This window comes from Humulus lupulus, chromosome 4 (genome assembly GCF_963169125.1).
Source record: "Humulus lupulus chromosome 4, drHumLupu1.1, whole genome shotgun sequence".
NCBI lineage: Eukaryota > Viridiplantae > Streptophyta > Magnoliopsida > Rosales > Cannabaceae > Humulus > Humulus lupulus.
Window position 1 is genome coordinate 226,148,189 of NC_084796.1, and position 72,089 is coordinate 226,220,277.

The 72,089-nt window shown below is 39.6% G+C and overlaps 2 protein-coding genes across 2 annotated transcripts; one reads left to right on the top strand and one right to left on the bottom strand.

Moving 5' to 3' along the window:
* Positions 1-46,270: 46,270 nt before the first annotated feature.
* LOC133832945 (secreted RxLR effector protein 161-like) lies at positions 46,271-47,459 on the bottom strand. Its single transcript, XM_062263218.1, has 2 exons — positions 46,785-47,459; positions 46,271-46,372 (listed from the first exon to the last, which is right to left on the bottom strand). The coding sequence occupies exons 1-2, from the start codon at positions 47,457-47,459 to the stop codon at positions 46,271-46,273; spliced, it is 777 nt and encodes a 258-aa protein (XP_062119202.1).
* Positions 47,460-51,564: 4,105 nt separating this feature from the next.
* Positions 51,565-55,429, top strand: LOC133829429 (iridoid oxidase). The gene is made up of 2 exons (XM_062259170.1): positions 51,565-52,709; positions 54,680-55,429. The coding sequence occupies exons 1-2, from the start codon at positions 51,738-51,740 to the stop codon at positions 55,313-55,315; spliced, it is 1,608 nt and encodes a 535-aa protein (XP_062115154.1). The 5' UTR covers positions 51,565-51,737; the 3' UTR covers positions 55,316-55,429.
* The last annotated feature ends 16,660 nt before the right edge of the window (positions 55,430-72,089 follow it).

The following is a 72,089-nucleotide window of genomic DNA, read 5'->3' on the forward strand; positions in this document are numbered from 1 at the left end:
TCCCAAGAAGTTTAAAAAACCCACAAAGTCGCTGAACTTTGAAGGCACCATCGAAAGTGCTAGAGGGCGCGTACAGCTTGGGGCTCACGGAGCTGGGGGTTTCGAGGGCCATTGAACACGCCTGGACGATGCGTGTAGGCGGGCGTTTGTGGTTGGCAGAGAGCTTGCGGGAGAGAGAAGAGAAGGAGACAAGAGAGATGGGTTGTACGAGAGAAAGAGAAACTAACCTTCTTTATAAAAAATTCTCTCTTTTTTTAAATATAAAATAAAATAAATTTCTTTTCTTTTTAAATTTAGTTATTAAAATAAAGCTTTAATTAATTAATTTATTTATTATTTTTTAGGTCCCACATTGAGTGCCCTTAATACTTTTTTATGACACTTGAATTATATCCTTAAAAGTCTCCACTGACTCAAATTTCCTCAGACTTTTAGGACTCACATATGTAATTAGGGTTTGCACTGCGTGTCCTAAAATGTATTTTTTAAGGACTCTCATTGAGTGACCTAAAAAGTCTAGGAGATATTTTTAGGGCTCACATCTAGGTGAGTGCCCTAAAAAAGTGTAGTAGTGCATCCACATGCAATTAAGGCCTTATGGGCCTTATTGATGGCTGAGGATCTGAATATTATGTGTCTGATGGAAACTAAAGTTAATGGTAACCATATGAATATAATTTAGAGAAGGATGGGCTTCTTTTGATGTTATTGTTGTGGAGTCAGTGGGCTCTTGAGGTGACCTTTGTCTGTGTTGGAAAACATGTATTGATTTAAATTTCAAGTCCTCTTCACTGAATTCGATAGTGGTTGAACTTTCTGGGGTGCTCCAAGGTCAAAATTGGGTGGCCTATTTTGTGTATGGACCTCCCATTAGGAGAGACAGAGCTAGTTTTTTGGGAAAATTTATCTATGGAAGTTGGGGAGTGTCAAATGTCGTGGGTGCTTCTTGGGGACCTCAATTTGATTCTCAATCAAGGAGAGAAGTTCAAAGGTATCATGGTATCCCCGAGGGATGGAACAATACTAAATGACATTTTGCTTATCATTTAGGTAGTGTTGGTACCTATTTTACCTAGTCAAATGGTAGATCCTTCCATGATCTTGTTAGGGAACGTCTGTATGGAGTCCTCGGCTCTACGGAGTGGTTATTGGCTTATCGCAAGGTTGTGGCAAAATCTTTTTTGATTAAGGACTTCGATCACTCTCCTCTCATTTTGGATCTAATCCTTGATAAAGATTGCTTCGTTGCCCCGTTTCGATTCTTTGATGCCTGGACTAGGGATCCCTGTTGTCGTCAAGTTGTGAAGGAAGCTATGAGTCTTATTGTTAGTGGAGTCAAAAGCTATAAACTTGTCTCTCGGATAGCTCACACAGGTATGCTCCTACACAAATGGAACAGAGAATCCTTTGGCTTTTGCAAAGATAAGCTTAATAATCTCAAGAAGTTCTTTATTGAGGTCCAAAATAAACCCCCTTCTCCTTCAAATCTTCCATTGGAGGCTAACATTATTTTGGAGATTGACAAAGTGAATGCTAGGCAATTTGAGATTTGGAGGCAAAAATATAGATACTTGTGGCTTAAGCAAGGGGATAGGAATACTATGTTTTTTTCATGCTTCTACCATCATTCGAAGACATGGGAATTTGATTAGTTCGGTTTCAGATGATGGAGAGAATTGGATTAATGGGAGAAGGGAGATAAGGGATTATTTTCTATATAATTTGAATGTCCTATAACACTCGTCTAATCCCCCCTTGGATGATCACAACAAGGAAAAGGGGCTTTTACTTCGGCTTTTAAGCTTGATTTACTTCGGTTTTCACTAAAATTCGCAACCGCAGTAGTTCGGAGCGAAGTAAAAACTAGTTAAAAACTGAAGTGGAATCCTCACTTTCTACTTCGATTTTTACATAATAACCGAAGTAGAAAGGGAATATGCGCGTCCATCCTGGCCACTTTCTACTTCGGTTTTTACCTAAAAACCGAAGTAGAAAGTGCCCTCCCTTTTTATTTAATATATATTTCTGATTATTTTTAAATGGCCGATTTCTATTTATATATATATATATATTTTAGCCTAATTTTATTTAAATGGTCTAATTAATATATATATATATATATTTTGGCATAATTCTTTTTCAACGGTTTAATTATGTGAATTTACAGTTATATATATTTTTACAATTGAAATTGGTTAAGAATTTTTTTTGAATGAAAATATGATAACTTTCATTAATTAAAAATGTCATACATAAGCATATAAAACACAAGTACTTAAGTAAGATAACTAACCTTAACATTAATACATTTACAAAAAACTAAACTTACAACTAAACGAACTTATAAACAAAATAGGCTTACTGATAAATGTATGTCATCAATTGACCTAACCATTCGTGTTGGATTGGCAAGAGGTCTGCAATCTCACAATATTGCGTCTTCCCATCAAACTGTAAAATTAATAAATATAAATTAATTTTATAGATTATCGATACCAAAATAAGTTATAAAAAATGAACTTACTTTTTCTTTTAAGGTTTCTATTGAATTTGATGCCCGAACAAGATCTCTAATGTACTTCAACACATAAAAACCACATTCATGACTTTGTGGTTGTCTTGGATATGAAACATTGAATATCTTTGTAGGATTGCCGAGTAATTCATTGGAAGAAGCCTTATAATATGCACTATTTAAAAAGAAAATTAACAAACTTATTAAAATGTAGTAACGTGTAATAATTGTTGCATATTAAGAAATATTTTCAAAAATTTAAAACTTACCTCATTATATTGAATCAATTTCTTTAGGACGTTTGTGTGATTTCATTGGATCCAAGAACACGATTTTTCCTTTTGGCATATCAATCACCAACATCCAATGTTCCCTAAAATAAGAAGCGTGTTAAGTAAAATAATTAAAATTTTAATATATGAATAATCAAATAAGAAAAGTTTACACTATTTCTTACCGTATGTTCCAAGGTATAAAGTATAGTTGACCAACTCTATCCATGGTCATCAACCAATTTTCTAAGTCAATGGTTGATCGTTCTATATCGTTAACATTATTAATGCTAAGATGTTCAATGTCAAAAAACTTGTAAAAGACACGCTGATTTGGAAATAGGGACTCCTAAATGCATCTGCAAAATTTTCTTAAGTGTTAAATATTTTTGAAAAATTTCGGCAGAGTTTCCCCTATAGATAGGACTACCCAAACCTGTAAACATTCAATTTACTATGAAAATTTGTAACAAATCACAGAGCAGTACTCATAATTGATTCTAAATTCATATCATTCCAAAGAATTAGTTGAAGGGATACCTTAATCCGAATATCATTGCTGAGCCTCCATTCATATGCAAAGTAGCAACTTGTTCCACATCCTCTGAAGTTATAAAGATTGACTCGCGATTCATGAATGATGGGTCCACTGGAATTGAGACGACTGTGTTCATTCCCTAAACTCTGCAAAATTCTCTCACCATAAACTGAAGGCTAACATGGATGCGGTTAATGATGTGAACGGCAAATGGTTGGCCTCCGGTCATAGTGTTTTCTGGATTGACGTGAGACCCAGCTAATGACAGATGTGGGCTAGTCAAAGAATTATGGTTCGTCTTATCCTTGGATGGACTTTTTGACATAGGAGGTTTCTTTTTTAGAGGACCCTACGCAACATCAAGTAAAAATAATATTAAAATAATGGACCAACAAATATTTTAATAGGTAACAAATTAAAGAATTCGTTTATACCTGATCATTCATAACTAATTCTTTTGGCCAAGGAATGAATACGTCATAAGTATCTCAAACATAGCGTATCTCCCCAACAGAACATGGGATTTCAGCATCCTCTTGTAACATTTTGGTGACTCGCACCCTCGTGTATTCGTCTGTCTGTTGAACACCATGAATAATCATTGGACCCACCCCATCAATGATAACACCCTTTGCCACCACATTATGAATATTATCTGAACAAAGTAACACATCCTGCATGTACGGTGTGTCATCCTGCATGTACGGTGTGTGATATTCTTCGTCGTTCTGCTCGTCATTGTTGTCGTGTTCATCCATATCATCTATCCCACCTGCTTGTTTAGGTTTTTCCTCCTCTAAAGCTTTAAGTTCTGCTCTGAGCCTCGCAATTTCTACATCTTTCTTACTAACAACATTAGCCATTTCTGTTGCTATTTTTGGTTTTCCTCCAAAGACGGACGAAATCTTCGCAAACGACCTAAAATAATCAACCAAATTTATTTAAAAACTAAAATATTATAGAATGAATTTAAATGCAACAAATAAAAAATAATATCATACCCAAGTGCTCTAGCACGCCCTGGGTGCTCAGGTGTCCCTAAAGTTTGCGTTAATATGTCATTCCGACCCTTTGCAATGATTTCTCCACTACTAACTTTTTCTTTCAGCTCATTCTGTGGAACAAACCAGTGGTCACTTATATTAGTGACTTATAAGAACTTTATCATTCCTACATTACTTTAAAATACTTGCTTGAAACCACTTACAATTCTTGCTTCAATTTGTTTGTCCAAATCTGTGACAAGAACCTTCTTTTTTTCTCGTGCTCTTATCCAAACTTGGTACCGTTCTACATCTGCCACACCTAGTTCAGTTTTCTACAACATACAACAATTAATTAAAGTTGGTGAGTGCAATATTCTTCATAACAAGTTGACAGTTGTAAAATAGGGATGTGAATTACTTACCAAGTCCTCTCTAACCTTGGCAAGCCCTCTACGAGATGTACGATGCCTCGAAGTATATTTGGGAGCTCTTTCACGTTGTGCTTCCCGCAAAGCCTACATAAAATAAGTAACAATAAGTTTTTAAGCAATTATTAGTATTTCAAAACTAATAAATCATATACATAATAGATATACATAATAGTACCATAAACTCAGGAGATAAACAGTGGCTAACAAATGTCCTCCAATCTTCTAGGTCAAGTTCTGGATATTTCTTAGGAAGGATTTGGAGTTCATCTATCAGACCGTCTTTTGCCAAAGGGTAGATGTAGTCACTAGTGATGTTGGTCTTAAAATCTCTCATCATTCTTCCCATACATTTAATTAATTTTGATTTCCAATTTTCTGGAATGCTAAAGGCACCCTGAAATAGAAAGAAAATGATTAACGAAATGCAAAGTAATTCATGAAAATGATCAATATATTAAAGTAATTAAAATATTTTCTTACATATACATCCTCCCATATTCTATTCTTCAATTCTTGTGGGACTTGTCTCCAATCCTTATAATTGAGAGAGACTGTTCTCCTAGTTTTAACTCCAAGGTACGATTGCATCTCACTATATGCTTTCCCTATAGGTTGACATTTATCATTAAACTTAATATTTCTCTTTATTCCCTTAGCTTTTTGATTATTGATATTGTTCTTCTTTGTTGGGCCTCGCCTATTTGGTGTGTTCTCCCCTTCAGAAATTGTCATCTGCACATAAACAAGAATTAACGTTACAATTATGACATAAATAAATACATATTCAACATAAAAATGAATGCATTATTCACTGGATACATTTTCTTTTCCTTTTTCTTTTCTTGGTTGATCCACAATCTACCCATATTCCGTCTCTAATATCATTTCTAATGTATTCCCCATCATCATCATCTTCATTGAAATCATGGATTTGCTCAACTTGCTCATGTATTGGTTGTCCAAAAATAAAATTGTCATGAAACAAATCATCATTTTCTTCGTCATTTTCATCTTCTATAAACTGCCTTTTCGGGGTTCGTAAAACAACTGACCATTTATCATCAGCAGGATCAGTTATGTAAAACACTTGTTTTGCTTGGGTAGCCATGATGAAAGGATCATTCTTGTGACCTTTCTTACTTAAATCAACCAAAGTGAATCCAAGTTCATCAATTCTAACCCCAACATTGTTGTCCACCCAAGAACACTTGAGCAGAGGAATTTGAAATAAGGAATAATCAAGCTCCCATATTTCTTCAACAACCCCATAATATGTCATAGTACCAGCTACTAGATTATTGTCTTTTGCACTAGCGAAATGCATTGCTTCTGCAACAATACTTACTCCACTATTTTGAACGATTCGAGCATCATCTCTTGGCTTTGTGTGAAATCTTTTTCCTCCAACAATGTAAGCATGGTGCTTTATTACATGAACACTTGCTCCAAATGATATGCGTTTTAACTCTGTCGACACTCCATGGTTTTCTTCTCCCAACCTTGCTAGAATAGTATTTTTCAACCATCGACTAAATGTTTTATTATGCTCATCTATAATCCATTTTTGTTTATTTTTAACCTTGTTGGGAATCATTGATTGTAATAACTCCATGTGCTCACTGCAAATACAAAGTACAACATTAAAATTTCAATTATACATAAAAATGAGCATAATGTTTATTAAATTTATAACTTACGTTATATATGGTTGAACCTCAGGATTGTTTTCCAACACAACTAAATGAGCTTGATCTAATTCTACACGAGATATGGTCACTACTGTTCCTTTCCCTCGTAATCCTCTATCAACTCCGTCCGAGTAATTCCATGGTTTGCTAATTCCGATTGTGTCGATTCCAACCATGTACTCTGAACAAAATTCCACAGCTTCTTCAGCTAAATAACACTCAACCATACAAGCTTCAGGGCGATGGTGATTACGTACATATCCTTTCAACACCTTCATATTCCTTTCAAATGGATACATCCATCTCGCCCAAACTGGCCCACACAACTTCGCTTCTCTTACTAAATGGACCATCAAATGTATCATGATGTCAAAAAAAGATGGTGGAAAATATTTTTCAAGCTTGCATAAAGTTTCAACTATTTCATCATGCAATGCATTCAACTTCTTCATTTCCAATTCTTTTCCGCATAGTTGATTAAAGAAGATGCACACACTTGTCACACTATCTCGAACTCTTTTTGGTAAAACTGACCGAATGGAAATTGGAAGTAATTGTTGCATTAATATATGACAATCATGTGATTTCATTCCAATTAACTTCAAATCTTCCATAGACACCAAGTTTCGAACATTCGATGAATAACCATCAGGCATTTTCATCCCTGCCAATGATTGACATACGGCTTGCTTCTCTTCTTTAGACAATGTAAAACAAGTAGGAGGCAAATATGTGTGAGCCCCTTTTTCTTCAGGTGCTAAGCGGTGTCTTATACCCATCTCAACAAGATCTAAACGACTAGACAAACCATCTTTGGTTTTACCTGGGATATCAAGTAATGTACTGATTATACTTTCACATACATTTTTTTCTATGTGCATGACATCCAAGCAATGTCTAATGAGTAAATCTTTCCAGTAAGGAAGTTGAAAGAAAATTGATTTTCTTTGAAAAAATCCATTGACTTTTTTGTTTTTATTCTTCTTCCCATACCTAAAGTCAACTTTTTCTACTTCCCTAAGAATTTTCTCACTTGACAATGGCAAAGGAGCAAGGTCTCATTCCACAGTACCGTCAAATGCTTTTTCTTTATTTCTGTCAGGATGACTTAAATGGAAATATCGTCTGTGAACCATATAACACATTTTGCGTCCATTTGACAAGCGACGGGCCCTTGTGTTGGTGCAACAAATTGGAAAACCTTGGTAACCTTTTGTGCTTAAACATGATAGGTTACCATATGCTGGAAAATCATTAACAGTCCTGTTGACCCACGATTTGGCCAACTGACACAGAGTCAGAATATGCTTGATATGGATGAATGCGTAGAGAAAAATGTAATGACAAAAGTAAATAAGACACAATATTTTATAGTGGTTCGGCCCCAAGATCTGGTAATGACCTACGTCCACTTAAACTGATATTGATCTAAGAATCAAAGGAGTGATCAAAGAACAAGGGTTCAATGAGTTTCACTTACCTCTGGAGAACAATACAATATTGTTAGGAAAATTACTATAGTCTCTAATGATTCAAAAGCCAAAAGTCCCTTCCTTGAGCCATCTTTTGCTATTTGTAGGCTCAAGGGGGATTGCAAAAGATTGTTACAGATATTCTCTCCTGAATAATCGGGTATCCAGGAGATTGTGTGAGATAAATTCAGGATTCACAAAGATCTTCCCATTAATGTTGCCTTGTATGCAGAACTATCGACCAGCCTGGTCGCAGGTAAGACTGGGCCGCTTACTGCTTCTAATGCGTCTTCTGGTCGATAATCTAGCAGAACAATTCCAGGTGTCAACCACGTGTCCAGGAATCACTTGCCACGTCATCAATGCTAATTTTTTGGATAACACTTGCCCCCCAAGTTTATTTGTCACGAGCAGTAAAATAAACTTTTGGACGAACGACTCTTCGGTAACCCCGCCTGACGTGTCAGAACCCTTCGTGTGTTCTTGGAAAAAGTAACCTACCTCTGTCTAATCACGTCCTTTCGGTTCCCCAGAAATGATTTTGACGGCCATCCCGCTTCCCCATACTTTGAAAAAGGGAAACTAATGATTACACTTTTTAATGCCACAGACAAACTTATATAAGATCTTCGAAGTCTTTATTTCCTTTTTACGCACGTCATCTTCTTCACAAGAAAACCTAAAACCCAGAGCTCTTATCGTTCCCGAAGACCGTTCGACTGTACTTTCAGGACCCCGTCCGAGAGTTCCTTGATCTCCGAAGACCCTTTTTTCCACCTCCACGATCACTTTCTTGGTAATTTTTCGAATTCCCATGCTTCAAATTTTTCGTGGTGCATGCTTCTGAATGTGGACTGTTTGATTTTATCTGTTTCTAGTTTGAGACGCTTGTAGACAGAATGTTTTTTAGGCAAAATAGAGTTACGAGTTAGTTTAAAATTCAGGATCATGCTTTTTAGGACGTAAAATTGAAGTAAAAATTTGATCTTTAGGCTAGTTGAAAAATAAGTTTTTCCCGCCCTAAGGGGAGTTGAAAAAGCTTTTTCAGAAAAACTTTTTACTTTCACCCTTTGATCCATTTTTCAAACTGTTCGTGTAGAAAAATTTAGCTTTTTGTTAGAATGTTGTTATATAAAAGCTTAACCTTTATATCCGATCAGTGTTATTCTAAAAAGCTTTTAAAAGTTCTCTATCCTTACCTCCCCATTCTTCTGTATGCAGATTTTAATGCCAGATTTGTGGGGAGGTGAAAGGCCCATTGACGACGACCTTCTCGCCCAGCTGCTCGAGGGAGAAGAACAACCGGCCAACTGCGTCCACGAGATCCCTTTCTCGCGATCCTCTTCTAGACCCCGTCTTTCTCCTCCAATGGCCCGCTCCAAGTCTTCAGGCAAGAAAAGACCTGAGTCTGAAAACAACCCAAATTCTCCTGCCCGGCCTGATTCGCAGGCTAGGGTTCCCTCGACCAGTGGTCGAGAAAATCTTGTTCCTGACCCTAATATCCAAACTAGGGCCCGCCCTCGCCATCAGAATCTACCTGATGTCGAGTGGTATACTTCCCCGGCCAATTCAGTGACCCTTCGGATGGTTGCTAACTGCTTCAGGAAATTCCCTCTCATAGGGGTTTCCATTATACGTCCTGTCGCAGACCAGAGGGCTAACCTCCCCGGAGGTGCAAACAGCGCCTGGTCCCGGTATCACATTGAGGCGGGAGCTTATCTCCCTCTTCATCCCTTTTATGAGGGGGTGGCCAATTATTTCGGTGTCGCCCCCTTCCAAATAACTCCAAACAGATATAGAATGCTGGCCGCACTCTATATCCTGTATAAACTTAAGAAATGGCCAGAGCCTACGCCTCATGAGGTCAACTATCTTTTTGACCTCAAATCCAACCTGCAACAGCACGGAACGGGTTTCTTCCATTTTTGTCACCAGGAGACCAACCGAACATTCCTGAGTGACACTACGCACATCTCGAACGTGGGACAGTACAACAAGGAGTACTTCCTTACACCGAACATAACCAGCAATAACTTGGCCTTCGCTCGAGGAGGTAAGTGCTTGTCTTCAACTGGTCGATACTTTTCATCGAGGTGTTCCCTTTCATTTTTCTCAAACAGTAATCTGTTTTTCAGGCCCATGGTTACATCCGACCCCAACACCAGACATGGTGTTGAGGTCCAATACTTTGGCCAGGATGTCCGACGCAGCAAAAAGCGTCAAGACCCTGGTAACTGAAGAAAACTTGAGGTTGTCTGGCCTCCTGACTCCTCGCCATGAAACTAGAGGGTCTGTGGTGGACGAAGCCACTGTCGAGTGGGTTCCCGAGAAGCAACCTCTTGTGTCTCCTCGGAGGAGGAGGCCAATGGGGGTTACTATTAGGGAGCCCAAGGGCAATCCTTCCGCAGAAAGGCCTTCTGCTCCCCAAGGCAAGGGGAAACAAAAAGGCCAAAGAGCTAGTTATGGACTTGGGAGAGTCTTCGGATGAGAGCGGTAACACTATTTTACTTTTAAATGGTTTGCTAATTCCCTGTCATTTGTTCGACGAGGAAGGCAACTTTACATATACTCCAAAATTAGGGCCAGACTTCTTCATGCCAGATAATGAGTATATGACTAATAGAGTCAATAGTGTAGCGACCAATAGTTGTAACTCGGGTATTCACTTTGTTACCTCTTTTCTATTGTATAATAAATTTTCATTTGCCTCTTGCCTTATCATTTGATTGTGTTTACTTGTATGCAGACATGGCCACTCCCAACATCTTTGACATGTACCAGGCCGAGGAGGAAGAGGAAGTTCCCCAACTCCAGTGAAAGTCATCAAGGAGGCATACTGGCGAGACCAGCCAGGGGCCCACCAAAAAGAGTCGAACCGAAGATCCTCCAAGGGATGCACCTACTGGGCAAACTTCCGCCCATCCTCTGAATTCTACGGAGAAACAGACTCCTTCTGCCACGCCCAAACCTCCGGCTGCACCCACCAGAGAGCAAATTACTCAGGAAGAAGCTCTCGGGGCCAAAATCTTGAGCCGCACTCTGCGATAAGCCAGGGATCGCCTTGAACGTATCGGTAAAAGCGACCGTGTCAAGGATGCAATGGTTGAAGCTGAAAACATGTCGGTCGACCTGATCCTGAATAGGGCCTTGAATGAAATTTCCAGCGTAAGTACTTCTTTGTTTCTCAAGCCTTAGTCTTTTAGTCTTCACGATAGGTTCTAACTCCTTCTTGTTTTATTTACAGGCCTTGCTGTCTGCTATTACTGCTCATACCCGTGCCCAGGCTTCCATCGAGCAGGCTAAGGCAAAGGCCATTGAGAGGCATCAGGTGAAGGCAGTCGTGGAGGTTTCAGCTGCAGAGGCTAGGCACGCCAAAGAGTTGGAGGCAATGGCTCGAGAGAGGGACGCTGCGGTGACTAAGCTGTCAGAGGCTGATGCTGCAAAGGAAGCTGCAATAAAGTCGAGGCAGCAATATCGAGATTCCAGCACCCATCTTCGCGAAATCAAAAGGTTGGAAGAGATGCACAAGTCCAAGGATGAGGCCATTGCCACTCTTGAAGGAAAAGTGAAGCAGCTAGAGCTTGACAACTCCAAAAATCTGGAGAGGTACAAGAGGACGATACTCCGATGTTTCTACAACTTCTAGAAACATAATCAGGGTGCCGACTTCAGCTATCTTTCTGAAGACGTTAGGAATGCCGAGCTGGCGCGTTGTGCTGCCCAACTGGCCGAAGAGGAGGCAAGAGCGAGGATTCCTGCTTCCCCAAGCCTGGCTGGTGCTAAAGAAGAAGTTGTTGTTGAGGATGCTGTCACCCAGAATGCTGCCCAGGACCCTCCGGCCCCAAATGCCTCTTGAACTCTTTCATATTTTTTTTCTTTCCTTTTGGCTACACGACCCACGGGTCGTGATGTAAAGACAATATTTTTGTTTTAAACTTAGCTGCACGGGCAGTAAATCTTTTTTTTCTTTTACTTGAACAATTACATCCAAGCAGTGATGCTTGCGGTGTAAAAGATTGCATGATGCTATAATATTTTCATTTATTATAACACTTGTCCGTATGACCGAACTTAGCATAGTACTTTGGCATGATTTAACAAAATATAAAATTTGAAAAATACTCTAAGTACCCTAGCATGCTTTCACTCATTTTGTTCATGTGTTTACATACCTTGCGGGGATGCTTTGCTATCGATGTGCCTTATATGCCCCCCAAGTGATCGAGGAGCTTTAGGTCCTTGGTCACTTGCCTTGACCATGACCTGTTCGAACATTTCTGTTCGTGTGAAAAGATGATACTTGTAATACAGCAAAACAACACATGTAATGAACAAATACTTGTAAATATAAATTCACAAAGGTTGGCAAGAATGACTGGCTGCGCACAATCCCTTATAATCTCGTATTAAAAATGGACTAAACATGTCTTTACGAGTGATTCTGAAATAGAATCTTACATATACGAGGGATTAGCCACATAGCGCAGCTAACCCTCTTTGCTAAACTTGTAAAAAGAAAAAATGATTACAAGCCAGTCCTTTAGAAAGGGCTGTTTATTGATAATACTTGCGCAGGTGTTCTCCATTCCAATAACGTGGAACGAGATCTCCGTTTAAGCGTGCAAGTTTGTAGGTGCCTGGATGAAGGACTTCTTCAATCTGGTAAGGTCCTTCCCAGTTAGGTCCGAGCACTCCAGCAGTAGGGTCGCGGGTATTTAAGAAAACTCGTCGTAGCACCAAATCTCCGACGTTGAATTTTCTTTCTTTAACTTTGGAGTTAAAGTACCGGGCGACTTTTTGTTGGTATGCAGCAACTCGGAGTTGAGATTTCTCTCGTATCTCATCGATTGAGTCTAGGGACTCCATCATTAGTTGGCTGTTCTGATCCTGGTCGTATGTCAAAAGTCGATGTGAGGGGGGATCTAACTCGACAGGTAACATAGCCTCATATCCATAGGCTAAGGAAAACGGGGTATGTCCTGTCGCTGTTCGGTGGGACGTCCTATACAACCAGAGGACTTCAGGTAGCTGCTCCGGCCATGCCCCTTTAGCTTCCTCAAGCCTTTTCTTCAGGGTGTCTTTAAGAGTTTTATTCACGGCTTCGACCTGCCCATTCGCTTGGGGGTGTGCGACTGAAGAAAAGCTTTTGATGACTCCATGTATTTTGCAGAAATCGGTGATTAAGTCACTGTCAAACTGAGTCCCATTGTCTGAAACTATCTTTCTAGGCAAACCATATCGACAGACGATGTTCTTGATAACAAAGTCGAGAACTTTTTTGGTCGTGATGGTAGCGAGCGGTTCAGCTTCGGCCCATTTGGTGAAGTAATCAACTACCACAACTGCGTATTTTACTCCGCCTTTCCCTGTAGGTAGGGACCCAATCAAGTCTATTCCCCATACTGCAAAAGGCCATGGACTTTGCATTTGTTTCAATTCGTTTGGAGCTGCTCGTGGAATCTTGGAGAACCTTTGACATTTATCGCATCTTCATACAAACTCCATGGAATCCTCGTTCATCGTTGGCCAGAAGTAGCCCTGCCTTAGGATCTTTTTTTCCAAACTCTGCCCCCCAGCGTGATCTCCGCAGAAGCCTTCATGCACCTCTTTCATGAGTTCCTTAGCTTTTTCTAGTGTGACGCACCTGAGTAGTGGCATTGAATATCCTCTTCGGTACATAACGCCATCGACCAGTATGTATCTAGCAGCTCGTATTTGTAGAGTTCTGGCTTTGTTTCTATCTGTTGGCAGAGTACCATCTGTCAGATACTCCAAGTAAGGCGCCATCCACGTATTCTCTACTCGAATCTCCATACTGGACTCAGCTGCTCGTATGCTCGGCTTACTCAGTCTTTCTACTGGCACAATGTTCAAAGTGTCAGCATCTTTCGCGCTTGCGAGTTTGGCTAAGGCGTCTGCGTTTGAATTCTGATCCCGCGGGATTTGCTAGAGGGTGTACCTTGTGAACTGAGCTAGTAGGTCCCTTGTTTTATTTAAGTAGGCCACCATTTTCAAACCTCGCGCTTGATATTCTCCTAGGACCTGATTCACCACCAGCTATGAATCACTGTAGATATCAAGCGTCTTTATACTCATATCAATAGCCATTCTCAATCCAGCGAGGAGTGCTTCATATTCCGCTTCATTATTTGACGCGGTGAAGTTGAACCTGATGGCGCAGTGAAATCGATGCCCTTCCGGCGTTATCAATATCACTCCCGCTCCAGCGTGGGATTCGTTGGATGAACCATCCGTGAATAGCTTCCACGAAGGAGTTTTGTCTTGACGCACGGGCGCTTTAGGCTGTTCGCACTGCTCGCTGTCTGGAAGTTCGGTGAACTCCACAATAAGGTCGGCCAAAACTTGTCCCTTGACTGCTGCTCGCGGTGAATAAGTTATGTCGAACTGTCCTAGTTCGACTGCCCACTTTAATAATCGTCCAGCCGCTTCCGATTTTTGGAGGACTTGCGGAAGGGGTTGGTCAGTTAGAACTGTAATAGGATGGGCTTGAAAGTAGGGGCATACCTTTCTAGAGACAAGGATCAAGCAATATGCTAACCTCTCGATTGGCGGATATCTCAATTCTGCCCCGATCAGTCTCTTGCTGACATAGTAGACTGCTTTTTGTACACCTTCATCCTCTCGCACTAGCACCGCGCTGGCAGCAACTTCAGTAATCGCCAGATAAATAAACAAAGTTTCTCCTTCGATCGGCTTTGATAAGATGGGAGGTTGTGCCATATGAGCCTTCAAGGCTTGGAATGCTTGCTCGCAGTCTTTTGTCCATTTAAACTTCTTGTTTCCTCTAAGTAGATTGAAAAAAGGAACACACTTGTCTGTTGATTTCAAAATGAATCTACTTAGGGCTGCGATCCTCCCGGTTAAACTTTGTACATCTTTGATCCTTTCTGGCGACTTCATGTCAATCAGGGCTTTTATCTTGTCGGGGTTGGCCTCGATTCCTCTTGAATTTACGATAAACCCCAAAAACTTCCTTGATTCGACTCCAAAGGAACACTTGAGGGGATTTAATTTCATCTGGTACTTGTTTAACACATCAAAGGACTCTTGTAAATCCCTCACATGCCCTTCTGCCTTCTTAGACTTTACCAGCATGTCGTCCACATATACCTCCATGTTCACACCAATTTGCTCTTTGAACATGTGGTTGACTAGTCGTTGGTAAGTCGCACCTGCGTTTTTCAGTCCGAAGGGCATTACTTTGTAACAATATAAGCCCGTATCGGTCCGAAAGCTGGTGTGATCCTTGTCAGGGGGATGCATGGTAATCTGGTTGTAGCCTGAATATGCATCCATGAACGAGAGGATCTCGTGTCCTGCAGTTGCATCGACCAGCTGGTCGATCCTTGGGAGTGGGAAGCAGTCTTTTAGGCAGGCTTTATTGAGGTCTGTAAAATCCACGCAGGTTCGCCATTTGCCGTTAGGCTTGGGAACCAGCACTGGATTGGAGACCCACGATGGATAAAATGCCACCCTGATGAACCCATTCTCCTTTAGTCTTTCGACTTCTTCTTTTAAGGCCCTTGACCTATCTTTATCGAGCAGCCTTCTTTTTTGTTGCACAGATGGAAACGCCTTGTCTATATTTAGGACATGGCTGATTACTGCAGGATCTATCCCAGCCATGTCTTTATGGGACCAGGCGAAAACCTCCTGGTTCTTTCGCAAAAATTCCACCAATGCGTTCTTCGTGGTAAGCCCTAAGTTTCTCCCAACCTTTACGACTTTGGTTGGGTATTTTTCGTTGAGTTGGACCTCCTCCAGGTCCTCGACAGGTCCAACATTTTCTTCAAAATCCCCAAAGCGAGGATCTAAATCTCCATCCTCACTTTGGGCAACACCCTATTTGGTGACTTCACCACCGGATAGGGCTTGCATATCAACTGCCATCTACAATCTATCTGGGGTAGTGCTCTTCAGCGTTTCACTTTTCGCCTTTGTGATCGAGGTGTTGTAGCACTCCCTGGCTTCCCTTTGGTTTCCCAAAACGCGTCCTACCCCCGCGTCTGTTGGGAACTTCATGGCTAGGTGCCACATAGAGATGACGGCCCGTAGATCAACCAGTATGGGCCTTCCAATAACGGCGTTGTATGCTGAAGGACAATCGACCACTACAAAAGTGGCGAGTAATGTCCTTGTTGCAGGCGTTGTACCTGTCGTTACTGGGAGTTTGATCAATCCGGTTGGGGCGAGTCCTTCTCCAGAGAAGTCGTATATCGTTTGATTGTAGGGCTCCAAGTCCTTCACGGACAATTTCATGCGTTCCAGTTTTGATTTATACAGGATATTCACTGAACTTCCTATATCGACTAGTACCCTCTTAACCATCATATTGGCCATCTGGATGTCCACGACCAACGGATCGGAATGTGGGAACCTGACGTGTTAGGCGTCGCCATCGGAGAAGGTTATCTCCCCTTCCACTGACCGAGCCTCTTTTGGAGCACGGTCCTCCACAATCATCATCTCGATGTCCTGGTCGTGGCGTAGAGTCCGAGCATATCGTTCTCTGGCCTTTCCGCTATTTCCCGCAAGGTGCAGGCCTCCACATATGGTTAAGAGTGTTCCAGCCACGGGGGCAGGCTGTAATGGTGGCGAGCGTTGGCATGTGGACGCTTGCTCGTTGCCACCCGGAGCTTCTCATTGGGAATTTCCCGAGGCCCGTACGTATCTTCTCAAGTGTCCTTGTCTAATAAGGAACTCGATTTCGTCTTTCAACTGGTTGCATTCATTGGTGTCATGTCCGTAGTCGTTATGATAGCGACAGAACTTGGTAGTGTCTCTCTTCGAAATATCCTTTCGAATGGGGCCAGGTTTTTTGTAAGGCACACTAGAGCTTATGGCCTGATAAACCTCCCCCCGAGACTCAACGAGGGTAGTGTAGTTAGTGAACTGAGGTTCGTAACGATTACCCTTGGCTCGTTTGTTGTCGGAGGTTGAAGGCTCGTTATATGGCCGTTTTCCCCCATTCTTGCCATTGCCGTTGTCGTTCCCGTTGCCTTTGCCGTTGCCATTAGGCTTGGAACCATTGGCGGCTTTGGCGGGTTCGGCAGCCTTCTTACCCTTGTTCGAGGGCTTTCCATCATCAGCAATGGCTTCTTCGAGCTTGATGTAGCGATCAGCTCGGTCTAAAAATTCTTGGGTAGTTCTCACCCCTTCTTTTCGGAGACTTTTCCAGAGGGGAGAACATCGTTTAACCCCCGCGGTAATGGCCATCATCTTGCCTTCGTCTCCCACCATTTTTGCTCCAGCCGCCGCTCACATAAAGCGCTGGACGTAATCCTTTACTGACTCCCCATCCTGCTGGCAAATTTTGACTAGCTGGTTTGCTTCGGTTGGGTGCACACGACCAGCATAGAACTGTCCGTAGAACTCCCTTACGAAAATTTCCCAGGAAACTATGCTTGCGGGAGGGAACTTGAAGAACCACTCCTGCGCAGCTTCAGAAAGTGTTGCAGGGAAGATCCTGCACCGAGCGTCTTCGGACACTTTCTGAATGTCCATTTGAATTTCAAACTTATTGACATGCGAGACTGGGTCTCCATATCCGTCAAAGTTTGGGAGTGTAGGCATTTTAAACTTACTGGGAGTTTCGACATTAGCTATCCTTTGTACGAAAGGAGTGCCTTTCCTCCTATCGTGGTCGATGTAAGAAGTTCTTCCCCCGACCAGTTGTTGCACTGCCTGGTTGAGGGCGTCTATCTGGGCTTGTACAGCGGTAGGAATCGCTGTAGCCTCTGTCGCTGGGGGGACGTTCTCGCCATGCCGCTCACGGAGAACATTGAGTACATCTCTTAGGTCCTCGTCTCTTCTCCGCTGCTCGCTACCCCCGAGCCGGTTGAAGACATTATTTTGTCTGGTCTGCCCCCCAGCATCCCGTCTATTGGGTTGTTCATCTCGAGGTACCTGGCTCCTGCCTTTACCTCTTTCTTCGCCTCTCTCACTGGCATTTCCCTTTCCTGAGTCGGCCTCATTATATCCGTGGCCATCTCTGAACCTCGACTGGCTATGGTGGGATCGACTGTTCCCTCTATTCCCGTCTCTGGCTGAAACGTCCCGAGCGTTAGAGGGTGGCCTGCACTGGTCGTGGTGTCCCCATGCATTATCATGCCGTGGGGAACCCCAGACCGCAGAGCCTAACTCTGAGTCCCTCCTGTTACTAGGAGGGTGCTGACCTCTGTTCGGTGGGTTTGGCCCATCATCCCTACGGCGTCTAGGACTGCGAGGCTGATGCTCGGCCATATTCTGCCTCTGTTGCGGGGGGTTACCCCGAGCAGCTTGGGATGGTGGCTGCGCCTCAGGATCTAGTGGGGCATCGTCACGAGGCATCTAAGGCTGCTCGGGCCTCTGCGGACTTGAAGGCTGGATCGGTGGGCTAGGATTGGGACCCCTCTGAGGTGGCCCATTAGCAGGTTGGTCAGGCTACGAAGCAGGTGCAGCCTCATTTCTAGCCAGTTGCAAGGCTGCCTCGAGGGCCGCCATGGCTTCGCTCTGGCGACGGTCCACCTCCGCCTGCCTTTCGCTTAATTCTGCGCGCTGCCGTTCAATCTCTTGCTGCTGTCGCGCCATAACTTCAGCGGCAGTCTCCTGACTGGCTCTCAGACTAGCCAGCTCATCCTGCAACGCGCCTAGGGTACTTTTCAACGTTGCATCATCCATTTCCTCCTCCTCAAAGTCCAGTTGTGGCTCATCCTCTGCCATGCTTGCAGGAGGAGGAGGAGGAGGCGGGTTCGACGGTGCAGCGGCGGCCGCCTATCCAGTTTTCTTTCCAGCTTTCGCCATTAATTTTCTCAACAACGATAAACCAAGCTCTCAATGAAAGCACCAGAATGTTGACCCACGATTTGGCCAACTGACACGGAGTCTGAATATGCTTGATATGGATGAATGCATAGAGAAAAACGTAATGACAAAAGTAAATAAGACGCAGTATTTTATAGTGGTTCGGCCCCAAGATCTGGTAATGACCTACGTCCACTTAAACTGATATTGATCTAAGAATCAAAGGAGTGATCAAAGAACAAGGGTTCAATGAGTTTCAGTTACCTCTGGAGAACAATAAAATATTGTTAGGAAAATTACTGTAGTCTCTAATGATTCAAAAGCCAAAAGTCCCTTCCTTGAGCCATCTTTTGCTATTATAGGCTCAAGGGGGATTACAAAAGATTGTTACAGATATTCTCTCCTGAATAATCGGGTATCCAGGAGATTGTGTGAGATAAACTCAGGATTCACAAAGATCTGCCCATTAATGTTGCCTTGTATGCGGAACTATCGACCAGCCTAGTCGCAGGTAAGACTGGGCTGCTTACTGCTTCTAATGCGTCTTCTGGTCGATACTCTAGCAGAACGTTTCCAGGTGTCAGCCACGTGTCCAGGAATCACTTGCCACATCATCAATGCTAATTTTTTGGATAACAAGTCCATAACAACACCACTTTCAAATTAAAAACTTCTTTTTTAAAACCATCATATGCCTCAACACCATTTTCATACAACTCTTTGAAATCATCAATTAATGGTGCCAAATAAACATCGATATCATGTCCTGGTTGTTTTGGGCCTAAAATCATTAATGAAAGCATCATAAACTTCCTTTTCATAACCAACCAAGGAGGAAGATTGTACATAACCAGGAAGACAGGCCATGAACTATGCCTACTACTAAGAGATCTATGCAGGTTTACTCCATTAGCAGCTAAACCGAGACGAAGATGTCTTGGTTCATTTTTTGAATTCTGGATTGATATAATCTACCTTCTTCCAGGTCTGTGAATCTGCAGGATGCCGGAGTTTACCATCTTTCACTCGTCCAGTCTCATGCCATATTAAGTTCTTAGAGTGTTCTGCACTTTGATATAATCGCTTCAGCCACGAAATCAAAGGTAAGTACCATAACACTTTCTGAGGAATAAGTTTCCTAATCTCCTTACTTTTGTTAGGTTTGTACCGTGATAAACCACATTCTGGGCAAGCGTCCATGTTTGCATACTCCTTACGATATAAAATACAATCATTCAGACATGCATGAATCTTCTCATACTTCAACCCTATCAAACTTAATGTTTTCTTTACTTCATATGTAGACTCCGGAAAACAATTTTCTAGTGGCAAATCTCCTTGAAATCAGCTAAAAATTGACTGAAACACTTATCACTAACTCCATTTTCTGTTTTTATGTTATAAAATTTAACCATTGTGGGCAATCTTTATTTATTGCAACCACTGAACAATTTTCTGTCTACATCTCTAACCATACTATCAAATTTTTATGGATTATGAAAAAACTCTTCTTGCGCTTCATCAAGCAATTCTATAGGATGATCATCAAAATCATTACTCTCAAAATCATCTACACCTCGCCTACCTAATGGATATGGGTCATCATTTAATAATTCCCCATGCCAATACCATTTACTATAACTCATATCAAATCCCCGAAAAAATACATGATCCTTTATCATGGTAATATTCCCCTTTACTCCATTACCACAATCGATACAAGGACAAAGAATTTTTTGTGGATCACTACAATTCTTTAGGCAAAACTCTAAAAATTTGTTGAATCCATCTTGAAATTGTGATGTTTCTCTCCTCTCAAGCATCCATGATTTATCCATACTAATAACAATAATAAATTCCTAATAAGTTAGAAAAATACTTATATTAGGTTCTAGTCTTATAAATTTTTTAAAAAATTCGATAGAGTATCCTCTGTTTCTATAGTATACTGTAATTTCATAATTACCTATAAAACAAATACAAACAAACACAATAATCAAGTGTAGATGAATCCATCATTATTAGGTTCTAGTCTTATAAATTTTTTTAAAAATTCGGCAGAGTATCCTCTGTTTCTATAGCATGCCATAATTTCATAATTACCTATAAAACCAATTAAAACAAACACAATAATCAAGCATAGATGAATTCATCATTATTAGGTTCTAGTCTTATAAAAATTTTAAAAAATTCGACAGAGCATCCTCTGTTTCTATAGCATACCATAATTTCAAAATTTCCTATAACAACAACACAAACAAACACAATAATCACGCATAAATCAATCCATCCTTATATCACCACATCACGCAAATTTCCCAGAGCCTACTTCACTAATTTTCAAACATAACTTTCACTAAATTTAATATGCATGATTACATTAGCCTTATCTTTATACATAAATCTTGTAGTAATATAAATAAAAAAAATAACTAACCTTCAATATTACTCTTCAATGCACCCGAAATGAACAACAAAGTTCACCACTCAATCAACGACCCTACTAAAACATTACATAATTAGTAAACTACATAATTAATTATCAAACCAGTAATTAAAAAAAATCAAACTAGTTAATGAAACTAATAAACAACACTTTGATCATCTTCAAGCTATTTATTTTTTTTCAAATATTTAAAAAGCAAATTTATCTATTGTCACAATTTCTAAATTTCACTAATATACATATATATATTTATAATAAACCTAATTTTTATCACATTATTTAACCTAACAAAATAAACAAATGATTAGAAAAGTTAACAAAATATTAATTATAAAATTCGGAATAATAAAAAAAAACATAGAAAAATAAAAAAAAGTTATCATCAAAACAATATTTTAGTAATCTATACATGTTTTGAAGCTCAAAATCCCCTTACAATAACAAAACTCCAGTCAAAATCCGGCAGGAAACACCAAGAAACAATGGAGAAAATAGCCTCGACCAAATGCTTTTTTTTCTCTAAGAAACAAAAAAAAAATAGATTTTTGGACTATATTTCGGTTTATAGTGAAGAAATGTAGCAAGAAATAAAGAAAAAACAAAAAAAAAGTTTGGAGAATGAAAATGGGTGTTGGCTCACAGTTGTTAATGGAGGTTTTTGAGGGTTTTTTGCACAGAGGATAGAGAAGGGTTTGAGGGAGATGACCGTTCGGGTTGGGGAAATGGGTTATAAAACCCTTTTACTTCAGTTTTTAGGTAAAAATCGAAGTAGAAAGTGCACTTTCCATTTCGGTTTTTACCTAAAAACCGAAGTCAAAGGGGCTTTGGACATAATGGATGTGCACCTTTAACTTCGGTTTTTAGGTAAAAACCGAAGTGGAAAGTGCACTTTCTACTTCGGTTTTTACCTAAAAACCGAAGTTAAAGGTGCACAAGGGCCGCGTTTGGCTTGGCCATTTTTTTGCATTTTTATTATCTCTAAACATAAGTCACGGGCTTGTGCAACCAAACACGACCCTCTTCACTATGAATTTTTCACTTCGTTTTTTAAAAAAAGCTAAGTAGTATGTAATTTTTTTCAGAGCGCCAATTTCAAAAGCGAAGTAAAAGAGTTTGAAAATGTTTTTACTTCAGTTTTTTTGTATGCTCACTATAAAAACCGAAGTAAAAGTCTATATTTCTAGTAGTGGATGATTTGTTTCAACTGATATCTCCTTCTATTTCCATTGAGATGAACTTAGCGCTGTCAACAATCCCGAATTCCAAAGAAGTTAGAGACGTGGTTGGTCTTTGCCTCCCCTTAAAGCCCCGTGGTCAGATGGTATACCTGGCTAATTTTTCAACGCTCATTGGGATATTGTGTGTGATGACCTTGTCCAAACGGTGCGCAATTTTTTTCCAGTCAGAATTTTTTTTCATGCTTTTAATAGGACCTTCATTGTGCTTGTCCCGAAGAGACCTTCGGCCCACTCTGCGAATGAATTTCGGCCAATAAGTTTATGCAATTTTGCGTATAAAGTTATTTCCAAACTTCTAGCGAACAGGTTGAAGCTGGTTCTATCTCCTCTCATTTTACCGTTTCTGTAACGCCCTGTATAACCAAGACTGTTACATGGAAGATTTGCTAATCAAGTCATTTAAACAAAAATGTGATCCTAAGGTCAACTATCAGGTTAGGGTTAAAAGATTTTGATTGTAAACTATTAATTTTCATTAAAACAGATGTTTGGTACATGGGATACCAAAAATAGGGTTTAAGTGACAATTTACAATCCTCAAAAGTTTAATACAAACAAAGGCCACTTTAATGGAAAAATACAAATTTTAGGCCTCTGTCCCTGTACTTTCCCTCGGCTGTGGTAGTCGAGCAGCTGACTATGTACACTCCGCTCCCAGAGCTCTCCAACTCATGGTTGGTCCAGCTTTCCTTTGCCTTTACCTGCACCACGTAGCACCCGTGAGCCAAGGCCCAACGAGAAAACCATAAACAACAAACACATATACAATAGTAGCATCCAATCAATCTCAGTACAGTCATTTAGAAATTCAACATAATATAAGCATCAAGCTAATAACAATAAACATGTATTTTCAAGAATATATTTTAACCAGTAAAACAAATTCCTAGGGTCAGCGCCCTTAGGCCGAGCCCTCTATTTACTAAGCCAACCTTGGCTCTCTTAGGCCGAGTCCATTGTTTACTTAGCTGACCCCGACTCACAGTGGCGAGCTGCGTCCAATGCGCTAATCGTCAGTCTCAGCCCCCTTAGGTCGTACTTTAACATTTCACATAATAATATAGTTACATAACACATATATCCAGATACAGGGAACCTTAGTCCCAAACACAACCACATGGGTGCAGTTTTCTTACCTTGAATTCTCGAGCAGAGAATTAAGAGCGATCCCGAGCATGATCATCAGTTCTGAGCCTTAGCGATAAACCTAGTCACGGTGTCAATGGGTAATCATTAATTTCTAATCCAAATAAATACTTAGGAGACAATAGCTAGCTTCCGGAACCTGGAATTCTACTAAACTGTGTAGTATAAATCGTCAGGTTCTAATTCTTACCTAAAATACTAGGAATTGTCAAACTGAATTGTCCTCTAAAAACTCAGCCCCCTTCATTTGATCCAAGGGTAAAATGGTCTTTTCCCGATAATACCTCAAGTGTTCCTAATATTTACCAATTAATCCTGTCGTGTTCAGTTAATTACCAAATATTTATTCATTACTCAATAAATCCCAAAATATTCTCTAAATTCCTAAAAATACTCCCAGTCTCCCCCCGAGATGAGTATTTAAACCTTGTTGTGACTATTTCGCTAATCCGCTCACTTGGACCGTCTCGAGCCATATACTTTAAATATATCCACATAATAATGTGGTCTTAACCAAATATCACATAAAGTCACATTTATGCCCTCAACGGGCCAAAATAAGAAATATGCCCCTTATAAGCTATAAAGGGCCAACATGCATATCTAATACTCATAAACATGCATATAATATATTCATGTAATCATATTAATCATGCATGCCACATAGTCATGAATTTAACAAATTAAACACACATATATCCAATTATGCCCTCGCGGCACGCTAATCAAGGCACTAAGCCCTATTAACAATTTTGGGTTGTTACAACTATCCCCTCCTACTGAGAATTTCATCCTCGAAATTTACTAGAATAACTCAGGATACTGATCCCGCATAGCTGACTCAAGCTCCCAGGTCGCTTCCTCGACCTTACTATTCCTCCATAACACTTTGACTAGAGGAATCGTCTTATTCCATAGAACCTTATCCTTCCTGTCTAGGACTTGAACTGGTTGTTCCTCATATGTCAAATTTGTCTCCAAATTCAAATCCTCATACTTCAATACATGAATCGGGTCTGAGACGTACTTCTGAAGCATAGAAATGTGGAATACATCGTGAACCCTGATAACGGATGTGGTAGTGCCAATCTTTAGGCCACTTGCCTGATCCTTTCCAGGATCTCAAAAGGTCCTATGAATCTAGGGCTCAGCTTGCCCTTTTTCCCAAACCTCTTCATCCCATGTTGTGGTGGCACTCGCAGAAACACATGGTCCCCTACCTGGAACTCCACGTCCCTACACTTATTATCAATGTAGCCTTTCTGTCTTCTCTACGAAGCGAGCATTCGAGCCATCTCTAGTCCCAAATACTTCCTCTCACCCATCTTATCCCAATGAATGGGCGATCTACACCTTTTTCCATATAACATCTCGTATGGAGCTACTCCAATCGTTTATTGATAACTATTGTTGTATGAAAACTCAACCAATGGGAGATACTTACTCCAAGACCCCTCAAAGTCCAATACACGCACCCTAAGCATGTCTTCCAATACCTGAATTGTTCTCTCAGACCGTCCATCTGTCTAAGGATGAAAGGATGTATTGAACTTCAACTGAGTCCCCATCGCCTTCTGCAATCGACCCCAAAATTTGGAGGTCAATATAGGATCTCAGTCTGATAATATAGATTTAGGAACCCCATGGAGACGTACAATCTCCCTCACGTACAACTTCGCATACTGATCCACAGTATAGGTCGTCCTCACTAGTAGAAAGTGAGTTGACTTAGTGTATCTGTCTACTATCACCCACACTGAGTCACGTAGCCCCACTGTCCTGGGTAAACCTCCCACAAAATACATAGTAACGTCCTCCCACTTCCATTCAGGAATACCCAAAGGCTGGAGCAACCCCACTAGTCGTTGATGCTCCGCCTTCACCTACTGACAGGTTAAGCACTTGGCCACATACTCCACTACATCCTTCTTCATCTTAGGCTACCAATATAGACTCTGTAAATCCTGATACATCTTTGTGGTGCCCGGATGGAGTGAGTATGGTGTGGTATAGGATTCATCAAGTGTCTCTCATCTAATATACGCATCTGTCGAGACACAAATTCGACCTTTATATTGTAATAAACCAGTCTCTGAAATGGAATAGTCCTTAGCCACTCTAGCTAGGACATTTCCTCTAACCTCTTGCAACTGTATGCAACCATTTGACCTTCTATTATCCTCTCTAGAAGGGTCGACTGTAAGGTAATATTGGTCAACCGGCCCACAACCAGCTCTATCCTCGCTCTTGTCATCTCCTTTGCTAACTCCTTTGATATATGTGCAGAGCTAAATAACTGTCCCAGGCCCCTCCTGCTCAATGCATTTGCCACTACATTGGCTTTTCCTGGGTGGTAAAGGATATCACAATCATAGTCCTTCACCAACTCCAACCAACGTCTCTGCCTCATATTTAAGTTATAATATAATAATGACATGCTCATAATACATTAGCATACAATTAACACAATTATTGCCTCCCGACCCCCTAATCCAAAAACTAAGCCATATTAGGGAATTCGGGATGTTACAATTCACAGCTAAGGAAACCCTTCAAATATTATGTTATAGTTAAATTTCTGAATAATTCATTGTTGTTTGATGTGTTCTTAAACCTTTTAGCTCAAGAATTGAAAGTGGTATTTTGATGAGTTTTAAGACTAGATTTTGTTGGGTTTTGTTGCTATGAAGGTGTTAGAACTATTGTGGTAATTGAATTAAGGTGTTGGGGTGATTTTTGGTTAGTTTGGATTGAAATTAGTTGCTAAAAATGGATGAAATTATGGGTTAGAGGGGCCAAGTCGTGGCTGTGTTCTTGAAGGGTCGCGACTCAGCCTGAACCCAGGGCCTTGGGAGGCCTATGTCTTGGGGGGGGGGGGGGGGGCATTGTGACCCTCAAGGGCAAGTCGCGGCCCGCACCCCTTAACAAAGGGAAGGATGCTTGTTATTAGGAGTGGCACGCTGCGACCCTCAGGGCCAAGTCGCGGCCCGCCTGGGCATTCTTGACCTTGGGAAGCTTTTTAAAATGGAAACCTTTTCCTTAGGGCTCGGGATCGATTCCACTACCCAGTTTAGTGGAACTCGAGGCCCTTGAGGTTAGTACTCGGTCCATAAGTCTTTATTCGCTTGTTATTGATGGAATCCTATTTTATGGTTGTGACTAGGTTAGCGCTAGGGGCTCGAAACCAGGATCGTGCTCAATGGTCGCTCTCATTTACGATATACTCAGACTTGATGTAAGAAAACTGCACCCAATACGTGTTCTATGTGATTAGGGCTTGGCCTGATTGTTATCAACTATCATGACTAGGGCTTGGGCTTCGAGGTCATTTATATTTAAGCTAATGCTTCACATGTTGGTCGATACATGCTTAAGTGTTCCATGATTGTTGTATGAATTCCGTGGTTAGGGCATGAGGCCCCGTTATATAAGTATGATTAGTATCGTGAGAATGGTTATTCGATGGTGTTATGTGATTAACATGCATGTGTGCTTATTTGTTCGGATATTCCTATCCATATCTATTTCTGTATTGAGGTATGTATTCCTAGATCAGGGCTTGACTTATTAGTCAAGGACAGCAATAGCGCGCTGGTCGAAAGGCTTAGGCCCAAACCAGCAACGTATTATTACGTTGGCTAATCCTATGGTCGAAGAAACATTAAAGCACCAGGTACGTTGGACTTGCTCTACGGCTAGTTACTCAGGGCTAAGGGCAAAGGCCCCAAGTGACTCTATGGTCATGCAGCTTGGGCATAGGGCCCCGGGATTAACTCTATGGTCAACTGTTCAGGGCAGTGGCCCAAATTGGTCCAATGACCATTTGTTTGTAACTAAATAATTGTATGTGTAGTTTATTGCTGCTGGACGTTCTAGATAAGTATCTGGAAGTTTATATTATCTATTTATGCACATGTTGGGTTTTCTTGCTGAGCCTTGGCTCACGAGTGCTTTGTGGTGCAGGTAAGGGAAAGGGAAAGCTTGACCATCCATGAGTTAGAGAGCTTTGGTGGTGGTGTGTACATATGCGGCTGCTCGACCACCACGACCGGGGATATCTTAGAGGAACTAGGGTTATAGCCCTGTTTTTGCCGCTTAGGCCAGCTGAATGTAATTTTTTATGAATATTTACCTTTTTAAAAGTTTAGTTGTAATATTTTGGGATCCCATGTCAATATGAAACTTTTTAAATAAAAGTCAACTATTCTTTGACAAAAAATTTTAACCCTAACCCTTGATACTAACCTTAGTTACACATTTTAAACCAAATGACTTGATTAGCAAGTTTGACTATAATGACCCAAAATCACTAATATGGCTTAAGAGCCTTGATTAGTGTGTCGGGAGAACATAATTGGCTTGTGTGAATTTATTAGTTTAATGGATGATTTTATGATCAGCATGTGTGTATGATTATATGTTATATTTGTGGGAACCACATTATTATGTGGGTAAATTTGCAGCATGCGACTTGAGGCGATCCTAGGGAGCTAGTTAGCAGGAAAGTCACAACGGGGCCTAAAATTTGACTTGGGGCAAGTCAAGGGGTATTCTGGGTACTAGATGATTATTTAGGTTATCTGGTCATGGAAATAAATAATTGGAGATATATTTGAGGTTAGGAAGTATAGGCGGGAATGCTGGGAAATTTTACCATTCTGCCCCCGGGGACGTTTCCGGTACCCCGAGCCTCAGGATTTATTTAATTGTTAAAGGATAGATAGATAAAAACTTAGAATATAGTGGAAACATTAGGAACCGACCCTTTCCTTCTCTCTCCTTCTCTCTTCTTCTCTCTCAAGGAAAATCACTTAAAATTAAGGGGATTTGGCTAAAAATTCAGAGGTTTGAGCTTAGGATTTGGAAGATTAACTTAGTGGAAGCTAGGGAATCAAACTATAAACTAAGGTAAGCATTGAATTACATTTTGATCAGTTGACGATGAGGTTTTGGGGCTGAATTCTAAGCGTTCTTAGGTTCTTAATTTCAAGGTTGAATTAAGGAAAAAAGCTTGGGAGTCAGCTCAGAATTTTCTTAGAGAAGTGATTCTGCAGTGAAGGTGAAGCTTGAATTTATGATCTAATGTTTGAATTCTGGTGTTTTCATGGCTGGTTTTTATGTTCTTGAGCTCTTGGGTTTCAGAAATTAAAATGGGATTTTGATGAGTTTCTAAGCTAGGTCTTTGTTGAATTGTGTTTTTGGAATCATGTTAGAAGTTTTTGTGATCAATGGGTTTTGGAATTAGGATGGTTTTGGGTGGTTTTAAGCAAGGTTGGGATGTTAAAAATGGTATAGTTTCTGGGCACGAGGGGCTGGGTCGCGGCTCTGTTCTAGAGTGTCGTGGCCTTGCGTAGCGAAGAAGAGCCAAGGAGGCTCTGCGGTAGGGAAGCGCCGCGGCGCCACAGGGCAGGGCCGCAGTGCGTGTCTGTGATCAGAGAGGCCTAACCTCTGTTTTAGGGGGCAAGCCACGGCGCAGGTTTTTAGGGTCGCGACCCTTAAGGGCATTTTTGGTTGTTTGGAGGTTTTAAGCGCGGGAACCTAACCTAGGGTGCTCGGGATCGATTCCACCACCGTGCATGGTGGAATTCGATGTCCCAGAAGCTAGAACTTTACCTGGAAACCTTTATTCGAATATTAATGGAATCCCTTATCTTGGTTGTGATAAGGTAAAAAGCTAGGGCCCGGGAGACGGATCGTCGTAATCGGAACATTTATAAATTAAAGGTAAGAAAACTACACCCGGTTGTGGATTTATAATGGGACTAAGGGTTCTCTGTTTTGTATGATTTACAAAGGATGGTATTATGCCATGTAAATAGTAGACAAATGGCCTAAGAGTGTCGGAGTTTACATTAGAGCACAGGGCGCGGCTCGGCCACTGGTAGCTGAGGACAGCTTATTACGCACTGAGCTCGGTTTAAGCGGGCCGGAATCAGTGAGCTAACATAGGGTGCGACCTAAGGGTGTCAACCCTATTTATTGTGTAATCTGGTTGTTGTGGTTGATTGTTGAATAGGATATGCTAAATGGCTAAGTTTCAGCTTGTGAATTCATGTGTTATGCCAATGAATTGTATGTTTATTAGGGATTGCTAAATGTTTAAACATGCTTAAAGAGTATATGATTATTATCAGTACTTGTGTTATGATATTATGTTTTCGTGCTGGGCCTTGGCTCACGGGTGCTTCGTGGTGCAGGTAAAGGCAAGGGCAAGCTTGATCAGCCCTGATTTGGAGAGCTCTGGGAGCAGAATGTACATGAACAGCTGCTCATCCGCCACGGTTGAAGGGAGACAGGGACAGGAGAACCATAAACATCTGTTTTGCCTTTAGAATGGCTAGTGGTTGTTTGTGCTTTGGAAATTTTGTAAACTGACTTTTAAACGATGTTCCTATTGGGATCCCATGTGTGTAAAAATGTTTAGTTATATGAAAAGTATCTTTTGAGACCAAAACCTTTTAACCCTAGCGCATTAATGATTTTAGCAAACACATTTTTTTTTAACTAAATGACTTTATTAGCAAGTCATGCACCTTTATAAGTACACAGTGTAGCGGTCTTGGCTATCCAGGGCGTTACACTGACACAATTTAAAGTACACCGTGTAATGATCCTGGATTAGGACGACGTTACAAGCCTCAGCTGCAATCTTCTCCAAGTTGTTCGAGGTCCAAAAGCCAGGCGAGATTCCAGGCACTTGCACCTAAATGGGCGATTTGTCAAAGTTGAAGCCAACGAGGCCAAGGCATGACAACAAGTAAGGCACCATTGACATTCCAAGGTCTTCTCTCGAGGATTCCATTACCATCCTCAATGAAGTTAAAAGAAAACTGAAGAATGTCGTGGCTCAGTTCTTTCCATTTCCATCCCTTAACATTGCCCAAAATAACCTTCAAAGAAGCAGTAATGATGGTTGTGTAAATTCTTGTTTTGGACAAGATTTGTTCTAGTAACGTTTTACCTGGCAGAGCGTCATTATTGTAGTCATGAGGCTCCAATTCAACGATGAGATCATCAAAGTCTATATGCAGCATGTCCTTCAGTTGGGAGATAAGGACCTCCATTGGAATAGGAAGTAGAGGCCATGGTGATATTAGGTAGAGATCAGGGAGAGAGACAAGAAGCAATGGAACAATGATTCTAGGTTTGGATGGAGAAGTGGGGATGAAACGGAACAATGATTCTAGGCTTGGATGGAGAAGTGGGGATACAATGGAACAGTGTTAGAAACTTGGGTGAAAATCAAGAATTGAAGCCAATGGTAATGGATCAAAAGATTCAAGAAAATCAAAATAAAAATATGTGCAGGGAAAAGAGTAAGATTAGAATCTTAGGATGTCTAGGCCGTAAGCCCTTAGCAGAGCAAGCTCCCAGATAGCACTTCTATTATTGTTACTATTCATTATTGTTCCCACCACCACTTGAAAGAAAAATCGCAATAAAACTAGACTTTATTCCATGAAAAGAAGATACCTTTAGTAAACTTTCCAGGCTATTTCAATGGTGAGGAGAAAGAGGCAAGAAAATCACAATAAAATAGTACACCGCTCCTCTGTATGTGTAGGGTTCTTTTCCTTTGGCTCTTCTTAAAAAAATGTCCCAAATATTCTTTGCATTGGGTTGGGCCCCAACGAGTCACACTACAAGAAAAGCACCCTACAGTGATGACCTCTACTGCAACGACACAGAAGTTGTCGCTGAAAGTAGGAAAATTCCATCAAATAATATATATTTTTTAAAATTTATTTAAAATATTGAGCAACAGCAACGACATGTCTTCGTTGTAGTGATCAACGAAGAAATGGCCAATCTCTCCAATTTAATGACGCCCTACAGCGATGACTCATCGATGTAGGGCATTGGGGAGAAAATGAGGGAAAATTGGACTGGCCCTCCAAAATTTCTGGTCTATATTGACAACTTGTCGTATCTATAGACCCCTCCAAAAAATGGAGGGAAAGTTGATCGCCGAAAATTGTCTGTCAGTTTTTGTCATCTATAGTGACGACAAGTCATCGCTATAGTGTCCCAAAATCTGGTCAAAACTTTACTATTACTGTGTATAGCGACAACAAGTTGTCGCTATAGACCCCTCACAGAAAAGGAGGGAAAGTTGACCGCCAAGATTAGCTATCAAATTTCGTTGTTTCGTCGCTATGGAGTCCATGCTTGATAATTGAAATGGTGTGTGTACTGTTTTGTTGTCTATAGTGATGACATGTCGTCGCTATAGGTTCCAATTCCTTTACTGAAATGGTCCATCTTGGTTTAACGATGACACTCTTTACCCCTATAGCGATGATGTGTCGTCGCTATAGAACCCTTTGATATATCCCCCAACTCGAGCCCTTCTTCTCCATTTTCTCAAAGTCTCTAAACTTTCAGAGAAAGTTTCTCCACCTCAGACAGCCGCACGCCGCCGCAAGACGCCTCCCCAGCCCATTTTTTCGCCATTTTTTAGTGAGGTTCATGAATCTATACCATATTCTCTCTATTGTGCCCTTAAAATTGTAGTTTTTTAATATATGTGTTGTATTCGGTATAAATGAGCTTTTGTTTTATATTTCCAGAATCCATTAGAGCCTAAGCTCGAGCTCTTGCCTTGGGATAACTCCCCAACCCGAGCCTTTAGGTATTTTTTTAAAATTTGTATTGCTATTTTTTTGTGTGATTGATTAATGTATTGATAAAATGTTAATTTATGTTTTCAAGTGTTAATTTATTTTTTCATTTTAGATTTGTATGTTTGTTAATTTGATTATATTTGTGTGTTTTTTTTTAAATATTTTGTGATTGATTAATGCTTAAATTATGTTTTTAATTGGGTAATTGGTTATTTTAGATAGTGTTGAATTTTATTTTTCATTTTAGATTTGTATTGTTATTTTAATTATATTTGTGATTTTTAATTTTGTTTTATGTGAATTTAATTTAATCAAATGTTATGTTATTAAAAAAATGTATGATAGGTTAGATATATGTATATAAATGTGAATATATGTGAATGTGTTTACCTGTATATAAATGTGAATATGAATTATATTTTAAAATTGTGTAGTAGGTTAGATTAATGTGATTAAATTTTTATAATATATATATATATATATATGTTCTGGGACTAATTTATATGTTTTTATGTAGATTTTAAATTTTGGGATAAGTTAGATTACAACTGTTATGTTGCCAAAATTTCTGTAGACTTAGAAAAACTAAGTATTACAAGGTAGTTTTAAAACTAGTGTGATTAAAATTTTTAATTAATAAATTTTAAAGAAATTAAAAAAATTATAAAATATAAATTAAAATAATAATTTTACAAGTATAAAACTTTATTAATATTTTTTTATAAAATAAGGAAAAATTAAAATAATATTTTTTAATGTAAATTACTAAATTTATAATTAAATATTTGTTTATTTAATAATTTTTTTAATAAATTCATAAAATTTTATAATATATGTAGATAAAATAGGTAATTAAATTAACTTTACACATAAAATTAAGTTAAAATTAAAGTAATAATTTTAAAATAATAAAACTTTATTGTTATTTTTTTAAATAAAAAAGTGAAAATTATAAAAAGAATTTTATAATTATTAAATAACACAATAATAATTATAATTAAATATTTGTTTAATAATGAAACTTTATAATACATTCATAACTAACAATAATATATATTCATAAAATTTGACAATATGTATTCATAAAATTTAATAATTTATTCATAAGATTCAATAAGATTTCATAATTTACTTAAAAAAATTAGTGCTTTGGTGATCAAAAAATTATTACCAAAGAAAGGTAGTCTTGTATGATTATCGCATTGTGATAATTTATTTTCCACTTGAAGCAGTTATGACGATTGTCAAGAGTTGGATAACCAACAGACGACATAACTCTAATGACTTTTGGAATGGTCTTCAAGCATTTATACAAATGACTAAGAATCATGTGAATGCTTAAGGAGAAAGTCAGGTGCCCATACATTCAGTGTGCCAATATGCAGAGTCAGAAACTGGATGCGGTAGAAGCTCACATACATAAATATGGGTTTTTGCAGCGATACGTGAAGTGGACTTACCACAGTGAAGTTCATATGCCTCCATTAGTGGACGACGGGGCTCCAGTGACTGATGAGATAGTTGCCATCATCAATGATGTTATTAGTGAACAAGACACTAACGAAGAAGACGTAAATGAAGGAATTTCAGATGGTGGTGCTATTAGGAACGAGTTTCCTAATACGTAGCGGAATGGTAGTGGAGTTGGCCTAGTGTACAATAAAAATTTTGTAACATATTTAAACTACCTTTAAATATACAGATCCATTAATATACATACATTAATCATTAGCAAGTTAGGAATATAATTCATATCTCTTGAATCCTATCAAGTGTCCTTGCTATCTTTTCGTAATAAGACGATCTTCCTATCCAAACTGCTCACAGGTACTCACACCAAGATCTTCCACAGTATTCTCTACACATCAAGACGTGTGTGGGCACTTAGAGAATAAATGATAGTTTATTTGTGATTCTACTTGATGTACTCAACACATGAGATCAAAATAATAGGCTTGAGAATTGGTTCTTTATCTTTTCAGAGAGAGAAAAATATCGTTCTATTTTTCACAGAGTGAATGACTGAGTTGTCTGAGTTATCTTTGTATATTTACTGATTAGTCATACTTAAAAGAAAATATTCAAATTTAAAAATAAATTTGTAACCAACTTACAATTTATCTTTTAATTAATTAGTTATCTTATTAATGAAAATATCTAAAAACTAATTTTTGAATTATCCATTAATTAATTAATTAATTAAATATAAATAAAAATCTTGTCCCTGAAAAAATAGCCGTACACGCCACACACAGTCCATGGACCATGTGTGGTCGTGTACCACCCTTATTTTTAGGGATATTTGATTTTTCTATTTTTATTTAAATTTTTATTCAAACTACTTTGTCAGATAAAAATCTAACAACCTAATAACTAATTCAAATTTAAATTAAATATCTTTTTAAATAATTATCAAATATAATTAATTATTTGAATCAATATCAATCTTTTAAATTCAAATCCAATTTGAACTTATTAGATTATTATCTCCCACTCAAATAAAGATATTTAATTAATTCTACCAATTAATTAAATCCAATCATTTCGAAAATAAATGTTTAATTTATTATAATTTTAAAAATTACAATTAATTAATTATTTCATTAAATTTTGAAATTAATTTAAATATTTAATATAATTTTGAAAATTATATTATAATTAAATATTAATTAATTTTGTTAATTACAACTAATTTGTAGTTAATTAATTAATAACTATTATCATATAATTGCATATTTGGCCGGAAGAACAAATTTCTTCTTAAATATATCTTTCAACTATTTTTCCCTTTATATCAACTATTACCTTGAATAGTGTTGATAAAGTTGATGTGGGGACCTATGAATCTATAATTCCAAGCTCTAATAAATTTGAGATTATTAATTAAACTCTTTAATTAAATAATATTAATTTATTAATCCCATGATTACTCCACTATAAATATGAGACTAAACTCTTGTAATTATAGACATTTCATTTACTGAGTACTTTATAATGATAAAGTGTCCATTGATATAATCATTGCATACAAATTGACCATCTAATAATTGTTCATAATTAATCAGGAATAAAATTATCGTTTTACCATTTTAATTATCTCTTGTTTCCTTAAGTACCATTGACTTTACTAGTGAATGTTAATTGATAACTAAATTATGAATTTGAGCTCTATAACCTTTTAGTCCCAAAAGTCAACCCTTAAGAGAATCATTATTCAATCTCTTGCGAGAAGGCATAGATTCCATATCTGTATACTATGTTCCAAGCCATTTACATTAATGAGTTCCCAAAACAAAAGTTTCTAGCTTGATCATTATGACAGACCCTAACGAGTGAATCAAAGAACTCATATAACATAAACATGAGTTCATAGTAACTTCAGGATTAAGATCTATTTGTATATGATCATCAATTGATATATTTAATTAATACTTCGAAACGGTATTTAACTAAGTATTAATAAGCATATCTGGTCCAGTTCTATATATTCTCTAATATATAAAGCACCCCCACTAAAGTGTCCTACTACACTAGTGATCCGGATCTAGATCACATGTATTCATAATACTAGTGGACCATACTTGCAGTAATTAATCTTAAGATTCCATAACTTTATTTTACTGTGAACTATTCAAGTTCATTTATCTCAAACACAATCCTCCCGTACCAATACGTGTTTGAGATCACATATATGAACTTAGGAATTTTTCTGATATTTACATAATATTACCACAGAATAATATAGTCCATAAAATATATGCATAACAAATTTAATTATTTTATTTATTTCATAAAACAATGTCTACTACATGTGCTTTCAGGCACAATTCCCAACAGGTGCCAGTAGTGTGGAGAATCAATTTGATGACCTGTTTTAAGTGGTCGAAGATGAGTTATACCCTAATTGTACTTGGGTGTCTTCCTTGAACTTCTTGGCAAAGATGCTGCACATGAAGGTTATGAATAAATGGACAAATAGTTCATTTGATGAACTTTTGAAGTTTATGAAATTTGCATTCCGAAGGAGAATAAGATTTTGGGTCCATACTATGAGTCTAAGAAAAAATGAGGAAGTTAGGGTTATTTATCAATCAATTCATGCTTCCAAGTACGACTACTATTTGTTCTGGAAGGAGAATTCCCAAAAATAGAGTTGTCCTGAATGTGGTGAGAGCAGATAGGTTGACAAAGACACAAAGGGGAAAAAAGTCACTCAGAAAGTGTTGCGTACTTCCGTTTGACTCCTAGGTTGAAGCGTCTTTATGGTCCAAGGAATACAACAAAGGATATGACCTGGCATAGTACAGGAACTCACAAGAAGATGGTGTGATGCACCATCCTATTGATGGAAGTGCTTGGAAACAATTTGATTCCAGATATCTAGATTTTGCCAAAGATCCCAGAAACGTTCGATTGGATTTGGCTGTTGATGGTTTTAATCCATTTTGTAACATGAGTCTATCTTAAAACATGTGGCTGGTAATATTATGCACATTGGTTGTGCATGAAAAAGTCATCATTCTTGCTGACCTTATTTATTCCCGGACCGAAATCCCTTGGGAAGGACATAAATGTTTTTTTGAGGTCTGTGGTAGACGAATTGAAGGTGTTGTGGGATGAAGGAATTCAAACAGAGATGCCACAATAAAAAATGTATTCAGAATGCGTACAACACTATTTTGGACTATCAATGATATTACGGCCCTTAGTAGTTTGCCCAGTTGGAGTGACTAAAGATATATGGCATGTCCTTCATGCAACGAAGACACTCTTTCATGTCGAGTAGTTGGGAAGATGACTTACGTTGGTCATAGAAGATTCTTATCTTCTACACATAAGTGGAAGAAGATTCGCTTGTTTGATGGGAATTATGAAAAAAGGGCGCCCTCCAAGAAAATCCAGTAGTCAAGATATACTCGAACAATTAGTGCATGTTCCAGATCGTTTGCCAGGTAAACATTTCAGTTTCAGAGGTGTGAAAAGAAAATGAGATCCAAAAGAGCTTAATTGGAGTAAAAATAGTATTTTCTTTGAACTTGAACTAAAGCACAATTTAGATGTGATGCATATAGAGAAAAATGTATGCGATAGTATACTCGATACTTTTCTAATGAATGACAAATCTAAAGACACCACCAATGTACGAGTAGACTTGAAGAATTGGGGTATTCGAGAAGAGTTGCACCTCATGGAAGACGGTAAGAAGTTGATCAAACCACATCCTATGTAATCCTTTACACTAGATGATAGATAGTTTTTTTGTCAGTTTCTAAAAGGAGTTAGACTTCCTGATGGCTTCTGTTCAAATTTCTCTAAGAAAATAACTGACAATGATGGAAACATTGTTGGGTTGAAATCACATGATTGTCGCATTCTTATGAAATGTTTGTTGCAAGTAGGATTTCGAAGCTACTTGGATAAGCCTATTTCGAAGACAATCATTTAGTTTTGCAATTTCTTTCATCAAATTTGTGCTTGTAGATTGGTTGTTAAGGACATGGAGAAGGCAGAAGATCAAATGATACAAATTTTGTGCAAGTTGGAGTTAATTTTTCCTCCATCCTTTTTTAAGATAATGATTCATTTAATTCTTCATTTACCACAAGAAGTTATCCTCGATGACCAGTTTACATAAGGTGGATGTATCCGTTTGAGCAATATACGAGGAAGTTGAAAAATTATGTCAGGAATAAGGCGCACCCTGAAGGTTCTACAGCAGAGGGTTATGTTGCCGATGAGGCTTTGACTTTTTGTTTGCAATATCTTCAGAGCGTAGAGAGTAAATTTAATTGTCCAGAAAGAAATGCGGATATTGTTATTCCTAAAAGGTAGTTGTCAGTTTTTGAATCACAATGTTGTCCAAGTAGAAAAAGAAAATCATATCCCTTGACTATCTTCATCGAAAAGAAGCGGAGTAGTTTGTACTCAACAATTTCCCAGAAATCCAACCATATATGGAGTAAGTAGCCCAGTCGCTATAGATGGATTCATTAAAATAAACTCATATCCAACTGTCATCTTACCTTAATCCTTGTGTTGTACAGTGAATGCCTTCAAGAAAATCCAAGGATAAATCTTCAAAAATATTTTCGTAGTTGGTTTAAATTGATGGAAAATTATCGAAACTATAGACTTCTTACGGAATTCCAATCGATTAATACTCATCTCATTGTGTTTTCTTCTTTTGTGTCATACTCTATAAATGTGTCGTCCATGACAAGTAGAGTCAACTAAGTGCATCGATAAATTATTTACTTTAGCAAATGGGTCCAATTAGAATAGATTCTCTGACACTTCTTGCATTGTTAACAGTGTGAAGCTTTTGGTACATAGTCGTGACGAAAAACATACCACTCAAAATAGTGGAGTTTCGATGCCAGCAACCGATGGTTTCACTTTCTAATGCCAACTTAAGGAGATTGTAAAGTTATGCTATTCTCATGGTTACTTAGTAGTATTGTTCCGATGCAAATGGTTCAACAACGATATAAGAAAGGGTCAAAATGTGGCTGAGAATAACATCACTAGTATCCTGATTAATTTTGAATGGTACAGGAACGAGCAGTTTATTCTCTCCACTCAAGAAAAACAAGTTTTCTACTTGGAAGATCCTTCAAGAAACAAAAATTGGAAGGTAGTAGAAGAAGTCAATCATCGAAAGATCTGGGATCATCCAAGTATCGATGATGATAAAGATGTTGATGTCGTGCATGATAGTACTTCATCAAATTTGCTACTCACTGTGGAACTAGGAGAGTTGGAGGTTACGCCTTTGGATCGACCTGGTCACACCAGCATAATTGGGCAAACGTCTCGTTCTGTTCCAGATGTGGATGATGATTTCATCAATGACGACAAGAATGACAAAATTAGTGAAGATGATGTAGAAAGTACATATTATGATGTAGGAATCAACTTTGATGAGGAATAATATTTTCTTGTGAATATTCTTATTGTATGTTTAATGTTTATGTTTTAATTTCAAGACTTTTCAATCAATATATGACTTTTCTCAACAACATTTGTTTTTCAATAGTTTCCAATGCATTACCAAAATTTTAATGTGGATTTCCTACATTTTATAACTGATTTAAAGTTAATAATTATATAAATTATAAAGATATATCTGCTGCTGTTGCTCGTTCTCATGGCGGTGATGGAGCGGGTGATCCTCCTCTAGATCTTACGTGGGTGCCTACTTCCTGTGAGACAGGTAATAAACTATAATTAGTCTATGTTTTATCAATAAATGACAAATTTTTATTATTTTATTCAATTTAATTTTATTGTTCAATTAAAACATGCAGCGGCTACCGCGAAAAGAAGCGGTCGATCTCGATCCAAAAATTTGCAGCAGCTCATCGATCACAATAAAGGTCTGTGGACTCTACAATTTGATATGAAAGAGGGAACCTACAAAGTAGTTGGTGATTTTGGGACATTGTTCACGAGAAATATTTGTAACTTTATTGGTCACCATGTGTTGTTATATTATGATTCATGGCAGAGTGTTCCGAATGAGCACAAGATAGGATTGATGCAAAAGATTGAGGTAAATTTATCAACTTATTCACACGTAATGTTTTTTATAATTTCAAAATTCTAATAAGTTTTAATTTTTTTTTAAGGAGTTTTTCATTCTTCCGTGAGCTCTCCCTGATAGAGACTGACACTGAGCGAGAGTTTCAGGATCACTACAAGGATAGAAAAAGTCGCTAGAAAAAACACTTCATTCAACATGAAGGGTATGATGATATCGAGACAACCACAAAAAATCTACAGGAGGACATAGACAGTGAGAGTTAGAAGAAGTTTGTTGACCTTTTCACCACTTCACAGTTCACGACATGATTAAAGGAAAATGCTGCCAATAGAGCAAAACAGAAGTATCCAAGTCTTAATGGATTGCCCTCTTATGCTTCTGCTCGATTTAAGAAGGTAAATAAAAATATGTACATAATTTGAAATATTTTTAGTTATCTTAATAATAATTTCAATATTTAACCTATATTTTGTTACATTTTGTTTTCTAAAGATAAATCTTCAGACTAAGGAACTGTCCATCATTATTGATACGTTCCATGACATGAACAATCATTTGACACGTGGATCGGTGAACACGAATGCTAAGGATGCATATGTAAGTAACTTTCTAACTTTTGTATATATGTTTATTATTTAATTATATTATGTATTAATTTTCTTGTTTCTAAACTGTAGGATGTCTTGCAGGAAGAAGTCCAGACACAATCCCAATCTGAATCTTTAGTAGGAAGTGCCTCTGTCGATGAGACTCAAGTCGTCTCAAAGGTACTTGATCAATGTCGTGGCCAAAATCGATGTATTAGACGGAAGTTGAAGGGCACAAGTACCTTTGCCTCAGGCGCCATTAGATCCTCTTCACAGTTAGAGGCATCAATATTTACGTCAACCATTGTCGGCCCTCCAGTTCTACCGACTGGGGTTTTCCAATCTGTGGTTCAACGCTTCAGTCAAGCCATTATGACCCAGAACAGAAACTTTCAGCAAATGAACACACTTTATGCAAGCTACAAATCCAAACATCCAAGCTCCACAATTTTCAGTCTGTGAACTTGGACATGAATATGACACAGTCCATGATGGCGAACTTTCCAAGCTGGGGCCAATTTCCACCACAGTAGCCACAGCAGCCACAACCACCACAACAGCCACAACCACCATAACCACCACAACAACCCGACGATGATGACGACTTTGTGATTAATTTAGATAAGATTTAGTTTGGTTATGAAATTCTTTTAAATTTATTAATATTTTGTGTTGTTTTTTACATTTTGGACACTCTACTACTTATGTTTGTGCTAAGTTGAACAAAATTATTTTTATCTTGATATCATATTAATATTAAATATCATTTTATTAATAATAAATTGGTCTCGTTATTTAATTAATAAATTGGTTTTATTATTTAATTAATATAATTAATTATTTTTAAAAAAAAATTATATACCTACCTCGACGACATATCATCGCAGTTGGGTGCTCGCTGAACACAAAAATCTGAGATTCTGTGACCCTACGGCGACGACATGTCGTTGCTGCAGGTATATAAACCCAGATCCTCCACAGCGACGACATGTTGTCACTGTAGATGTTGGTGGTCCATGGACCTATTGCGATGACATGTGGTTGCAGAAAGTGGTTATGAAATTCAAAATTTTTAATTATGTAAATACCTATAGCGATGACATGTTGTCACAATAGCCTAGTTCAACCAAAAAATGGATTTTCTATTGCGACCAACATGTCGTTGCAATGGAAAAACCTTACAGTGAAGACAACATTTTGTCGTCACTGCATGTCTCTACACATACGAACCTATAGCGACACTGTTTTGACGACGACATGTCATTGCTGTAGACCTACAACGACGACTTCATCTACAACGATGATAAAAGTCATCGCTGTAGACCTCTTTTCTTGTAGTGTCATTTGCCAAGCTGTCCCAAGCTCAAGGGCCCATCACGATCCTATGGTAAGAGTCCATCAACGATCATTTTTTACTATTTTATATATTTATTTCTACAACACATTTTAAATCAAATTTTTTATATCATTTTAAATTTTTATTAATTTTCTCCATGCAACGCCCTACTACCTTAGAGTCGTTACTAAGTGAGTTTAAAACGTGCATTTAACTTGCTAATCACCAAGAATTTAGATCAAAGTGTAACTAAACTGTATTAAAGTCACATAATTTGAAAATATAGTCTTTCATTGAAAATTTGTAAAGTGTTTTACATTTGGGATCCCAAAATACTGTTTATAAATATTTACAACTCAAAGTATGTTTAAAGTCGACTACACAACAAAATAAGATTCAGTACAAAGCATCTTCCAAAAATACCCCTAGTCGTGGTAGCCAAGTAGCCCAGACATGTACGCGTCGCTTCACTCTCTCCGTACTCATGGTTGGTCGGTTCTCCCCTTGCCCTTACCTGCACCACAGAGCACCCGTGAGCTGAAGCCCAGCAAGAAAACTCCACACAAATAGATAACATATGCATATCAATCACTCAACATATAACAAATCTGCCAACAGGCTAAACACATACGGCCATGCCGTCCTAGGCACTTTATCAGGCCCTAGGTTCGTGGTCTACCACGTAAGGATATCCCAGGTATCCTTCAGGGTCTTACCCTAGCAACTCGCACTCCGCGTGCTAAATGCTGCTCCCGGCCCCTTGCCGTTCTCGGCCTTTACCGTTCCCGGCTCTTGTCGATCATTCTCATAAATCCATACATAGCATAATTAAACAAACACTTAAACATGTATTAACATAATCAATGGGCTACACCCTGCACATAATCATATAGGACCATGCCCTGCAACACAACTATGGGGCCTTGCCCTGCTCTATGGGTACAACAGTTCCCTTACCTGTGTCCCGAGCTTCTTGAGCACCGGAATCCCGAGCACAGCCCCCTAACCCAAGCCTCGTTGAAAAACTAGTCACAACACACAAATAGAACCCTCATTACTAACCAATTCATAATCTTCTCCCAGAACCAATCCTGTGCTCCTAGGCCCTCCCGTTTCCCCACACAAGGTAGTGGAACCGTCCCTCGAGCCCCCTGAGCCAAAACCCTAAAAACACAATTTCCCCTCCCAGGAATTGGCCTAGCGCCACGGAACAACCCTATAGGGGCTGCAGCGACCATAATGGTGCTCTCCTCCTGATTCAACCTAGCGCTGCGACACGGAAGAACAGGGCTGCAACGCTCATACACGAACCCAGAAAACTGGGTTTTTCCCAACATTTTTCCCGAGCCAAAACTCTTCCAAATCAATACCCAAGTACTCCCAAGTCCCCAATTCGACCTAGAACTTCATATGAACAGTATAACAACTTATGAACACCAGAAACACACTCAAACACTCCTCCAAACTCAGAATCACAAAGTGGTTTAAAACTTTATAAAACTTAAACCACTAACCAGAAAACTTAAACCATAACAGAGCATGAACCTCAGAAATGCATGAAATTCTTACCTTAAGTGGAAATTCGACCTTGAGCTACTTTCCCAATCCAATTCCAAGCTCAATTACACTAATCCCAATCTGAACTTCACTCCAATAATCCACAAGACAACACACAATTCAACTCTCAAACCATAGCATTCTTGGCTGAATTCTACAAAATAACTAATTAGAATCCTTACCTCAAATGTGCAGAACAATCCTCTAGCTTTCTTGGCTTGATTCCCCACTTGATCCCTCATAAATCAATGGTCCTTCCTTCCTTCCTGGTTTCTAGTTCTCTCTAGAGCTCCCCAAACATAACCCTTGCATAAGCCAAAATGAGAAAACGTTCCAAGTTTTTCCTCATCCAAAGCTTATCTACCACCTAAGCCAAATGACCCAATTGCCCTTCCTTCCAACTTAGATTCTAACTAATCCTCAAGGGGCAGCCTAGACTTTTCCTTAACCTCTTGCAAGAATGCCACATTCCCACTTATAACAACTATCCTCAAGAGTTACCATTAGTTACCCGAGTTACCAAAGTGCCACTAATCACTAATTATTCCCACCGGTGACTATCTGGCTAAACTGCTCCCTAGGATTGTCTCGGATCGTGCAGCACAATTATATCACCACTCACATGTCGTATCAGTCACAATATATACAAATATTACATTTATGCCCTCAGCGGGCTAAAATTACAAATATACCCCTGACAACCAAATGGGGCCCACATGCATATTTAATTCACTTAAACATGCATCTCTAATCTCATACTCATACAAATTCACATATTATAATAATAAATCACTTATTGCCCTCCAGGCACGCTAATGAATGCCATAAGCCTTATTAGCGAAATTGGGTCGCTACACTCCACCTATAATATTTTCATATATTTTAATATTTACAATATCTCTATATAATAATTTTGAAGGATACTCGTAGGCTTATAAATCTAGAAAATTGCTAAGGGGCACTATTGGTACACAATGAGAAGACATACTGTTATTGGTGCACTAATATCAGATCTTACATATTTAAATTAAAAAAAATTATGAAGTATCGCTAACCAATCATATAATAGTACTTCATATAGTGTTGGACACATTAATGTGTCAAATAACAACACTCGTAAAAAATGCAGGCTCTAATTTCATCAAGAAATATTTCTTAGTCTCAATAATCGAGACTTAGAAGTGCATGGTACACACATGTCAGCTTTTATATTATAATTAAAGTATGAACACTCACCCAAAAGGAAAAACACAAAACATCAATATTTTCAAGTTTCATATAAATATATGCACATTATGTACCATATTTACATCTCAATCAATAATTAAATAATGTTGTTTTATATAAATATAGTGCAGTAATATAACTTAAACAAGAAAGAGTCACGACCCCGCAATTAAAATAATGAAGTTAAAAGTGTCCTACGCACCTTTATTATCTAATTAATTATAATATTATAACGGCACCCAATCAATTAACAATGGAAAAGATCAGAAGTTAAAGGTTGTTAAAGGCAAATAACTATCCATGTGAAAAGCATTATGTCCTAATAATAAATAAAAAATTGAGATTGAAAGCAATATTCGCATAATAATGGTGATGGTGTACGTTTTTCAATTAAGTCACTCTCGGTCTATGTGTCCATTCCAATTAAGACGAAACACATGAAAAATTGTATAAATATTGTGTATATATATATATTTCATTAATATTTGTGTCCATAAACATAGCCTATTAGATGTAATACATTTATACAAAATCATAAATTCAAATTCTCCTATCCGAAATTACATAAAATCCTCAACAATTTGACTAACAAATAGGTGTATTATAATATATGTGAGGATTTTTCTAAAAGTATACAAATACTTAAAATTTCATTTTCAATATTTTTTTTCTACACAAATATATAGCATTTTTAAGAGTTATTAATGTATGTGTTATTAATTATAGGTTTTATACATTTTTAGATTATGTGTTTTGTCTCATTACCTGTTTAGACCATCTCTTTTAACAAATTATATTTTGGAAATTGTATTTTGTAAAATTGTTCAAATACACTCCTACACCCAATTTTGATAAAGAAAAAATTTAATATAACAACACAGTTGTTAGACAGAAATAGGATTGTATTTTTGTCCTAAATTGTTAATTTAGTGAATTATTTATGATTTTAGTTCGAAAAACTTTGACCGAAATTGGGTTTATGGGGATCTAGTTTAACTATTTTATAAAACAAATAGTCTAAAAAGTAATTTATCAAACCATAGTGTCTAAATAAATAATGAGACAAAACACATGGTACAAAACGATATAAACCCTTATTTTAATATTTTTTATTTAATTTTTTCTACCAGACAATTTCATCTGATGTTATAAAAATTAATGATTTTTTTTAAATTACAAATAATATTGTTATAACCATGTTTTACTGCATGTATTTTTATTTGGCAAATCATGATCTCAGATGTCTGGGTTGTGCTTTGGTTGCATCTGAGATTTCATTTTTCCACGTGGAATTAGTTTGTTTAGTGAGGTCTTAACAAATTCTGTTTACTTTGTTAATGAGTTTTTATGTTAGGTTCTTTACCTTCCTTTATATACTGCTTAGTTTTGGGTTTTGAGAGTAGAGCTAACCATTCTATTGTTGTAGAGAGGTTCTTTGTTCTTGTTATTTTTCTCTCTGAAAGTTTTGTTGCAGGTTTATTGGTTAGAAGTTCTTTGTTTTTCAGATTCTTCAAGGAGAAGAATAGAGGGATCTGTTCTCATTGTTTCTGAAGGGATTTATGAGTTTTTGTGCTTGAAGGATTTCAGTCATTCTTCTAAGGGAGTTAGAAGCATAGACAGTTGAGTGAGAGATTCAACTTAGGGTGAATTGTAAATCTTGTTGTGTGTTTTGGATTATGCTTTAGCAAATTGATATTTTAGTTTTGTAATTTGCAAATAACAAATGTGTGATGATTAGCCACAACAAACAAGAACACCAATTAAAGTAGCTCACTAAACAAGAATGAAAATAAAACAATGTACAGAAAAGTAAATCAACACAAGAACTTACGTGGTTCGATCTAGAGCATTAGCACTCTAGTCAACTCCACGGGGAAACAGCCAAAGCAAGCTTCAAAATATATTGAGCAGAAGCAATGTACAACAATGGAGATTCACTCCTTACAATGTTCAAGTTCCAAAACTAAGGAACAAAGAATTAAAGAACAAATATACAAGAACTTTCTTTTCTCTGAAACTGAGGAAAAACAAAACATAAGAAGAACTCTTAACCCCAAGGCTGGACTGAACTGGAATGATGAGAGACCAAAAACTTGCTAACTGATTTAACTAACTAAATTAAAGCCTTTAACATATAGAGTGAGCTGAGTTGGACAAAAACTTAAGTGATATGAACCAACATCCACAAATCCACCTTTGGTTCATAATGACTTGAGTTTTAAAATGATGATCAAACACGGCTTATGGTTGTTCCCACTTGGCCCCAAAGAGCATAATCAACATGTATCGATACAGAGCAAGTTTAGGTAGTGCCTAAACTTGTTCGAAGTCACACACTTAGTGAACATATCTGCAGGATTTTCATTTGTGTTCACCTTCATCACATGACCCTCTTTGTTGGCAATAACATCCCGAATGAAATGAAGCTTAATGTCAATGTGCTTGGATCGTTCATGGGACATAGGATTTTTCATTAAGTGAAGGGCACTTTGATTGTCAAAGTATACTGTGATGTTATCAGAGTTGAAACCAAGCTCTTTTGTCAATCCTTTAATCCAGATGGCTTCCTTAATGGCCTCTGTTGCAACCATATATTCAGCCTCAATTGAGGATAAGGCGACAACTTTTTGTAGAGTGGCTTTCCAACTAATGCATCCACCTTGAGCTGTGAAAACATAACCAGTAGTATATCTTCGAGTGTCCAAGCATCTTGCATAATCAGAGTCAACATAACCAGCTACCACCTTTATGTTGTTAAGTTTTGAATCATAGACCAGACCAATATCAAGAGTGCCCTTGACATATCTTAGTATCCATTTAAGAGCTTCCCAATGAGGTTCTCCAGGATAAAAAATAAACCTGCTAATTATGCTCATTGCTTGAGCCAAATCAGGTCGAGTACAGACCATAGAATACATTAGGCTTCCAACCCCACTAGCATAAGGTACATTATCCATGTAGGTTCTTTCAGCTTTAGTTTTAGGAGATTGGTCTTTGGTCAACTTGAAGTGAGGAGCCAGGGGAGTGCTTACTGACTTGGCCTTACCCATGTTGAATCTGTCTAATACTTTACTCTAGTATTGCTTTTGAGATAGAGTTATCCTTCCAGGTCTTTTCCTTTGAATTTCAACCCCAAGAATCTGCTTGGCTTCACCAAGATCTTTCATTTTGAACTCACTATGCAACTGCCTTTTCAACATGTTTATTTCTGATTTCTCTTTACCAACAAGTAGTATATCATTAACATATAGTAACAGAAATATTTTACCATTTGAGTAAACACAAGGGTCAAAAGTACTTTTGTGGTATTTGATTTTAGACATGAATTCATCGAACCTAATATTCCATTGTCTTGGAGCTTGTCTTAAACCATAAAGAGACTTGTTCAATAGACATACCTGGTTAGAATCTTTGCTCTCAAAGCCTTCAGGTTGTCTCATATTGATCTTTTCATCTAAATTTCCATGCAGAAATGCTGTTCTAACATCCATTTGCTCAATTTCAAGATCAAACTTGGCAGCCTTAGACATAATAACTCTTATTGATGTTTGTTTCACAACTGGTGAGAAAATATCATTGTAGTCTACCCCTTCTTTTTGGGTGAAGCCTTTGGCAACAAGCCTTGCCTTGTATCTAATGTTTTCTCCATGAGTACCTTCTTTCTTTATAAAGATCCATTTACATCCTATCAATCTTTTTCCATCTGGTTTGTTTACCAAAGTCCATGTCTGGTTCTTTATCAAGGAATCCATTTCTTCATGCATAGCTTGTAACCATTTGGAGCTTTCTTTACTGTTAATTGCTTCTGAATAAGTAGCTGGTTCTGAATTGTCAACTTCATTTGCTACAAACAAAGCAAAGGCAGTGAAATCTGCAATATCAGCATAACCGAATCTATCAGGAGGATGTATCTCTCTTCTATCAAGATCTCTAGCCAGCTGGTAATTATCTAGCTCAGATTGAGCAGTTTCTATCTCAGTCTCTGATCCTTGCTATTGATCACTTGGTGTGTTCATGTCACTGTAAGTCTTTTCCACCTCAAGCTGAATACTGTTACCCTTGGTTTCTGAGATTAATTCCTGTTGAGTGTGAAGTTTCATAGGCATTTCAGTTTCATTGAAAGTCACATCTCGACTAATGAGACACTTTTTGTATCCGGGTTCTAAGCACCAAAGTTTGTATCCCTTAATGCCATCAGGATATCCAAGGAACATACACTTCAAAGCTCTTGGTTGAAGTTTGTCTTGTCTTATGTGAGCATATGCACTACATCCAAATACCTTCAAATGATCATAACTTGGAGCTTTATTACCTGTCCATTTTTCCTGTGGTGTTAAAAAATTGATAGCAGATGAGGGGAACCTATTGATTAAGTAGCAGGCTGTCTTAATTGCCTCTCCCCAGAAATGTCTATCCAAACCTGCACCATTTAGTATACATCTCACCCTTTCCAAGAGTGTTCTATTCATTCTTTCTGCAAGACCATTCTGTTGGGGAGTCCTAGCTACTGTATGATGCCTAGCAATGCCTTCCTTGACACAAAAATTATCAAATTCCCTGGAGCAGTACTCTAAACCATCGTCGGTTCTTAGCTTCCTGACATTCTTTCCAGTTTGGTTCTCCACCAATCTTTTCCAGTTAACAAATGTATTGAATGCTTGATATTTAGTTTTAAGTAAGAATACCCATACCTTTCTCGAGTAGTCATCTATGATGCTCATAAAATAACTTGCACCACTAAGAGTTTTAACTCTAGAGCCCCTCCACAGATCTGAGTGCACATAAGCTAGAGGTTCAGTTGTTGTATGAGTACTTGTATTAAATTTAACTTTGCAGCTCTTGCCCTATACACATTGCTCACAGAATCCAAGTTGTCCTGAAAGTTTTCCTTTTAACCCTGTCTTTCCAGTTCTGAGAGACCCCTATCACTGACATGGCCAAATATGAGATGCCAAAGTCTTGTCAAATCAGTAGTTTTGCAAGCACTTGTAACAGTTGAAGCAATACCTATTACAGTTTCACCAATGAGGTAATACAGACCATTCTTGTATTCTCCTTTCATTACAATCAAAGAACCCTTTACAACCTTTAAGGAGTTGTCATCAATCTTAACTGTACAACCTTTATTTGTCAAAGCACCAATTGAAAGCAAATTCCTTTTCAAAACAGGGACACACCTGACATCTGTAATAGTTCTTTGAATATTGTCATGCATCTTGATGATCATAGACCCAATGCCTTTGACTGAGGAGGCTTTGTTATCACCAAGTAAGACTATCCCATTAGTCTTTTCTTCAAGGTTACTGAATAGGCTTTTATCTGGACACATGTGAAAAGTGTAGCCCAAATCTAAAACCCAATCCTTTCCTGATTCTGAACTTGAGACAACAAGTACATCAGCCGAATCATATCCATCAGATGCAATGCTTGCTTCACCTTTGTCCCCCTTTTCATTCCTATCTTTGCTCTTGTCTCTATTATTCTTGTTCTTTAAGGCATAACATCCATCCTTGTAGTGACCCTCCTTTTTACAGTAGTTGCATTTCTTTCCATGTCTGAATCTTGATTTAGACCGATGTCCACCATGACTGTTATTAATACCATTATTCTGATAGGTTCCACGATGATTACTGGAGTTGTTGTGATTTCTATAGCTTCTTAATTCTCTCTTTTCAGATCTCCCTCGAGCAATCAGACCCTCTCCACTAGAGTCCATTCTATCATCTGATTTCTTTTGAGTTTCCTTGGAGTTCAAAGCAGCTTTGACTTCAGACATGGTGAGAGTTTCTTTTCCATACAGCATTGTGTCAACAAAGTGCTCATATGATTTAGGCAGAGAGCTCAGTAGTACAATCCCTTGATCTTCATCATCAATCTTGACACCAATGTTTTGTAACTCAAGGATAATCTTGTTGAATTCGTTTAGGTGCTTCCGAAGTTCTTTGTTCTCCTCCATTCTCAAAGTGTATAATCTTTTCTTTAGATACAGTTTGTTTGCCAGAGTTTTCTTCAAGTAGATCGATGCAAGTGTGCTCCAAAGCCCACTTGCCGTAGCTTCATGAGAGACCTCTCGTAAAACTCCATCACCAAGGCTCAAGAGAATGGCACTGTGATCCTTTGTTTCCAGTTCTTGAATTTTCTTCTTATCTTCTGTTGAGTCTTTGAATGCATCTGTCTCAATAGCTTCAAACAATCCCATTTTGATTCTCCACAGACTAAAGTCATTTTCTCCCGTGAACTTGTCAACTTCAAACTTAGTTGTACTCATTCTTGAAATGAATCTTGATAAACAATGTTGGCTATTCTTGAACTTCAATGCCGAACCTTGGCTGTGATATCACTTGTGGCGATTAACCACAACAAACAAGAACACCAATTAAAGTAGATCACTGAACAAGAATGAAAATAAAACAATGTATAGAAAAGTAAATCAACACAAGAACTTACGTGGTTCGATCTAGAGCATTAGCACTCTAGTCTACTCCACGGGGAAACAGCCAAAGCAGGCTTCAAAATATATTGAGCAAAATCAATGTACAACAATGGAGATTCACTCCTTACAATGTTCAAGTTCCAAAACTAAAGAACAAAGAATTAAAGAACAAATATACAAGAACTTTCTTTTCTCTGAACCTGAGGAAAAACAAAACAGAAGAAAAACTCTTAACCCCAAGGCTGGACTGAACTGGAATGATGAGAGACCAAAAACTTGCTAACTGATTTAACTAACTGAATTGAAGCCATTAACATATACAATGAGCTGAGTTGTTCAAAAACTTAAAGTGATATGAACCAACATCCACAAAATATTTACTAAAGTAAAGTGATTTACCCTGGTTTTTGTGACGGAAGGAGTAGCTGATTTTTATGAGTGAATCTTGTAAAAATCTGCTAGTGTTCTTTACTTTAGCCCTTGTTCATTATTCTTTCGATTGAACAAGTCTTTAATTCGTAGATTCAAAAAGTAAGTTTTCAAATATAAGATATTATTATTTTGTTTGTAGCAGTCTGCTTCTTATAACAACAATCTCATATTATTAAATGCGGGGATTGCGAGTCACATGGTAGCTTGGGGAACAATAATTTTTTGTTTGCTTTGTCATGTAATATGGCGTTTTCCATGGAATAATTCTGGTGCAATATATATTTATGGTTTATTTATACAAAAAACAAAGCAATAAAAGGATATAAAATAATTCTACAGGTTCCAAAACCAAAAGAGAAATCTTTCGTTTGTTTATGACAACATATTTAAATGAACAATTTTCCATACAAAATAGTTGAGAAAAACAACTATAAATAATGCATCGTCTCCAGTTCAAAACACTATGCACCATATAATAAATCAAATATCTTTAAAAATGTATTACGAGGTGTTGGGGTTACTCTTTGCACTGTTATTATGGGTTGTATGGGCACTAATAATAACAGAACGCCGCCGTCATCGTCAACTGGAAAAACTAGGTCGGCTTCCGCCGGGCCCAAGGAAGTGGCCAGTTGTTGGAAACATTTTCCAACTGGGCTGGGCACCCCACGAGTCATTTGCCAAGCTGGCCCAAACCTACGGGCCCATCATGATCCTATGGCTAGGGTCCATGAGTACCGTCGTCATCTCATCCCAAGAAACTGCCCGTGAGATGTTCAAAAATCACGACGTGGTCTTAGCCGGCCGAAAGATCTACGAGTCCATGAAGGGAGATCACGGCAACGAGGGCTCTCTCATTACGGCCCAATACGGCCCACACTGGCGCATGCTCAGACGTTTGTCGATGACAGAATTTTTCGTGACCAGCCGACTCGACGCATCCAGAGGGGTTCGAGAGATGTGCATAGACCGCATGGTGAAATTTATAGAGGAAGCTGGGGCGAGTAGAGGAGATTCAGTCGATGTGGGACGGTTTTTTTTCTTGATGGCGTTTAATCTGATTGGAAATTTAATGTTTTCGAAGGATCTTTTGGACACGAAATCGGAGAGTGGGGCTAAGTTTTTTTACCATGCGGGTAAAGTTATGGAGTTTGCTGGGAAGCCTAATGTGGCTGATTTTATACCGATTCTTAGGCATGTGGATCCTCAAGGGATCAGGAAAAATACCCAGTTTCATGTCGAGAAAGCTTTTGAGATTGCCGGAGGGTTCATCGGAGAAAGGATGGAGACTATGAAGAAGGTACAGTTCGATGATAATCATGGTAAAGCTCATCACAAGAGAAGGGACTTCTTAGATGTGCTTCTGGAGTTTCGAGGGAATGGGACCGAAGAGCCCTCCCAGTTTTCTTCTAGGACCATCAACGTCATCGTCTTTGTAAGCACATGCATGAACTCAATATATATGTTTTATATAATATATAACTGGTTATTAATGCCCCAATCAATTAAATTTTGCACGTACGTAACGTAAGCAGAACCATTCATTAACTTTTCTTTCGTCTTGCTACACACCATTCTATAACTTTAAATTAATAAGAGCATGCGATGCGTGGGTTATACATAATATTAGGATAAGACATTTTGGGTAGCACAACACTACATAGGATTTAACGTATAAATAATGATGAGAAAAAAATGATTTAACCTAGGAACCTATTTTAAATTCAATTATTATTATAAGGATTAATTATATGATTTTGGAGACTTCAAGGTGACTTTTAACATTATTCATATATAATTAGAGCCTCTAAGTTATTTAAAAATTTAATTTTACTTATTTGTAAAGCCATAAGTAAATCTTTTACGTAATTTGACTTTAAAAAAATACTACAGAAGATATATATGATAAGAAAGCATATAGTAGTCTTTGACAACTTATTATAAGTTTCTAATTAACTGAGCCAATAAATTTAGTGGACCTAGGTTATATCAACTAAACTCGATCAACCGGTATTATTATTATTGACTTTTTTTTTATAATATTCTATAATAAAAATTTAAATATATATTAACACACAGTAATTATATTTTTGTGGGGGTAAGGTGTATATGACTAGCTATATTAAGTGTTTTCAAATTTAAATATATTTATAAAGATACCTCATTTTCTTATATTAATAACTAAAATAAAATATATATTTTTTGAAAATAATGCCATCCTGCCCTTTTTTTTCTCTTTCTATCTCTTTTGTATTGTTAAGAGTGTTGCTATTTGATACTTTAATTGTCCAACACCACACATAAGGTGACAACCCATGATTGGTTAGTGATACCCAATTATACTTATTAAATTTAAATAAGTAGGACTCGATATTAGATTGCATATCAATAACAGTATGTCACCTACTTGTGGTATTGGGCATCGGTGGTGCCTCTTAGCAATTCTTTATTCTTAAAACACTTATAAATAATATATTTGAAATCTTTGAAAAAAAAAAATATATAAAAAATGTGAAATATTTAATTTTTTAAAAAATTTATTAATATATATATATGTATGAATATAGAGATGTGAGAGGAGAAACAAAAAAGATTGAAAATAACATGAAAAAAATATAAAAAAACAATAGGAACAAATTAATAATATAATATAATTTGATTTGTTTATACATATTTTTTTATATATATATAACATCATTTTTTTGTACGTATACTTATATACATATAAATTTATATATATTTCTTGCCACTATCAAGTAGCTTCCACTAGCATAAGGATGTGTTTGTTACACATTATTTGATAGGTATTTTATTAATTTAGGATGAACATATATATATATAGAATAAGATATAGATTGTATTTGGTGGTAATATTATCTCTCTGTCCAATTTCATTCTAAAATAATATTTTTTTCATTAAGTAATTAAGGAAAAATTATATAGTCTGAGATGTCCAATTATTTAAGTGTTAATAATATTAAGCTGAATTATAAATGGGATGTCTACAGACTTATATACTCAAAAATCATTAGTTAAAGATGCAATTTAGAAAAATCAACAGATAAATGATTTAGATTGGATAAATGTCTTTTTTCCTATAAAATACATACATACTAATAGTTATATTCTAACAAAATAAAAATAGAAAAAATTTAAAGTCAGAAGTGCTATATAACTTGGAATTGAAATGGAAAGATACCTAAGTATGATTATTTATCACCTCTAGCATTTATCGCATCTACCTAAAGATGATAAATAATTAATTACTCACACGAAATATGAATTTTCGAGATTTGAACTTAATATTCTCATGCAAAAAATGAAATTTATATGAACTATAATATTATCACGTATACTTATTATCCAAATTATATATGGTATTCTAATTACATGAATATATTTCAGGAGATGTTCACTGCAGGGACAGACACAACAACAAGCACGTTAGAATGGGCAATGGCTGAGCTTCTCCACAACCCTAAAACACTAAAAAGAGTTCAGTCCGAGCTGAGAAGAACAATCACTAATGGGAAAAAGCTAGACGAGAGAGACATAGAGAATCTCCCATACCTAAAAGCAGTCATCAAAGAAACCTTAAGGCTCCACCCTCCTCTTCCATTCTTAGTCCCACACATGGCCATGGACACTTGCAAAATGCTCGGCTATTACATCCCAAAAGAGACTCAGATTCTCGTCAATGTTTGGGCTATAGGGCGAGACCCCAAGACTTGGGAAGACCCTTCAGAGTTCAAGCCTGAGAGATTCTTAGAGCCAAACATGATGAAGGACTATAAGGGTCAGCATTTTGAGTTTATACCCTTTGGTTCCGGCCGCCGTATGTGTCCGGCGGTTCCTCTTGCCTCTAGGGTACTCCCTTTGGCTTTAGGGTCACTTTTGTTGTCGTTCGATTGGGTTTTGGCTGATGGGATTAAGCCAGACGATATGGATATGACTGAGAGAATGGGAATAACGCTCAGGAAAGCTGTTCCTCTCAAGGTAATACCAATCCCTTTTAAAGGACCAATTTGTAAAGATCAGTAACTAAGCACACATAATAACTTTGTGAAAAAGAAGGGTAATGGAGACCGGAAGCAAGAGGCAAGGAAGGGGTTCAATTATGTATGTTATATGTATTGTACGAAAAAATAAAAATGAATCTTGAGTTTTAGGGGGGGGGGGGCGTAACGTATACTCATAAATTTATTATTACGTGGAATATAATTAATGTGCTCAGGATGATGCGAAGATGCATGTGAGACAAATGTATGGGAGATATGTAGAAAAGATATGTTTATATGTAGATGGTGGTGTTTTGTGCCTAATAATAAAACAAAAGCTTGCAAATATATAAATAATTAATTTTCTTTAGCGCCCCCTTGACATCATCTTAAAAGAAATAATAAACTAAAGATAACGACCTTGAATTTAAGGTGATAATTTGTGTAGTGCAAAGTAATGATCAGAAAACACAAATGACAAAAACGATTACAACAATCTTTATTACAGCAATCTATCAAGAAACAACTATAATAAACTGAATTCTGAAATTAAGAACACACCAGTAGAACAAATCTTGAATGAAATCACAAACTCATAAAGCTCACAAAGATCTCTCGACTATTCCAAGTAATAGCTTGTGCCGAAGTTGAGAAAAAGGATTAACTCAAGCTTTACATGTGAAGTGTAAAACAGGACTTTTCAGGTTGAAAAGTCAAAAACAAAAATAAAAATAAAAATAAAAAATTAATTATTTATGTAAGTGGTGGGACCCACTTATTTAATATATTTTTTTTTATATTCAGATTTCTTTTTTCTTCTTTTTCTTTTCTTTCCTTGCTTTTCTCTCTGCAACAACCCAGAGCAGGGTACCAGGCAGCCACTGCTGGAGTTGTGGTTGCCGCCAAGCGCCGGAGCTGAAGCATTAGTGGTCGACGACAACCCCATCCCCAAAATCTCAAGGCCATCGAAGTTAAGACGCACACGAACGAAGGTGTCAAAATTTAGTCGTCAAAGCTTTGACTGCGTTTTCTGGCCAACTTAGACCACCGTTCGGTGAGTGGGTGGCATCGTTGGAACCAACGTGAAGAGAGAAATGTCACCCACTAAGTCATTTCAATTAACTCACCATTTTTCTCTGGTGAGATTTTGGATATCTCCGCTACTTTCCGGCGAGCCTAAGCACTTTTTGGACTGATTGTTGGCATGAACGTGATCTACTCGCTGACGTGATTGTTTTGATATATGCCACACCTACCTTTTTCAATGATTCCGATACACCGCTCACTGCCGCCACCAACTGCTACTGTGCTTGGGTGAGGTTTCAGAACTTGAAATTTTAAATATGGTCATATTATATGTCATTGGGCACGATTTTGAATAAGGAATGCAATGATGATAATCGTTTGCTCATTTAGTGCACGTAGGAAAAACGTGATATTAAAATTGGACTAAATCACTCTAGGATCATCGTTAAGCTTAGGAGCGACGCTTTGAGCTTGGATTGAAAATTCTAAGGAGTTAGGGACTCAACTTGACTATTAGACTTATTTTACTCATATTGAATTGCATTGAACATATTCTAATTTTGATATTTATAAAATGTTTGAAAAATTGAAAACTTAATCTACATGTTATATGTTCTGTTCTGAGGGCACTGATTGCCAAATATATTTTTATTCACTTATTTATGTAGGTTATGATTTTTTATTTTTATTCAAATGCAGCTGTTATGCTGCCCAATTTTCTAAAATATAAAGGGAATATGTTTCTTTCTTTTATTTTTTACCTGCATTTGGTTATACCAATGAAAGTCATAGTGATCATGATATGTGCATGTTGTTGTTTCACGACTTAGTCTCTGTGTTATCATAGGTAGATCAGGTGTCCACTCACCTGTAGGTGTAAAGACCTAGCATCTGTATACAGGAAGTGTTCGGAGCCTCCCCCTTGTGGTGGTTACCAAGTTTGACTGCCCGGTTTAGGATGTTAGTTTTTCTATGGTGAGTAACGGGAACTAGGTATCTAGTGGACAGTGTGATGTGCACTTGTAGCTATGCTCTTATGATTATTTGTAGTTTGTCTCTATTTTGGTTTATACATGATGATGTATGTTTTGTTTTCAAAGCTAACCATGCAGGGGTTGTATTAAACTTTTTGGTCCTATGTTATTAGTTGCTTTCCTACTGGGCTTTATAAGCTCACCCCCTTCCCATTCGAGGAGCCTAGTGACGAGAATGTGGAAAAGATGAATTATTGATGGAGCCAATGTGTTTAGCCTATTTCTATTAGGTGTCATTGTCTTATCTTTTGAATGTTATATATGTGTTTGATTTGGAACCTAATGATCAATATATCTGAATTAGCTATGTAATAGTTAGGAATGAGGAATGACGGATGCTAAGTATTATTTTGGGTGTTTATGACTTATTAATTTTAACTGTTTAGTGACTACATAACTGTGGGGATATTATTGTTCTATGTATAATGATAAATGACCATGCTTTTATCACTAATATTTTTATATATAATTATAGGAGTTATTCCATTATTTTGACTTATAATTATAGTATTATTTAATATAAACTAAATGATCATTTATAAATACTATTTTCCAACAAGGGTCAATGTTTGACCTTTGACCACCTAAGTTATGGATATTACAAATCTGACACGGCCTAGGGCTCATGTCGTGACAGAAAAATGGTATCAGAGCACCGGGTTTAAATACCTCGAAGTGTGTCACCAAATAGATTAAATTTATTTAAAAATAAATTATTTTGATCTATAAAGGCGTATGTATATGGATAGTGTTGAGGCTCAAAATTCCACGCCCTCGAAGGATCAAAGGCACGCACTAAGGTCCCGTAAGCATTTAATTACATGACGGGGCCGCGATGCTCTCGGGCTCCCATTGTCCTGCACCAACCACGTACCTAGCGAAGCCACGCCTTAGTTGCACATGGTGGCCTCGCTGGTGGTGGCCTCGCTGCACATGGTGGCCACGCTGGTGGAGCGTCTCGCTGGGCGTAGTGGCCTCGCTGGTGGTGGCCTCGCTGCACATGGTGGCCACGCTGGTGGAGCCTCTCGCTGGGTGTGGTGGCCTCGCTGGTGGTGGCCTCGCTGCACATGGTGGCCTCGCTGGTGGTGACCTCGTTGGTGGTGGCCTCGCTGCACATGGTGGCCTCGCTGGTGGTGGCCTCGCTGCACATGGTGGCCTCGTTGATGGTGGCCTCGCTGGTGGTGGCCTCGCTGGTGGTGGCCTCGCTAGTAAGGCACCTCGCGAAATGATTCCCCAACCATGCCTCGGCCGCGTGCATGAGGCCCAGCACCAAGTGGCCTTGCAAGATGGCGTCACGCACACGCTTATTCTTCGCCCCTAACACTTCAAGTGGACGTCTCCTCTGAGGGTCAACCATGACTTCGACATTTAGAGGGAAAGGCCTAAGAATAGTTCAAAAGGATCATGTTGGTACAATCTTGTATGGGGTACGGCCGTTAAGACCGTACGCATGATCCTGACATTCATGACAAACGAGTAGTTGGAGCATTAGGAAAGGGGACAGAATCGACACCACTACCTCCTGCGCCACTACACCTGCCACTACTCATCAGACACAGGTACAGACAAGTAGTGGAGACATCCTCCTGACATTTGCTCCTGTACGGGATGTACGACCACAACCTCTGAAGCCACTCCCCTGACACAGTACATATGTACCACTTGGTCTCCTGGACCACCATGTATCTAAGGCCATTAGAGCCTACTATTAAATGAACTCTAAGACCACCTGAAAAGGGGTTGGAAATTTTACTGTAGCAGAGGTTTGAGTGTGAATGAAAGACTGAACTCTCCATTATTGTTCTATCATTGTTCTTGAGTTATTGTTAAAGTTTTTACAGTTTTCTGATTAGTGATCTTGATTTGATAATTTTTCCAACTTAACTTCGTTGACGAGTTCTCACCGTCAACAGTTTGGCGCTGTCTGTGGGAACGTTAGTTTCAAGCTACTGTTCCACCATTGTTTCCGACAAGAAGAAGATGCCAAGATGCTCGAAGCGACTGAGGGAGACGCAGGAAGTAGAAATTCACCTGAACGGAGTCCAGCTGAAGGCCTCCATGAAGGACGCTCCTCCACCTAGAGGCGTGGATCCCCCGAAAGACCCTGAAGTTCACGGAGGTGATAAGGTGGCCTCATCACCAGCCGCTCCACCTGGAGGAAGTCCTCCAAGAGCCCCACCGGTAAACGCTGATGAGTTCCCTCCTCCAAAACCACCGCAGGCACCGAACTCCGGCTAGCAAGACCCGGGCCCTTCTGCCCGTAGGCATGATAAGCACCCCCGGGTCCACTCCGTGAGCTCGAGTTCGAAATCCCAGTTTTACGAAGAGGAAATACGTGAGCTCCACCGTAAGAACCAAAGGCTGGAAACCACCTTGGAAAACATGCAAGATGTCCTGAGCGGTCTGCTGCAGGGTAAGTCAAGCGTAACCTTGCCTAAGAGGAAAGAGAAGGGCAAGGATGGGGTGGAGACCACCGTACCGGTAGATGATGGGAGAACCCAACATTCAACTAGTAACACCCCCCATGCGAAGCAACGCGATCGCCCCGAACTGCCTAAGCAGGCCCCGAAGCCAGCGCCGAGGACCAACGCTGCCCCTTGCCATGAGGATGAGGTCACCTCCAAAAGAGCACCCTCAGACTTGCGGGAGGAGCTCAATAAGAAGAGGGCGGGCAAAGGGACCATGCCCCCTGTGGCGCCTCGAGAAGATAAGGGAAAGGCGGATCTCGGCCCGTCCGCTTTAAGGGACACTCTCAGCAAGAGGAGGCAGGACCTAGACACGGAGATGAGGAGCTTGCGGAGCAAGATCGTCACCGCGTCAGGTGGCCAGACCTTTGAGGAGGATTTCGACCATGAGTCGCCCTTTGTGAGAGAAATTCAAGCAATCCGACTCCCTGCCAATTTTAAGGAGCCCAATATGACCCCTTACGAAGGGAACACGGATCCGAAATACCACCTGGATGCGTTTAATGATCTGATGAAACTGAGGGGGATTGGAAGTGGTGCGAGATGCCATTGCTTCGCTGTTACGCTGAAAGGACCCGCCTACAAATGGTTTAAAAGACTAAGGCCGGGGTCCATCAGGTCCTGGTAGCAGTTTTTTGACGAATTCCTCCAACAGCACCATGCCGTGTGGGACTACACGATGCCAGGCACCAGCCTGGCCAACGTGAAGCAAGGGGAGAATGAGAGCCTGAAGAGCTACATTCACCGGTTCAACATGGATGCCACAAAAGTGGGGAGCCTAACGCGCCGAGAGTTAAAAATGGCCATTACAGCCGGGGTGCTCCCAGGAAGCAAGTTGTGGGACAACATGCTAAAAAGGGAGGTCACTGACTTAGACGACTTCTACGAGAGAGCGCAGAAGTACATACGTGTGGAGGATGGCCACGCAAACCTGAAAGCAGGAAAGGAGGAGCCCCACGCGAAGCCCCCAACTAACGACGGGTCGAATGTAGCAAAGAAGAAAAGGGCATACGATGGATCAAGAGATGACCACCAGAGGAAAACCAAACATGGGAATGATCACAGGCCAGCGGCTTACACCTACTACACAGACCTCACAGATACCAGGGAGCACATTTACCTCACCAATGAAGATCGAGTTCCTTTCAAAAGGCCCCCACCAATAAGAAAGGACCGGTCCAAAAGGGACCCTAGTAGATACTGTCAGTACCACAAGGATACCGGTCACACCACGGCAGAGTGTATCCATTTGAAGGAAGAAATTGAGGAACTCATCCACAGGGGACATTTGGGCAGGTATGTGCGCAAGGATAACCAGAGGCCAGAAGGAGGAGTGTCCCCGCCGCGGGCACGTGAAGTAGCCCCAGAAGTGCAAGGGGAGGTCAGGACCATCTTTGGAGGACCGGGATTCGGAGTCGATTCTAGGAAAGGGCGAGACAGGTATGCCAAGGAGGCCCGACGAAGTCCACCACATTGCGTGTTAAGTTTGGAGCAACGCCCCCCGAAGAGCTTCAAGGGCGAGAATGACTCAATCACTTTCACTGAAGAAGATGCGCAGGGGGTGCACTTTCCTCATAACGACCCCCTGGTTCTAACCAACCAGTTGGCTAACATGAGGGTACATCGGGTCATGGTGGATAACGGGAGCTCCGTGGACATCTTGTATCAACAGGCGCTGGAAAAGATGGGGGTGAGCCTCTGTCACCTAAAGCCTTGCACTACGACTTTGTATGGGTTTACGGGAGATTCGATGCAACCCCTGGGGACAATCGAATTGGCCCTCACCATGGGGGAGCAACCCAGGCAAACCACCATAATGGCTAACTTCGTCGTGGTAGATTGCACCTCAGCCTTCAATGCGGTATTAGGGAGACCCTCCTTGAGAGAATTGAAGGCGATAACTTCTGTGTATCACCTAGCCATGAAATTCCCTACCCCTGGGGGAGTAGCATGTGTGAAAGGGGAGCAGAAGGAAGCGAGGGAATGCTATAACATGTCCCTCCGTGCAGCCACCAAACCATCCATGTCAATGACGATGGCTGTGCTTGAAGGAGCGACTCACACAAGTTAGATCCGCACAAGATGGGACAGGCTACAGAGCCTTTCGAGAAGTGCTACCAGCAAGGCTTCGACTCTTAATGCCGAAAGAACCTATGTTTAGCTTGTTCTTCATTATTTTAGTAAGAATCAAAGAGGCTGCCCTAGGTAGCCTCCAAGTTAGATGTAAACCACGTTCTATGAATGAAATCATTTGCTACTTCCTGTGTTTACTTTCTTCGCTGCACAAGCATTAGCCAAAGTGCCTGCCGAAATAAATTTCACCAAGCACTTGGGGGGCAGGACAGGGGGCAAGAACATGCAGCCAGCAAAAGAGCCCATGAAAGGGACCCTCTAACGGAGGATCCCGAAAAGGACCCCTTGCCCTCCTAACTCCTAAAAAGGGACCCTCTAACGGAGGATCCTAAAAAGGACCCCTTGCCTTCCTAACTCCTAAAGGAGACCCTTTACCAAGAGGATCCTCAAAAAGGACCCTCCATCAGGAGGACCCCCAAAAGGACCCTTCAACAGGGATCCCAGGGGGACCCCCTATATCAGGGCCTTAAGCGAAGTCTTTACAAGGCATCTCCTGAGATCACAAGGACTAGCTACCCGTGTGAATATCAAGGAGGCCTTAGGGACTCACAAAAAAATATATATGATATCGATGATAATACGTCTAGAGCAGCCACCAAGCCATCTAGCCAATAATAGGTCTAGCCATTATATGGTGATGACAATAATAAGTCTAGAGCGGCCGCCAAGCTGCCTAGCCAAAAAGGATCCCAAAAGAGACCCTTGCAAAAATAGTACTATGAATAACGACGAGAAGGACGCTTCTCGCAAAAAAATAATAAGCGCGCGCAAGAAAAACATAAAAGGATAACTAAGACCCAAGGGATCAAAATATCCTTATAAAAGCAACCAAGAGGCACCAAAAGAGGTCTCAGTGAACCCTCTCACATGGGCTCCAAAGGACCTCCAGCTTGATAGATAAAAGAGGGGAACCAACCAAACCCCATCATACAGGCTTAAAAAGGCCTCAAATGCAATAGAACAAGAAATAAACAGCAACATATGTATTTATACATTATATAAAAAAAAAAAGAGTTCTTGGGATAGTACAAGAGTTACCAACAGAAAAGTAGCACTGATAATGATGTTACAAAATAAAAAGAAAACAAAAAAAGAGCAAGACTACTTCAAGGCCTCCCATAGTGAGCACTCCACCAAGCCGCTCGGGCAACGACCTGTGCACCAAAAGAGGAGAATTCGAAGTTGGGATCCTGCCTCCACACATTGTAAAGAGCACGATCTATAGACCTGCGCTCGGTGTTGATCCTCCCCGCCTCCAAAGAAGCCCTCGCCGCCTCCCACGAAGCCCTCTCCGCCTCCAAGGAAGTGTTCTTCTCCTGAGCTGACTGGAGTTCGGCCCTAAGGGCCTCAACTTCGGTCTCCATTTGAGCAACCCTCTCCTGCGACGCAGCCTCGGTGGCCTTAACCCCCCGGAGCTCGTGCTCCAAGCGTCTAGCCTTGCCCTTTAGCTCCTTGATCTTGGCCTTCAGCTTCTCCCTCTTTGAGTCCAAGTTGGAAGACTTAGTCCGGGCCTTTGAAAATTGGACCTTGGTTGCGCTAAGCTCATTTTCGAGCTCCTGGACCTGGGCCATGAGGCCGTCCCTCTTGGTAGTAGATGCGGAGAGGACGCTGGACGTGTCAGCATGCCGAAGAGACACGATGTAGACCTGCACAAGAATATCAATGGCGTCAGCAATAAGTAACAAAAATAAAAAACACATGTACATCTATACATAATACTAATCAACGCAAGGTGTAAGACCTCACCCAGGCGGCGGCACGCCTTAGGGTCTCCCCAAGGTCTGGTTGAGTCACGTTCCCTAGACCCCTCCAGTCGGAGACAGGGAGGTCCGAGACTATTTGAACGAAACGCTGCCCATAAGCTGAGGCCATCCTAGTCACCCAAGGCTCCGCCTCTGCGCTATGAGAATCTGGTTGAACAGGAACGGACGACCCACTCGCCGAAGCAGGAGGAGGCACAGGGAAGGGGAAAAACTGGGACCCTGGTGCATTAGAAGGGGGCTCCGCGAGGTCGACATAATCAGCATCCGGTAAGCCAATATCATGAGGGACCTGAGGGAAGGCGTCATTGCCATCAAGGCCAGGAGGAGCGTAACATCCCGCTGCGGCCTGCGGGTCCGGAGATTGACAGGCCATGTCCTGGTCATGGGAACCATAAGGAGGGCATCCTCCGGGGGACAGAGGGCGCTGATGAGACCCCCCACATTCGAGGGGAACATCCTCCATCTCCTCCTCAGCCTCACCATCGTGTAGGGATGGCCCAGCCGGCATAGCCATAGTCTTCTTAGACCTAGAAACTGACCACAGGAACTTGGAGTCAGAGACCGGGGACAGCTGGTAGCGGTTGAGGTTCGCCACAGTAAATAGGACCGCCGCCTTCTTCAGGGCGGAGTCCGCACTAATGAGCTTGTCGACGGTCTCCGCCTCCGGCCCAATGACCGAAGGATCAGCAAATTTCCCTGCATGATCCACGCCAATGTCAGTACAAGTAAGAGTACGAAACAATAAGTTCTATTAAGAAGAAGAGAAAAACCAGGATACTTACTAGGGCCGGCGCGAAATTCTTCACGAACCGAAAGAGGGCCCTCTACCCAGAAAAAGTCTTGTTTCCAAGGCCCTGTGTTGGACACTGAACCCTCTATCAAGGGGAGCTCATTGGCCTTCTGCAGGTAGTAAAAGCCCTTGGACTTGTGCACTCCCATGAGGTTATATAGGGAATGCACCTCCTGCGCCGTCGGGGCCCGTTGGGCGTTTTCCTTAAACCAAATGAAGAGGCAACTTAAAGTCAACCAACTATTGGGTGACAGTTGAAAAGGGGCCAAGTCGAAGTAATTAAGAACCGCCACGAAAAACGGGTGCAAAGGAATGATGCCACTCGCCTTCAGAATCTGCTCACTCAAAGCCACAAAACCCTTCGCAGGGCGGTCAGCCCGGCATGCCTCCTTAGGAGCATATAGGGCGTATTCTGGTGCAATGCGGTAGTGCTTCACAATCCCCTTCAATTTGTTCGGGGACACATGGGACACTAGGCTGGATGCCAGTAGAGGGGCCTCGTCCTCTTCCTGGACGGACACCTGCCTGCATGCTTTCGGCATATCTGCAAAATCAAAAGAAATATGTGAGGAAGAGACAGAACACTTAACCCTCCATTTTTTCTTCCTAGCAAGAGTTTTCCATCGAGGGAGCGATGGCGGAAGCACTAAGCTAGGATAAACTGAGACTAGGGGTTGGGGAGAGGAGCTAGCAGCCCCATGACCGTCATCAGGCAAGGAGGGAGTGGGAGGTTCTGGCGGAATGTGTCCCTCCATAAATTCTAACTCCCACCGCAATTCAAAAATGGTCGTCCTAAGACGCGCTATATGGTCACTAAGGCCCAGGAGTGAAGGTCCTCCATCTCCTCTCGACACCGAGTCAATTTCGCTCTCCACCACCCAAATTTTACGCCTAAGATCGGCCATGCACTCGAGGTGGCGGATGCGGGCTTGCCTTAAAGAGTCATAGTCCTGGTGAGGGTTGCCCTCAAGGGACTCTAAGTCTTAGGACAGGTCAATAAACTCAGCCTTTGGGGGTATGTCGGACGGGCCATCACTAGCCATGAAACCACGTCCCAACATCAAAGAGGGGCTCACGTATAAACGAGGGGAAGGCTATAAAACACAAACGAATAGGCTTAATACCTCTAGATGCAAACGCCCTAAATGGCCTACTACAGGGTATATAAAAAAAAAACAAGCAGGAGGGGCGTGCATATGGTCAAACTCACTACAAGCTCAGACTAGTGTACCCCATCCCAAGTACTGCTAGTTTGGACTCGATAAAATAAAAAATAAATAAATAAAAGGGAGAAGGAAAGAAAATATACCTCAAGTGATTAAGAAAGCGAAGGCGGGATCCAAAGAAGGTCAGGGAGCAAAAACCACCACAGAGTCGAAAGTGCGCGTTTGCAAGAATGAACCAGAAAGATGTGTTAGTCATAAAATAGACACACCAAGAAATTAGCTCATATATAAAAAAAAAATGATGAAACTATGGAAAAAGTGTGGTTGTAGGGGATTGAACCCTTTACCTCTTGAAAGGAGCAAGGGTCTAAATGCCACTAAGCTAAGGAGATGAAGTGTAAATATTAGGCCATGCATGAGGGCCTATTTATAGGAATCATGGTGAATAGTCTACAAGAGCACCTGAAGATACTCTACTAGACTGGGGGGCAAGTGTTGAGGCTCAAAATTCCACACCTTCGAATGATCAAAGGCACGCACTAAGGTCCCGTAAGCACTTAATTACATGACGGGGCCGCGATGCCCTCGGGCTCCCATTGTCCAGCACCAACCACGTACCTAGCAAAGCCACGCCTTAGTTGCACATGGTGGCCTCGCTGGTGGTGGCCTCGCTGCACATGGTGGCCACGCTGGTGGAGCGTCTCGCTGGGCGTAGTGGCCTCGCTGGTGGTGGCCTCGCTGCACATGGTGGCCACGCTGGTGGAGCCTCTCGCTGGGTGTGGTGGCCTCGCTGGTGGTGGCCTCGCTGCACATGGTGGCCTCGCTGATGGTGGCCTCGCTGCACATGGTGGCCTCGCTGGTGGTGGCCTCGCTAGTAAGGCACCCGCGAAATGATGCCCCAACCATGCCTCGGCCGCGCGCATGAGGCCCAGCACCAGGTGGCCTCGCGAGATGGCGTCACGCACACGCCTATTCTTCGCCCCTAACACTTCAAGTGGACGTCTCCTCTGAGGGTCAACCATGACTTCGACATTTAGATGGAAAGGCCTAAGAATAGTTCAAAAGGATCATGTTGGTACAATCTTGTACGAGGTACGGCCGTTAAGACCATACGCATGATCCTGACATTCATGATAAACGAGTAGTTGGAGCATTAGGAAAGGGGACAGAATCGACACCACTACCTCCTGCGCCACTACACCTGCCACTACTCATCAGACACGGGTACAGACAAGTAGTGGAGACATCCTCCTGACATCTGCTCCTGTACGGGATGTACGACCACAACCTCTGAAGCCACTCCCCTGACACAGTACATATGTACCACTTGGTCTCCTGAACCACCATGTATCTAAGGCCATTAGAGCCTACTATAAAATGAACTCTAAGACCACCTGAAAAGGGGTTGGAAATTTTACTGTAGCCGAGGTTTGAGTGTGAATGAAAGACTGAACTATCCATTATTGTTCTATCATTGTTCTTGAGTTATTGTTAAAGTTTTTACAGTTTTCCGATTAGTGATCTTGATTTGATACTTTTTCCAACATAACTTCGTTGACGAGTTCTCACCGTCAACAGATAGCATTTATTCCTCATTAACTTGTTATCTTTTGATTCCTGACCTAAGAAAATGCCTCCGAAAGGAAGGACAACAAAGAGAAGCCCTGCAGATGATGTCCTTGAGGCTGAAGTTCCCTCTCCGCTAGTTGCAATCCCTATGAATGAAATTCTTGAGGCTTTAAGAGGCATTCCTACCCAACATATGGATCTAGCTGCCCGACAGAGCCATCACTTTCAGATCTTCCACCGGATTCAAATGCCTTAGTCTAAAGGTGGACAAGATTCCATGGTGGCTGAAAGATGGTCGAGGCAGATAAAGAAGAGTTTAAACATTATGGGAACACCTGAAGAGTTTCATGTTAATTTTAATGTGTCCAAGTTGGAAAGGAGCGCATCGAATTGGTAGGAAGCCTTAAGTAGAATGAGAGGAAGTGATGGGATGACTTGAGGAAATTTTGAGAAAGGTTTTCAAAGAACAACATTTTAACCCATCTCATAGGAGGACTTGATTGGATGATTTGATTGATCAAGATCAATGATAGGTTGATGAGATCACAGAATGACTAGATAATAATGGATGTGAGCGAATGAATTCTACATAGATTTTGTAGAGTTAACCTTCTATGTTCATGTCGGTATCGTTGATCAATCTCTTTTGATTGAAAAGTTCATGACTCGATTGAGGACTACAACACCTGATGAAACCATTACCATAACATTTACAGACATGAATGAGTGTGTGATGTTAGCCCTGTGAAATAAAGTTAATTATAAGGAAATAGGTTGGAAAGAGAAATCTGACCAAGAAGAAGGAAAAGCCTTTGGTCAAGCCTATGCTCTTGGTGGTGATGATGTGCAAGGAGGAACATGCCAAGGAGTTGTGCATGGTATGGTTCTTATCTCACACTCGTGGGCTCATGTATTATTTGATACTGGTGCATCACACTCTTGTATATCATTAATGTTTCCTAGCATGTTGGGTTTGAGTTGGGAAAATTTTAGTCCTACATTGCAGTTGAGTGTACCTATGGGAGGGCATGGTGAAGTATCAACCATCTGCAAATCGATTTGTATTGTGTTTGAAGGGCATAAGTTATTAGGAAATGTGATAGTGTTACCTATGTGACAAGTTGATGTGATTCTTGGCCTGGAGTGCCATAACACTCTAAGTACCAAGCCATTGTTGATCGCTCACGCAAAATGGTGACTCTTTTAACTCCAAGTGGAGATTTCATTGTATATCTCTTTAAGGCATGTTTAGGTGGGAAAAGAAACTCAGAGTGTTATGGGAGTCTATTTGCAATTGAGGATGAGTCTAGGTCTCTAGACAAGTTTCCTTGGATATCAGTGGTTAGTGGCTTTCCCGATGTGTTTCCCAAGGATTTTCCAGGAATACCACCTGATAGAGAGATCGAGTTTTATATTGATTTGTTTCCCGGAACTCAACCAGTTTCTATTGCACCTTATCGCATGGCACCTGCAGAGTTGGCTGAATTGAAAAAGCAATTGGGTGAGCAAATGGATCAAGGTACATCAGGAACAGTACTTCCCCATGGGGAGGTCCGGTTTTTTTTGCCATGGAAGCAGATGGATCCTTGCGACTGTGCATCGATTATAGGAAATTGAATCAGATGAAAATTAAGAACAAGTATCATTTGCCAAGGATAGATGAGATGTTTGATCAACTCGAAGGTTTAAAGTGTTTTTCCAATATTGATTTGAGGTCAGGCTATCATCAATTGAGGATTAAGGAAGAGGATATTCCTGAAACAGCTTTTAGAACACGTTATGGACACTTTGAGTTTTTTGTGATGCCATTTGGATTGACGAATGCACCTGCAACATTTATGGGCCTTATGAATAAGTTTGTGGTTGTTTTTATTAATGAAATTTTGGCGTATTCCAAGACACTGAGGACCATGTAAAACATTTAACAATTGCATTGCAAACTTTGAGGGTCCATCAATTATATGCTAAGAAAGAGAAATGTGACTTCTGAATGACCGAGGTCAAATTCTTAGGGCATGTAATATCTCAAGAATCCATTACTGTGGATCCTGAAAAGATAGATTATATCTTGCAGTGTGAAACACCAAAGAATGTTACTGAGGTTCGAAGTTTATTGGGCTAGTAGGTTGCTATCATTGCTTTACGGTAAATTTTTCTCGAATTGTTATGCCTTTGACAAAGCTAACAAGAAAGGATTTAAAGTTCGTGTGGGATGACAGTTGGGAAGAAGCTTTCAGAGAAATTAAGCAATGATTGACTACGGCGGCTGTTCTCACTGTGCCTAATAGTGATGACCCGTATGTGGTATCCACTGATGCTTCTAGTACTGGTTTACGAGGAGTTCTCATGCAAAATGGCAAGGTTGTTGCCTATGCTTCATGCCAATTGAAGCCACATGAGAAGAACTACCCTACACATGACTTGGAACTTGCAGCAGTGATTTTTGCCTTGAAAATTTGGATATGTTACTTATATGGGACAAAGTTTGAATTATATTCTAATCATAAGAGTTTAAAGCATCTCTTTACTAAAAGAGACTTGAATTTGAGGTAAAGAAGATGGGCTGAGTACATGGAAGATTATGATTTCACTTTGCAATATCATCCTGGAAAAGCAAGTGTGGTCGCTGATGCATTAAGTAGAAAACCTCATGGTACTTTGGCTTGTTTGGCTCTTGAGGATTGGAATAGAACGATCACGGTGGGTGATTATGAATTAGAGTACTATGAAGGGAAAGAGATTGTTTGTGTTTCAAATGTAGTGGTTACACCAGTGCTACTTCAGCAAGTTAAGCAATGTCAGTGGCAAGATGAAAAATGGAGACTTATCTGGAATCAAATCTGAAACAGTGATTAGTTAGATGGATGGACAGTAAATGACGAAGGATTCTTATACCAGAAGGGACGATTGGTCGTTGAAAATATCATTGATCTTAGACTCTTTTATGATCAAGGCTCATAGGTCTAAATTTTCTCTACATCCTGGAAGCACGAAGATGTAGAAAGACTTGAAAAAACAATACTGGTGGGAAGTTATGAAGAGAGATGTGGCTAACTCTATACCTAAGTGTATTGTTTGCTAGTAGGTTAAAGCTGAGCACCAGAGACCTTCAGGGTTACTTCAACCTTTACCTATACCAGAATGGAAGTGGGACAAGATCATGATGGACTTTGTGACAAGATTACCATTAACACCATTAAAACATGACACTGTCCGGGTGATTGTTGATCGGTTGATCAAATCTGCTCATTTCACTCCAATTAGGAAGGATTATAAGGTTTCTAAACAAGCTCGGCCTTATGTGGGTAATATACTTCGACAGCATGGGTTGTCTTCCAACATTGTTTCTGATAGAGATCCTTGGTTTACATCAAGGTTTTGGCGAGCATTGCAAAAAAACAAAATCTTTAGGAACTGAACTTAACTTGGAATATAAAAATTGGAATATGTTTAATGCAATTCAATATGAGTAAAATAAGTCTAATAATCAAGTTGAGTCCTTACCTCCTTAGAATTTTCAATCCGAGCACAAAGTGACGCTCCTAAGCTTAACGATGATTCTAGAGTGATTTAGTCAAATTTTAATATCACGCTTTTCCTATGTGCACCAAATGAACAAACGATTATCATCATTGCATTCCTTATTCAAAACTGTGTCCAACGACATATAATATGACCATATTTAAAATTTCAAGTTCTGGAACCTCACCCAAGCGGTGCACAGTAGCGGTTGACGGCGACAATGAGCGATGTATCGGAAACTTTCACAAAGGTAGGCGTGGCATATATCAAAAAGTCCACGTTGACAAGTAGATCACGTTCATGCCAACCATTGATCCAAAAAGTGCTCAGGCTAGCTGGAAAGTCGTCAGAAAGTGGCAGAGATACCCAAAATCTCGCCGAAGAAAAATGGTGAGTTGATCGAAATGACTTAGTGCGCAACGTTCCTCTCTTCATGTTGGTTCCAACGGTGCCACCCACTCGTCGAACGGTGGTCTAAGTTGGCCGAAAAATGCAGTGAAAGTTTTGACGAATAAACTTGACACCTCCGTTCGTGTGCGTCTTAACTTCGGTGGCCTTCAGATTTTTAGGATGGGTTTGTTGCCGACCACTAATGCTTTAGCTCTGGTGTGCAGCAGCAACGGCAACTCTAGTGGTAGCTACCTAGTACCATGTCGTGGGTTGTTGTAGAGAGAAAAGCAAGGAAAGAAAAAGAAGAATAAGAAGAAAGAAAGAAAGAAGAAGGGTCGGGGAGGGAGAAGAAAAAAATCTGAATTTAAAAAAAATAAAATAATAAGTGAGTCCGACCACTTATATATATAATTTAATTTTTTTTCTTTTTCTTTTTGACTTTTCAACTTGAAAAGTTCTCAGGTTTTACATTCCTCCATCCTTAAAGAAATTTCGTCCTGAAATTTTCAAAGTACAACATCAAGCTGAAAATTAAACAAATGAGGATACTTCTAATACATCTCCAACTTTAACCCCTAAGTAGCCTCGTATTCTCTATGTTTCCGCCATAAGACCTTGACTATGGGAATCTCTCTATTCCTTAGCACCTTTAACTCTTTCGCCAGGATTCTAATAGGTTGTTCTTCATATGTCACGTTCTCTTGAAGAGGGATAGCCTCATACTCAATGATGTTCGGTGAGTCTAGAATATACTTCCTCATCATCGACACATGGAACACATTTTGAACATGCCCCAACTGCGTTGGTAAGTTAAATCAATAAGCAACCTCCCGAACCCTATCAATAACCTCGAAAGGTCCAATATACTTTGGGGCTAACTTACCCTGCACTCCAAATCTTGTCACACCACGCATGGGAGTAACTTTCAAGAAGACGTAGTCACCAACCTCAAACTCAAC

Excerpts from the sequence above, each read along its gene's own strand:
- LOC133829429 (XM_062259170.1), top strand. The coding sequence starts at position 51,738 with ATGCACCATATAATAAATCAAATATCTTTAAAAATGTATTACGAGGTG. Across the intron at positions 52,710-54,679 it reads CCATCAACGTCATCGTCTTT|GAGATGTTCACTGCAGGGAC; the intron begins GTAAGCACATGC and ends AATATATTTCAG.
- LOC133832945 (XM_062263218.1), bottom strand. The coding sequence starts at position 47,459 with ATGGGTAAGGCCAAGTCAGTAAGCACTCCCCTGGCTCCTCACTTCAAG. Across the intron at positions 46,373-46,784 it reads AAGAGGGTCATGTGATGAAG|TTTTGGAACTTGAACATTGT; the intron begins GTGAACACAAAT and ends TTTGTTCCTTAG.